The sequence below is a fragment of the Manihot esculenta genome, chromosome 16 (assembly GCF_001659605.2).
Source record: "Manihot esculenta cultivar AM560-2 chromosome 16, M.esculenta_v8, whole genome shotgun sequence".
NCBI lineage: Eukaryota > Viridiplantae > Streptophyta > Magnoliopsida > Malpighiales > Euphorbiaceae > Manihot > Manihot esculenta.
Genome location: NC_035176.2, coordinates 15957269 through 16029357, shown reverse-complemented (window position 1 = coordinate 16029357; position 72089 = coordinate 15957269). Strand labels below are relative to the sequence as shown.

General features: G+C 36.8%; 2 protein-coding genes across 6 annotated transcripts; both read right to left on the bottom strand.

Moving 5' to 3' along the window:
• Nucleotides 1-28977: 28977 nt before the first annotated feature.
• LOC110603762 (zinc finger CCCH domain-containing protein 37-like) lies at nucleotides 28978-69589 on the bottom strand. 5 transcript variants are annotated; one of them, XR_006349065.1, is made up of 12 exons: nucleotides 69206-69588; nucleotides 65232-65425; nucleotides 50223-50282; nucleotides 50053-50127; nucleotides 49898-49960; nucleotides 49591-49809; nucleotides 36137-36174; nucleotides 35997-36043; nucleotides 35691-35829; nucleotides 30523-30578; nucleotides 30119-30256; nucleotides 28978-29073 (listed from the first exon to the last, which is right to left on the bottom strand). XR_006349065.1 is itself a non-coding variant. In XM_021741656.2 (12 exons), exons 1-12 carry the CDS (start codon nucleotides 69369-69371, stop codon nucleotides 29335-29337), a joined length of 1233 nt encoding a protein of 410 aa, XP_021597348.1. In that variant the 5' UTR covers nucleotides 69372-69587; the 3' UTR covers nucleotides 29085-29334. The 5 variants fall into 5 exon arrangements, 2 of the variants coding, with proteins under 2 accessions (XP_021597348.1, XP_043808080.1); XR_006349066.1 differs by lacking the exon at nucleotides 28978-29073 and adding an exon at nucleotides 29082-29385 and having other exon boundaries at nucleotides 69206-69589; XM_021741656.2 differs by lacking the exon at nucleotides 28978-29073 and adding an exon at nucleotides 29085-29385 and having other exon boundaries at nucleotides 30525-30578; nucleotides 35702-35829; nucleotides 69206-69587.
• On the bottom strand, nucleotides 56585-58161 carry LOC110603764. Its single transcript, XM_021741657.2, has 2 exons — nucleotides 57669-58161; nucleotides 56585-57148 (listed from the first exon to the last, which is right to left on the bottom strand). The coding sequence occupies exons 1-2, from the start codon at nucleotides 57676-57678 to the stop codon at nucleotides 56841-56843; spliced, it is 318 nt and encodes a 105-aa protein (XP_021597349.1). The 5' UTR covers nucleotides 57679-58161; the 3' UTR covers nucleotides 56585-56840.
• Nucleotides 69590-72089: the final 2500 nt, after the last annotated feature.

Genomic DNA, 72089 nt, shown 5'->3' with positions numbered 1-72089 from the left:
CCGGTTTCTCTTTGGCCGAATTCTTCCTCTTTCTTTTTTTTTATTTTTTTGTAATTTTATTATGACCGTTAGAGGCTAAACACTTTTATTCTGTTGAAAATTAATCAAATTGAGGTTTATTTAAAATTGTGAGATTTTATTTTTAATTTTTGTTCATCTTATTTCTATTTTCAATTAATTTCTATTTTTGAGGAACATTACCTCCATTGTTGTCCTCTTAGGAATTCCAGAGGTCTATTGAATATCCTAAGAAGATAACATATTGCTAATTAATCTAAGTAAATACATAATTATTTAATTGGGTTAATATAAGTAGCAATTAGTATATTCGTTTATGTTAAGAAATTAATTGATTTGGTTTAAATAATTTCACTTATAATTATTGATTAAGTTTGGGTTCTTCTTTTCTAAAGCAATTAATTAATTAAATCTATAAGCTTGATAGGGTTATTAATTAACTAGAAATTAATTTAAGCGCTACACGAATTAATTTAATCATAAGAAAAAATTTGTGGGATTTACTTGTTTGAACACTATAACTAAACAGTGGATAATTAAATAAATTATCTCTTTAATCAATGATCAACTGGAAACCTCTCAATTTTGATTACCTTCATCTGAGTTTTCTTATTAATTATTTGTTTCATCATTCTAATCACATTATTTTTCTTCTTTAAGTTCTCTCTTAAAATCAATTTCTTTAATAGCAATTTTTTTTTCTTCTCTCTTTTTGTTTTAAACTATTCTTCTTATTCTACTAGTCATTTAATTTAAACAAAGTTAAGATCTCTGTAGGATCGACATTCATTTGCCCTATCTGCAAATTCTTTTAAATCAAGAAAAGGGAAATCAGTTTTTAATTGATGAATTTAATGTCCATCAATATTGTAAGAAGATGGAGTTAATTATTGCAACTCCTAAAAATTATGTTGGTACCGGCTAATTGATAGGGATCTTGTGATTATAGATATAATGGGAATCTGCTGGATTTGCGTTCTCTAATGGTTACATTCTGTGGAGTCTCACCCTGTAGTCGAGAGAGCGAGTCTTGCTAAGACTTGAAGTGTCCAAATCTTCTTTTTCCTCGGTAGGACCGAATATCCTCTAATCAAACCCTTGCCACATGACCCTGTCTTCGAGTGCCAACATATGGTCTATGTTGGGCAATTATTGTGCTATATTAGAAGTCCTTCGCTGGTCTTCCATTCTTCATATTTGAAGGTGACAGTTGTTTTCACGATCTAGGGCACGTGACATGTTTAGATTAGCCCTTCATACTCTCATCGCTTTGCATGCTCTTGTCTATAAATGATGATTGCCTTGTTTCTCGAGCTGTACTCAAAACTTGCCGACAAAGCCATCGTATAAAAACGCTTCTTCTCCATCGAAAAAAACTTTTGCCTACAACTGACTTTTGTACTTTTAGAAAAGACTCGACCACTACTCCTTTCTATTTACAGACTCCTTTACTCAAGGTAGCTCCTTTTCGCATTTTCTCTTCTAGCAATAAATTGGAACACTTCTTCCTCTTCCTCTAATTGGATTTCTACCTCAAGCTCCTTCTCTAATAGCCCTATTCGTGCTCCAACTCCTATTATTTCGCTAAGGGCGGTCCATAAAAATGAAAGCATCCTTATCAACAACATCCCTTCTGTACTAACTAAGAAAGATGTAGACCGCTTACACGACCAATACCATATCTCTTGAGAAATCTTTCATGTCTTTGCCTCATCTTCGAGTGTTCAGTATATAACTAGATCCCTCCTGAGGATACCATCATAGTCTACGAAGAGCAACTGAAGGTGGGTCTTCAATTTCCTATGGACACATTTTTTACTTTGGTCCTTCGATTCCACAAGCTGTCAGTTGCCTAGTTGCATCCTAACAACTAGAGGATTTTGGTGGCTTTCAAATTCATTTGTTTTAATAATAATATAGAGCCGAACATTACGCTTTTCTCCTAACTATACCAGTGGGTACACGAAAGAATGAGGAGTTCTAGTTCTTCAGTGGGAGAAAACGTCAGACGCTATTTGACCGGATCCCCTCATCTTTGAAACACTGAAAAAATAAATTTTTCGTTCTCCACCACCGGGCGTCCGGGGGTTTTGGTCCCATTTGAATGAGCTAGAATGTATATGTGCAGTTGAGAAATGATGGGGGCAGCCACAGAGGAGTGAGGAAGAGGCTTTTAACTTCCTCCAGACGATGGCCACGTCTCAGATAATAGATATCACCAAGGTGGTGAGGAACGCCATTCTATCTTGGCAGAGCCATCTCCAAGAGAGTCTGACTCGAGGTCCTCACCTATCCAGCCTTCCATTCCTTAGGGAAAGTACCTCCTTAGCTAGCGAGCAGGGCATTTCTTTTTTCATCCTTTTTTGTATTTCAAGCTGCCTTACTCACTTTTTTTTATGCAAATATGGCCGGATCAAAAGCCAAATTCACCAAGGCTAACTGTGTTGCCCGAAAAGGCAAGGCTATTGTTGGAGCAACCGCGCCTCCACCTAAGCATACTCATCGTGCCGAGGAGACTATCACTCTTCCTCACCCTCCTTTGCCTATGACCAAGGAAGCAATCCCCACTCAACCTGAGTCTTCCTCTAGGGGCATTCCCACAGTAGCCCCTGTCTTTGTCGAGCCACCATGAGAAAGTGCTGAAGCTGAAGTCATGTGGCCTCAGGGCATTCAACATCTGGCTCTAGCTCTGGCCCTGACTCGGACGTCATCACTTCTTGAGGAACCCCAACTGTCAGTCCTTATAGCTAAGGACGCCTTGAGGCACGGGGATCATAATCGATTGAATGTTGTTGAAATAGATTATCTTTATGATAATATTATCCACTCCACAATGGAGAGTGCCCTCTGTGCTTATATAGCTAAAGAGCGTAACAAGGTTATGAAGCGAAAGTTCGACACTCAGGAGACAGACAAAGGTCTCCTACAAGAGGAATGCTCGAGGCTAAAGGCTCAGGTTGAGGAAATGGAGGGTACAATAAAAGATAAACTGGAGCCGATGGGTAAGCTTCAGCCGGACCTAGACCGGGTAAATACTTCAAAGTTAGCCCTTGAGAATCAGGCAAAAGCAGCCGAGGATCAACTGGCCATGCTTCAGTGCCAAGTCTAGGAGCTGCAGTCTCAAGCAGAGAAGGCTCAGGCCATCACAGATAAAGTAGTTGAATTGGAAGTTGAGCTTCAGGAGACAGTGGCCTAGGGTAGGGAGATATTCGTATAAGGTTAAGACTCTATCAAGCTATTTCCTGCAGGGGACTTCTCCTAGATCGACAACACCTTCCCAGATGAAGAGGATGAGGACGGGATGGGCAGGATGAGGAAGAGGTAATCGAAGACAACCCTCTTGACCAGACTCTACTGTAATAGCAAATGATGAACTTGTAATAGAAGCTCAGAAGGAGGCGACTAATGATGTCCTTCATGCCTTATAATACGTCTTTTTATTAAATAAAAAAACTTTTCATTTCATCTTTTCATTATTTTTACAAGGTTTGTATGATCAGTACTCGATCATAACTCTCATCCAACTATCATTAACAAGCTTAAATAATCTCTTTAAAGGATTGTTAAAAGGTTAAGACATGACCATAAGACCCAATTATTGGCCTAATTAGTGGCCATAAAATAAATAACTTTGAAAATTTGCAAAACGGGATCAACACCCGAACATGTGGCATGGCGAACACCCGCTTTATGGCCTGCGCATGAAATGGCTTTAGGGAAATTTTTATGACATGGGACTAGCACTCGGTTTCGTGGCATGGTATATACCCTACTTGTGGCCTGGGCATAAAATGCCTTAGTTAGTGGGACTAAAACCGAATCATGTACCTGGCAGTTACCCACCTTGTGGTGCTTTTTTGCAGAAATTTGCCTTTGTCTTTTGGGACTAATGTCCGAAGACTCGCCTAGCTGTCCGTCTTGTGGCACTTTTCCGTAGGAAACTTGCCTTTGTCTTTTGGTACTATCATCCGAAGACTCGCCTAGCAGTTACCCGCCTTGTTGCGCTTTTCGGCAGAAAACCTGCCTTTATTTTTTGGGACTGTTGCTCCAAGACTCACAAGACAGTTACCCACCTTGTAGTGATTTTCAGTAAAAAACTTGCCTTTATCTTTTGGGACTAACACCCAAATACTCACCTGGTAGTTACCCACCTTATTGCACTTTTCAGCAGAAATTTGACTTAGTTTACGGGACTAATCATCCGGTCATGTGGCCTGGCAGATACCCGCCTCGTGGCTTAGGATAAAATGCCTTATAGACTTTTTTTTTTTTGCAAAACCGGGATAACACTCGGTCGTGTGCCCTAGCAGATGCCTGCCTTATGGCCTAGGCATGAAATGCCTTAGATACTTTTTTTGCGAAACAAAGCTAACAACTGGTCGCATAGCCTGGCGGAGCCCGCCTTGTGGCCTGACATAAGATGCCTTGTTTAGCGGGACTAGTACCCGGATTATGGCCTGGCGGAACCCGCCTTGTGGCCTGATATAAAATACCTTATTTAATGAGACTAATACCTGGATTATGCCTAGCAGAATCCACCTTGTGGCCTAGCATAAAATACATTGTTTAGTATGACTAACACTCGGATTATGGCCTTGCGAAACTCGCCTTATGGCCTTGGCATAGAATGCCTTATTTAGTGGGACTAACACTCGAATTATGGCCTAGTGGAACCCGCTTTGTGGCTTGGCATAAGATGCCTTGTTTAGCGGGACTAACACCGGATTATGGCCTGGCAGAACTCGCCTTATGGCCTGGTATAAGATGCCTTATTTAGTGGGACTAACACCTAGATTATGGCCTAGCGGAACCCGCCTTGTAGCCTTGAATGCTCTTTAATATTTTTGAAGGCAACCCCACCATTCCTTGTCACTAGATAATATAACACATGAAAATACATCGTTAACTGTTATTAATAAAATTTTCTCAGATTATAAATATTCTAGGAGTGGGGAATGACTTGGCCATCTAACTTGGCCAGCTTATAAGACCATGGACAAATAATCTTCGAGATCCTAAATGGTCCTTTCCAGTTTTTACCCAACTTACCAATCTCGACATTACCTCCTGATACATCTGTTCTTTAAAGGACTAAGTCTCCTACATAAAAGACACGTGACCTTACTCTACTGTTGAACATTCAGGATATCTTCTACGACTTGTTTATTTTTTCCCTTACCATCGTTGGGTCCTCCTGTAATTACATGAATAACCCCTACAGGTTCACTATTAGGGATGGTTTCGTGAATTGTTACCTCGAGTTTAGGTATCCTCTCTTCCTTACTCTTTCTGGAGAACTTCAAAGTGTGTCATCCCTTATTAACCTCTCGATGTCATCTTTCAGTTGCCGACACTCCTTCGTTATATGTCTGTGGTCTTCGTGAAAGCAAAAGTACTTGGTCTTGTCTTGCCTTTCAGCTCTCTCAGGGTTGAGATTAGGAGGCCACCTGACCTCCTTGTCAGTTTTCCTGATCTATATTAGAATACGTGTTCATGAGTCATTCAATGGAGTATAATTTTTTTGCTCACTTTGGTCATCCCTTCCTCGGTAGACTAGGCAACTTCTGTGGTCTCCTTCATATTCTCGCCTCTCTGGCTTTTGGTTTTGCTTTTGACTTATCCTTTTGTCTCTCTCAATGCTTGGACTTCATCATCTAGTCTGATGTACTTCTTGGCTTTGTCCATTAACTGTTGGTATGTAGCAACTGGGTTCTTGATTAGGGAATCCATGAACTTGACATTGTATGTTCTTTTCTTTAATACTTCACATACTATCTCATGATTTAATTCCTCCATCTATATTGCTTTTGCATTAAATCGTGAGATAAAACTCCTTAAAGACTCAACATCTCCTTGGCGGGTCTTCCACAAGTCAGAGGAGAGTATTTTATGAGATATACAAGTAATAAACCTGGATTTAAATAACATAGTGAATTGTATAAAATTTTAAATTAAACCTAGACTCAGATGTTGGTACTATTTCTTAGTCAAACCTATGAGTGTTTATAGAAACACTCAGCACAACACGAAGTCGTTGACATCCTGAAGCTGCATGGTTGTCCTAAAGGTTGCCAGGTGACTTTTGGAATATGTTGTTCCATCATATTTATCCAATCTTGGTAGCTTGAACTTAGTTGGAGAAGTTTCTGCTAAGATCTCTTCTGATAAGGGCAAAACATCATTTAGGCCATAGACCTCCTCCTGCTCTTTCTAGTACCTTTGCACGGCCCAAACCAGCTTCTAGTCAACATTCTTCGGAGCCTCATCTGACAATCCTTCATCCTCCAATTTGGCCTTCTCTTTGGACTGCACTTAGATCGCTTCTATCCGAGTCCTTAGGGTATTAATAAAAGCGTCCTCCCTTATATTAGGAGCAATAAATGAGCCTGACATGGAATCCTATAGCACAAGTCTCAAACCCACACGCATAAGTAAATATAGAATCTAAAGATTTGATAACCCCATCTCCTATAGCACCCCACACTTAGAGAAGCTGAAACACCAATGATAGAAGGATTTAGATGAGAATTCGACAAATGCCACAACGAATATTGGATAAGTTAGCCAAGATTCTTGATGCAATTGATGAAAGCAAATCTTCACTCTCTTTCTCACTCAAAGCAATACACGCCAAAGATATGAAGAAGAATTCTGAAAATTTTGATTCAAAAGTTCCCTCTTACAAGCATTTCTTATCCTTATAAAGTAAGAAGAAAAAAACAAAACCCTAATACACTCTTCTTAGACTTGGCCGAACCACACACTAGGCCCAAGCTCAATTACACACTAAAATAACACATCAACTCATAAGTGACAAAGCATAGCCCAAAATATGGTCAACACTCTAAAACTTAGAAGATAAATTATGGCCAGAATACAAGACCAAACAAAGCCAAAATAAAGCAAGTGTATAAATAATAAAACATAGCAAGCCCATCATAACAAGGCTGAATAAATTAGGCAGCGCCATCTCCATTACACACCTCAAGCAAGGTGTGTAGCTTAGGTGTATCTTCAAGCTCCACAAGACATTTGCCAATAGCAAACTAAGTCAATTCTTGTATTACTTGTTCTTGAATGTGTAAATTCATAGCTGCTTCAAGCTTCTTAGCTTTACTCCTTGTCATTGGTCCACTAGGAAGCACCAATGGGTTCTTGCTCCCTTGATTCCCATGTGATTGTGCTTGCCGATTTGTATTAGAGCCCTCCTCTCGAGCCTTACACTACTCGAGAGTGGCCTGACGGGTGTCGAATCCATCAATTTTAAAATTTACTTCCCTTTTCTTGATTGATAAAAACTTGCAGACAGGGTAAGTGAGTATCGATTCCACAGAGACCTTAATCCAGTTTAATTTAAATGACCAATTTGAAATAGAAGAGCAGTTTAATACAAAAAGTGAGAAGAGAATTGTTTAATGAAAGTGGTATTGCCTTGGTGATAGAGCACATTTTAGTCCATAATATCATGATCTTATAGATGTTTATTTACACCTTTTCTACCTAATTTTGTGGTTTTAATCATGTTTTACAGATATTAGGTGTAAAGGAACAATTTGGAGAAAATGCTCTTAAAAATAACAAAAAGTGCCAAAAATGGAAAAGTCACCTTCGAAAGCTCTTTCGGAAGCCAAAACTCAGCCACCTTCGGAAGCACCTTCGGAAGCACTTTCGGAAGCCAAAACTCAGTAACCTTCGGAAGCACTTTCGGCGGCTGAAAGTCTGGTCCAGAGCCGAAAGTCACCCATCTTCGGCGGCACCTTTGGCCGCCGAACCTTCACTCCAGAGCCGAAAGTCCTGCCGCCGAAACTAGACTTAGGCAGCTGAAAGTCCCTCCGAACAGCCTCCTCCTTGTTCAATAAGCCAAATCTTGAAGATCACATGTTTTTCACTTTATGCCATGCACATTCAATATTCAAATCAAGGCTCCACCTTCCTCTTTAGTGCATGAATAATGTGAAGAAGGCTTCTTGAACACACCTTGAGCAATTAAAAGACCAAAAAGCCCTTCTCTTGCCTTCACATACACATATTGGACCAAGGGCACTTTGGGCAACCAAGAAACCCTAGGCAGCCTCTCAAGTCCTATTTAAAGGCTTCAAGAAGACATGAAGAGGTAGATTTTATTCCACACAACTTCTCCAAGGATTCGCCAAGGGTTCTTCCCTTTAGTTCTTCATCTTCTTGCTTCCTTTTCTTTTATTTTCTATTTTGGTTCAGCCATGAGTGGCTGAAACCCTAATTCTAGTTGAAGTTTGGTTGACACTAAGGTTGTTTAAAGGGTTGTGAGATCTGAACATAAAGTGTTTGCTTTTGATTAGTTCAATATTCATGCAATTGTGCTTAATTCTAAGATTGCTTTGTTGTTTTGATCAAATTGGCCACTTGATTCTTGATTGCAAAGTTAATTGATTGTTAGTTGGGATATTTGTTAGTCTGTAATTGCTGAAAATATTCTAACTTAAGAACACTTGGTGTAAAAACTAAGGAATTGCATGATCTAGCAACATCTCATGCGTTTGAGTAGCTAGGATTGGATCTCTCTCATTCTTTATGCAATTGACAATTGTTTTGATTACTAAGGCCCAAGGACGTTCCTTGGCAATTTGTTAATTAGTAATTGATTAGAGGACGTTCCCTAATTGATTTAATCATAAGGAGAGACATGGTGGTGAGAAGCGTTTTCCACCCCCATAACTAATCTATTGAATGAATCAAGAAAATCTAAGTTTCAATGATCAACCCAAACAACCAAAGTGGATCCATATCTTCAACTAGACTTTTCTCATATTGATTTCCTCTTTTATTTTGATTACTTGCTGTTTTAATTGCTTTCAATAGTTGTTAGTTAAATCAACCTCAAAACCCCCCTTTTTACTTTTATTGCACTTTACTTTCATTCAGCTTTCAATTACTTGCTTTCAATTGTGCTTTCAATTAGTTCTCTTGGTCTTGATTGAGAAAAATAAATAGGTAATCAATTCTCTGTAGATTCGATCCTTCACCACTATCTGCAGTTATAAATTGTTGATAACCAAAAAGGTTATTTTTGACCAGTTTCGACAACCGCACTGTCAAAAATTGGCGCCGTTGCCGGAGAATTGATTTAACTTGTTTATTTTTCTTTTCATGACCAGATCTGAGCATAGGGACACTCTTCCCTTTGATCCAGAAATTGAGCGCACCCTTAGAAGGCTAGGAAAGCAAGCCTCAATTGCAGAACCTTCTGCCCAACCTTCGGCCGTCGAACCATCCCTACATTTGGCCGCCGAACCTTCATTGCGCCAGCAACCAAATCTTGCACCAATGGTAGAACCTAATGCACAAGCTGCTGCCCCTAATGGACATGCTGTCCAAAACCAAATCATTCAGGAAAATCCAGCAATAAGGCCACAAGCACCAAGGGAAAGAACCATGAGAGAGTTAGCAACTCCTGTGGGTGATCATGCACCACTTTGCATCACCTATCCGCCTCTGACAGTTCCCTTTGAACTAAAAACAGGTTTGATACATCTTCTTCCTAAATTCAGAGGTAGAGAAAATGAAAATCCACACAAGCACTTGAAAGAATTTACTATTGTTTGTTCATCCATGAGACCTCAAGGGATCTCTGAAGATCATGTTAAATTAAGAGCTTTTCCCTTCTCATTAGATGACTATGCTAAAGATTGATTATTTTATTTGCCACCTGGATCTATAACTTCTTGGGATGATATGGTCCAAACCTTTTTGGACAAATACTTCCCACCATCTAAATCAATTGCCATAATAAGAGAAATCACTAGCATAAGACAGAAGCAAACTGAGGACTTATATGATTATTGGGAAAGGTTTGAAAGACTATGTACAGGTTGTCCACAACATGATATGTCAGACAAGGCCCTCATACAGTTTTTCTATGGAGGATTGCTCCCATCAGAAAGAAAATTCATAAATGTAGCTTGTGGAGGATCCATTATAGACAAGACACCGAGGGAGATGAGAGAGCTGATATCTACCCTTGCAACCTCATCTAGGCAATATGGAGAAGAAAAACAACTGCAAAGAGCCAATGAGGTAAGTTCCTCTACTATTTCTGAACTGTCATCTGTGATGAAAGATTTTGCCATAGGATTGGTTCAACAAATGCAAGCAGTCCAGCCACCTAGGCCATGTGGGATCTGCTCTTATGTAGGACACTCAACTGATCAATGTCCTATACTCCAAGAAGATTCCCAGCAAGTCAATGCAATTGGAGGGTACAACAACCAGCCTAGATATGATCCATATTCAAACACATACAATCCAGGTTGGAGAGACCATCCCAATTTCAGCTATGGAAGGGCCAACAATAATCAAAACTATCAAAGGAACCAAGCCCAACCAGCACCTTCAAATCCCATCCAACGCCTTGAGAAGATGATGGAGTCCATGGCAAGTGCTATACAAAGCCTCAATTAGCGTGTGGATCTAATGACCTCATCCGGAAGCAATTCTGATACCCAGGGTAAGCTCCCTTCTTAAGCTGAAACTAACCCTAGACAGAATGTGAATGCCATCACTTTGAGAAGTGGGAAAGAACTTCAAGATGCTGATTATGAGCAAGAAGAGCAAGTAGTGCAAGACCCAATGCAAACTGAAGCCCCTCTTGCACAAACTGAAGCCACCCCTGCACAAAAGACTGATCCGAAAGTAAGTTTTCATATCCCACCTCCTTTTCCAAAGAGATTTGAAAGAACACAAAAAGAAAAAGAAGAAAAGGAGATTCTTGAGACTTTCAGAAAAGTGGAAATCAATATACCATTGCTAGATGCTGTCAAGCAAATTCCAAGGTACACAAAGTTTCTGAAAGAGTTGTACACCAATAGAAGGAAGCTAGCTGCAAGAGAGAAAGTAAGTGTAGGTGAAGTTGTTACTGCTGTCATTAAAAGAGAACTCCCTACTAAGTGCAAGGACAAAGGTATGTTTGCTATCTCTTGCAAAATTGGGAATGTTGGAATAAAAAAAGCCATGTTTGATCTTGGTGCATCTATAAATGTCATGCCTCTCTCCATCTATAAATCTCTAAATGCATGTACACTAAAAGACACAAAAGTTGTTATCCAACTGGCTGATAGATCTGTGGTATATCCATTAGGTGTTCTAGAAGATGTGTTAGTCTAAGTAGATGAACTTGTCTTTCCTGCTGATTTTTATGTGATTGATACAAAGGAAGATAGTTGCAATACTAGTTCCGATATCCTTCTTGGGCGTCCTTTCTTGAGTACTGCTAGAACTAAAATTGATGTGCATGATGGTACTTTAACCATGGAATTTGAAGGGGAAGTTATTAAATACAATGTCTATGATGCCATGAAATATCCACATGATATGTCACCTGTCTATGGTCTTGATATTGTTGACTGTTTGAGCCAGGAAGTTTTTGATGAAAATCAAGATGATATTCTTAATAATGATTTCTGCCAAGAAACTGATCAGGTACAGATTGAGAGCCAGAAAGAGCCAAAACTCAAAGAAACAGTCTGTAGCATCCAACATATTGATTTTGCGCAGATTGAAGACATTCGGCCGCCGAATCCAGACCTCCTTCGGCCGCCGAACATTGCTGCATTCCAGACGCAAAATCCATCGCCACCGCCTGCCCAGCATACTGAAAACTTTCGGCAGCTGAATCCTACTGACTTTCGACCGCCGAACTCAGCAACCATTCGGCCACCGAAGCTGATCTCCTCTCAGCCACCGAAACCTTCACCTCAGATTTTATCGCCTGCTGAAACTACTGATATTCGGCCGCCGAACTCCACCATCTTTCGGCTGCCGAACCTTGTTCCACAGACCCCAACGCAAGCAAACTCTTCCACTCCACCTTCTTTGCAATCAAGTCAGAAAGTACCAGAATCAGATCTGAAACCTCTTCCAGACCATCTGAAGTACATGTACCTAGGAGCCAACAATACACTACCAGTAATAGTGTCCAATGAGTTAAGCCAATATGAAGAAGCAAGCCTCTTGAAGGTACTACAGAACCATAAAGGAGCCATAGGGTGGACCATAGATGACATCAAAGGTATTTCCCTTTCCACATGCATGCATAGAATACACATGGAAGATGAATGCAAGCCAGTTAGAGATGCTCAAAGAAGACTAAATCCACCCATGATGGAAGTAGTAAAGAAAGAAATAGTCAAGCTCCTTGATGCCGGTATCATATACCCAATCTCTAATAGCAAATGGGTGAGTCCTGTGCATGTAGTCTCAAAGAAAACTGGGATTACCATTGTACCAAATGCTGAAGGAGAACTTGTTCCCACAAGAGTTCAGAATGGATGGAGAGTTTGCATGGACTATAGGAAGCTCAACGCTGCCACGAGGAAGGACCACTTCCCACTACCATTCATTGATCAGATGCTAGAAAGGCTTGCAGGTAAGTCTCATTATTGTTGTCTTGATGGTTATTCAGGTTTTTATCAAATTCCAGTCGCTCCAGAGGATCAAGAGAAGACCACCTTCACTTGTCCTTTTGGCACTTTTGCCTTTAGGAGAATGCCATTTGGTCTATGCAATGCGCCTGCCACCTTTCAGCGATGCATGATGAGCATATTCTCTGACTATGTGGGTAAGACAATTGAAGTGTTCATGGATGATTTCACAGTGCATGGCAACTCTTTTAAGGAATGCCTTGCCAACTTGGAAAAGATCTTACAAAGATGCATTGAGTCTAACCTTGTGCTTAATTATGAAAAATGTCATTTTATGGTTAATCAAGGTATAGTCTTAGGTCATGTTGTTTCAGCAAAGGGCATTGAAGTGGACAAAGCTAAGGTGGATACCATAAAAAATCTGCCTTACCCAACAAATGTTAGAGACATCCGGTCATTCCTTGGCCATGCAGGATTCTATAGAAGATTCATCAAAGATTTCTCAAAAATTACTTTGCCATTATGCAGATTGCTCCAACAGGATGTAACATTTGATTTTGATGCAGATTGCAAAAAGGCATTTGATTTGATTAAAGAATTGCTTGTGACTGCCCCAATTATTTAGGGACCTAGCTGGAACTTGCCATTTGAAATCATGTGTGATGCAAGCAATTATGCAGTGGGAGCAGTCTTGGGGCAACGTGTGGGAAACTCATCCCATGCCATTCACTATGCCTCTCGCACACTGGATGCTGCACAAAGCAACTACACAACAACTGAAAAAGAGCTATTGGCAGTTGTGTTTGCTTTGGAGAAATTCAGACCTTACCTCTTGGGAACTAAAGTCATTGTCTATTCTGACCACGCAGCTTTGCAATATCTGATCAAGAAAAAGGAAGCGAAACCAAGACTCATTAGATGGATTCTTCTCCTACAAGAATTTGATATGGAAATAAGAGACAAAAAGGGCAAAGAAAATCTTGTAGCCAACCATCTCAGCCGGCTTCCATCTAGCTCCACGCCTTGTCCAGTCAAGGAAGACTTTCCAGACGAACATTTCTTCGTCACTCACTCTACCTAAGTGATCATACCATGCACACCGCACCCCAGGGGAGTATTCAGATTCCTTTGTTCTCTTCTTTTCTTTTACATTGAGGACAATGCATGATTTAAGTGTGGGGGTGCATACTTCTTCTTTCTTCCTCTCCCTCTCTCTCTTCTTCTCTTCTTCTTCTTCCTTTCTTTCTTCTGCGAATTGCTTTCAGAATGCAAAATTTCTTCTTTTCTCTTTAGTTTTGCGTTTCTTTCAGTTAATTAGCCACAGTTGAATTTTAATTTGTTTATGCTTTCAATAAAACACACACAACCACAACCTTCTTCTTCTTTTTGTTTTGCTCTACTCAAACTAATGAACTATGTAGGATGAGTTTTTCTTTCCATGAACCCATTGATGTGATAACTCTTTAAATTTATGTTGAATCAATTGCAGTGAGTTATATTCATGTTTGAGAATTGCTTTTTGAATTGAATCTTTGAGTTTTCCATGGTGAAAAATATATTGATGACCCTCAATTGATGAGAATAAATTGAAAATTGTGTGAATGAACTTAATGAGACTTAATTTAGCAATTGGTGTTGATTTGCCCAAATCATTGAGAGAAAGAAAATTCAGCAAAGGCAAAGACCTCAAAAGCACAAAATCAAAAACTGTTCCAATGGTCAAAAGACTAAGAACAAAGCTAGTAGCCACTTGGAAAGGTGACCAACTGAGTAACTGGGGGTGGGTATCACAAATATGTACCTCCACATCAAAAGGTTGGTGACTTTTTCAAGGAAAATCTAAGTGCAAAAGTCTGAATAAAGTATTTCAAGGTAAGGGCAAGTCACTCCAAAAGCTAGAAAAGTTCTTAACAAAAATGTGCATGTATGGTCTCTCTTGAGGAAAACAAATCCTAGCCATGGTAAGTAAAGGAAAACAAGGAAAGAAGGTGAGTAATCTTCATGCATATATTCTTCACTGCAATGATTCAAAATAGGTGTCTAGAGTAAGACCTTAAGTGGAAATAAGGATCTAGAGCAAAGAAAGCTTATTTGACTATGTTTATTTGCTTGAGGACAAGCAAAAAGCTAAGTGTGGGGGTATTTGATAGAGCACATTTTAGTCCATAATATCATGATCTTATAGATGTTTATTTACACCTTTTCTACCTAATTTTGTGGTTTTAATCATGTTTTGCAGATATTAGGTGTAAAGGAACAATTTGGAGAAAATGCTCTTAAAAATACCAAAAAGTGCCAAAAATGGAAAAGTCACCTTCGGAAGCACTTTCGGAAGCCAAAACTCAGCCACCTTCGGAAGCACTTTTGGAATCCAAAACTCAGTCACTTTCGGAAGCACTTTCGACGGCCGAAAGTCTGGTCCAGAGCCGAAAGTCACCCATCTTCGGCGGCACCTTCGGCTGCCGAACCTTCACTCCAGAGCCGAAAGTCCTACCGCTGAAACTAGACTTAGGCAGCCGAAAGTCCCTCCGAATAGCCTCCTCCTTGTTCAATAAGCCAAATCTTGAAGATCACATGTTTTTCACTTTATGCCATGCACATTCAATATTCAAATCAAGGCTCCATCTTTCTCTTTAGTTCATGAATAATGTGAAGAAGGCTTCTTGAACACACCTTGAGCAATTAAAAGACCAAAAAGCCCTTCTCTTGCCTTCACATACACATATTGGACCAAGGGCACTTTGGGCAACCAAGAAACCCTAGGCAGCCTCTCAAGTCCTATTTAAAGGCTTTAAGAAGATATGAAGAGGCAGATTTTGTTCCACACAACTTCTCCAAGGATTTGCCAAGGCTTCTCCAAGGGTTCTTCCCTTTAGTTCTTCATCTTCTTGCTTCCTTTTCTTTTATTTTCTGTTTTGGTTCAGCCATGAGTGGCTGAAACCCTAATTCTAGTTGAAGTTTGGTTGACACTAAGGTTGTTTAAAGGGTTGTGAGATCTGAACATAAAGTGTTTGCTTTTGATTAGTTCAATATTCATGCAATTGTGCTTAATTCTAAGATTTCTTTGTTGTTTTGATTAAATTGGCCACTTGATTCTTGATTGCAAAGTTGATTGATTGTTAGTTGGGATATTTGTTAGTCCGTAAATGCTGGAAATATTCTGACTTAAGAACACTTGGTGTAAAAACTAAGGAATTGCATGATCTAGCAACATCTCATGCGTTTGAGTAGCTAGGATTGGATCTCTCTCATTCTTTATGCAATTGACAATTGTTTTGATGCCTAAGGCCCAAGGACGTTCCTTGGTAATTTGTTAATTAGTAATTAATTAGAGGACGTTCCCTAATTGATTTAATCATAAGGAGAGACATGGTGGTGAGAAGCGTTTTCCACCCCCATAACTAATCTATTGAATGAATCAAGAAAACCTAAGTCTTAATGATCAACCCAAACAACCAAAGTGGATCCATATCTTCAACTAGACTTTTCTCATATTGATTTCCTCTTTTATTTTGATTACTTGTTGTTTTAATTGCTTTCAATAGTTGTTAGTCAAATCAACCTCAAAACCCCCCTTTTTACTTTTATTGCACTTTACTTTCATTCAGCTTTCAATTGTGTTTTCAATTAGTTCTCTTGGTCTTGATTGAGAAAAATAAATAGGTAATCAATTATCTGTAGATTCGATCCTTCACCACTATCTGCAGTTGTAAATTGTTGATAACCAAGAAGGTTATTTTTGACCGGCTTCGACAACCGCACTGTCACTTGGGCAAGCCAATAAAAATAAACTTAAAAGAAAAAAATAAATAATATAAGTGAAAATTGAAAAACAAATAATTAATTAAAACTTTCAGCTGAAGGTGATCAAATTAAGGTGTTCTGCAGTTGACCATTGATTAAAAAAAAATTCATTTTTGTAATACCCGGCTAGATTCCGGCATCGGAATCCCTACCTTCCGGCGGAATCTCCGTTGGAATCTGGAATTCTGTCGATGCCAGAGATTTTTGGCCGCCAAACCCATGTTCGGCCGCCGAACGTGGTGAGATTTTGGAAGTAGGTTTGGCCGCCGAAGGAGGTTTGGCCGGCCACCTATAAAAGGCCCCTTGTCTGGAAAAAGGACGAGTTTTCTCTCTCTTTTCGGGCATAGATGAGTTCATGCTCTCCCTTGGCTGTTTTTATGCTTCTTCTTCAAATCTCTTAAGTTTTCATGAACTTCATCTTTGTTTTGAAGAGTTTTGAGCTTAAGATCAAGTTTTGGAGCTTGGAGACCCAATGAGCTAGATTTCTCCCATCTCCAAGTTAGGGATCGCACCAACCCTCGATCTTCAAGAGGTAAGTGTAGATCCACAACCTTCTCTTTGTTTTAAGCAAGTTTTAAGAAGTTTTGATGCTTGTGTGAGGGTAGATGTGCATGTTTAGGTTTATGTGGGTTTTATGCTCAATGAATGTTTATATGATGTTTTGTTGGGTAGTTTAAGCTAGTTGTGCCCTATATGCATGAGGGAGTGTGTATGCATGTTTGGGAGAGAGCATGTGAGGTTTGGGTTGTTTTGGAAGGTTTGGAGGCTGTTCGTGCATGAGGTGACTGAGTTCTGCCCTTCGAGAAGAACTCAGGTTCGGCCGCCGAACCTGCCTGTGGTGGCTTGTTTTGGCTGCCGAACCCTGCCCCTGAAAGCTGGACTTTCGGCTCTGGAGGGGAGTTTCGGCCGCCGAAGGTGCCGCCGAACATGCACGAGTTTCGGCTCTGGAACCACTTTCGGCCGCCGAAGGTGCCGCCGAAAGTGGCAGAGTTTCGGCTCTGGAGGGACTTTCGGCCGCCGAACCTGCCGCTGAAAGTGCCCTGTTCAGCCTTCTTTTGCATGATTTCTATGATTGTTTTATGATGTTTTAGGGGGTTTTTGGGGAAGTGTTTAGAGTATGTTTGGTCCCTCACTTGAGTCCACCTGTGTAGGATCGGACCTGAGGAACCGAGGTGTTTAGCAATGGTAGCTGCTTCAGAGTTACTCCAAAGCTAGCCAGAGGTGAGTAGAACTGAACTTTATGTTCAACAAATGAATCAAATGTTTTAAGCATGTTCATGCATCACGAATACCATGTTATGTAATAGAGTGTTTGCATTAGAATTCACGAATATGATGCATTGCATAATACGATGATGACGATGTGGATGGATATTGGATGATCCTCTAGCCCTCAGTATGACATGATATGACATGTATGATAAGATATGAGATAGAAAGACCAGGTGTGGCTGTATCGCCCTTGGCACAGAGCAAGACCAGGTGTGGCCGTATCGCCCTTGGCACAGAGCAAGACCAGGTGTGGCCGTATCGCCCCTGGCACAGAGTAAGACTAGGTGTGGCTGTATCGCCCCTGGCACAGAGTATTGCTGAACTTGTTATGATATGAGATTACTATGTAGAGGGCTATTGGTGACAAATTCATCCTTGATATGATTTGTTTGTGATGTGATGCATTCCATGATAGCATATGTTTTAATGAACTGATTATTTTTATAGTTTCTGCTCACTGGGCTTTTTAGCTCACCCCTCTCCCCTAACCCCAGGTTTGCAGGGACAGAGATAGTTCAGGAGGTCAGCAGGTTATGGCTACGGTTATGTATTGTAATACAATAGAAGTGGACATGATGTAATATAAAGATGTGTAATAAGATGTAAAATGTTATAATGAAATATAATGGATAGAGTTGTGCTTGGCCCGAGTGTTTGGTTAATCCCATTGTCTCATGATCTTTATGTAATGTTTTTATATTGAGAAACGCTGAACCAAGCTTGATATATGTTATGTTGACCCAACTGGAGCATTTGATGAGGGCTCCAGTGTGGGGTTTTATGTTTATGGGTTTGTGCATGCACAGGTTAAGCTTGGTAAAGGAAAGAAAAAGTTTAAAGTTTCATGTTTATGTTTGATCATGTATGGGATTTAACAGGTGTCCAGGATGTATGTTAGGCTTGCTACGGGTCCCGGCGACCTTAAGTCGATCTGGATCCTAGCGCCGGTAGCGGTCCGGTTTCCGGGTCGTTACAATTTTATTATCTATTGTTTGGTTATAGTGGTCAAACACGCAAATCCCACCAATTTTTTCTTTATGAATAAATTAATTCGTTTCGCGCTTAAATTAATTCCTAATTAACTAACAACCCCAACATGCGTGTAGATTTAATTAGTCAACTGCATTAAGAGAGAAAAACTCAAACTTAACCAAGAAAAACACGCATTTTATTTAAATCAAATTTGCCAATTTCTTAGCATAAACTAATATGTTAATTACTACTTGTTATTAACCCAATTAAACAATTACGGATTTAATTAGATTAATTAGCTATAAGTTATTTTCCCAAGAGATTCAATAGGCCTCTTGAATTCTCAAAAAAACAACAATAGAGGTGGTATTACTCGAAATCAGAAATTGACAAAAAATAGAAATAAGATGAAGAGAGTTGTAGTGCATAACCTCACAACTTGAACAAACCTCAAATTAATTTAACCTTTAACTGAAAATAAATGTTTAGCCACTCATGGCCATAATAAAATTATAAAAATTAAGCAAAAGGAGAAGAAGAGAAAAAAATGGAGAAGAGAGTGGGGGGTAGCAAGAGAGGAAATGAGAGTGAGAGGTAGAATATGATTCCCTAGATTTAATGTTAGGAGCCTTTATATAGACACAAAAAGATAAAACTTAATAATTTAAAATAAAATCTACTATTTCTATCTTATCTCTATCTTAATCTGATTGAGTTTAAATCAATTTGACCCACTTGAAACTGATCTTATCCTTGCTTAGATGGCAAAATCTATCTTATCTGCCCATCGCCTTGGGTTATAGGTTTGGTCAAGGTTGTAACCTCCAGTACAAAAATCCTTTAATCCAGTCTTTTTCGTCCCTTTTTCTCAACTTCTGCTCACAAACCTGTACAAAATTAAATTCAAATTAAAATTAAATATTTATATCAAAATTACAGTAAAATCAAGGAATTAAATGAGGAAAAAATTGTGAGTTTTGCGCTCATCAGATTCCCCCACACTTGCACCTTTACTTGTCCTCAAGCACAAAAATTAAAATGAAACAATAAGAAACAACCCTGTCCTCAACCAATTTAAAATTAAATTTGTCCAAAACAAAGAACCAAATTGTCATGCAATATGATGATAGCAGAAATAGCTTAATTTCATCAAAGTTCACTTCAACAAGTTTCACATTTAAAACGTGTTTCTTAAGACATAAAGTTAGTCCTCAATTCAATTTCAAACACATAAAATATTAAAATGTCATATAATATTAAACTGCCCTTTTTAAAGAATAGAATCTTAGGAACTCTTAACTAGACCAATAAAATTTAAAGATTTGGGGGTTTATTATTTATTATTTTCACTTCCTATTATATCTTGCCTGAAACCGATCAAGTGAACGTAAAACAAATGGTTACTGAGCCACTTGCCCCAGGTTATTCAGCTCAGGTGGCTACTAACTCCACTCATAGTTACCTAATAAAAAGGTATGGGCGAGTTTTTTTTAAACGGCCCAAAAGGGGTAATACTCTCCCAAACACCGATTTCTCCATAAGAAATCACCTTAAGGGGACACCAAGTACTGCACTACTTAGGCCATCGGATTGGTAACCAATTGATCAAGCAACTAGAGGAGTGGGTCGTAGGAGTGCATTTATTTCTGATTTTTATTTTTATTATTATTTTTTTCTTATTTTCCTTTGATGACACCCCTTAATTTCCATATAAACATATAGTCTAGAAAATGTCCTTTAATTCATTATCAACAAAGGGTAGCAACTCAGTTAAAAGAACATGCATTCATTACCTAACTATTTAAAAAAGGACCATACTTCATGAGCTTTCAAAACAAACCTTAAAAATAAAACTAAGAAAATGAACAATGATAAATTTATTCTATTTAAGCCAGCATACAAATGGCATAATAACGTAAATTCTTTAATAAAGGACATATCAACTTCTCATGGCAAGTAAAGAGCTGTAAAAAATTTTTATTTATTTTATTTTTTATTTTTTATATTTTTGAACAAAATGATGCCAATACTAAAAATCAATTAAATCTGAGAAACAATTTAGCAAGTGCAAGTGTTGAGCAACTGCTGAGAATCATAAAAACAGATCAAGTGTTTATAAGCTTAGGCAAGCCTCTAGTTCAAATAGCAAAAACTCAAAGAAAAATAACAGAAAAAGAATAAAAATTCCAAAAATTTCAGAATATAGACAGATATATATGTTCATCAATCATCAATCAATCTCCTCAATCACAAACAGAAAAACACTTCAATTTACATACCACATCTCCCCCACACTTACTCCTCACATTGTCTTCAATGTGGAAAAAATTCAATCAAACGGGGGAAGTCCACAAAATAAAATAAAAGTTAAAGAAAACTTTCCTAAGGAGTAAGTCGCATGGAACTCAAGCTGGTGGTGGTTGGGTTGTATTTTTCGGTCTTGAAGTTGATTCAGGATCTTAGGTTTCACCTCCTCATCATCATAACTCATCTCATTTGCAAATGCTAGAGCGCATTGCGCCTAGCGCGTGGTGGAGCGCCTGCTGATCCAGCCTGTGTGCAAGGCTTGGTCACCGTGTTCGATGGGATCATGGTCTGGTGGTGGTGCGACGAGCGGCGGGTCCCGGCGATAGAAGAAGCGGCGTGGGAGGAGGCCATCTGCAATGAAGAAAAGAAAAGAAAAAAAAAAGAATAAGATGAAGATGATAGGAGAGAAAGAATTAGGTTTATATTTTATTTTATTTTAATTTTATTTTATTTTTTATTTTTATTTTATTATTTTATTATTTTTATTTTTTGATAGAAAATAAGATGAAGTAGAACAAAACTTACCTTTTTTATGGAGCAACAAAAATAACGACTTACCTCCAAAAAGGTTCCTTAAATTCCCGAATTGCCCAGAAGGTCCAGTCTGCTCCAAAAATAATCTAATAAATTAATTAAAACTGAGAAATTAAAAGGAGACTTACTTGTGACTCTACAGGCTTGGGCAAGCCTGTAACCTTCGGTTGCCTCCCAAGCAACGCCCTTGTTTATTGTCCTAGGCTGGACAGTGGTATGTTAAGCTTTGATAGAGTATAAATTAGTCCATTTTATCTTGATATTATTGATGATTATTTACATGATTTCTGCTTAATTTAGTGCTTTTAATATTATTTTGCAGAAATTGGAGTAAAAGGACATTTTGAAGAAAATCCCCCTAAAACTGCCTTAATTTGAGCAAAAGAGTGCAAGCCTACCAAGTTGAAATCAAGTCAAGCTAAATAAAGAAAGTTCTAAATAAGAAAAGTGGCAAAGAAGGAAAGAACATTCAGCTAAAGCAATTTGAAATTCAAATTTCAAATCTCCAAGTAGCCTTTTCCTTATTCAAGAAGCCAAGTCTCAAGTTGCCATAAATGAAGAGCCAAATAAGGAAAGTATTTTGAAATTCAAATCTTCAAGCTTCATATTCAAATTTTGAATTTCAAAATCCAGCTTATTAAGGAAGCTAAATCCAAAGATCACATGCTTGCCACCTCATGCCTTGCACATTCAAAATTCAAATTGCAAAGGAGGCTCCACCTTCCTTATTAGTGCATGGGCGGCAAGGAGAGTGTGATGGCAAGTCTTGGGCACCTTGGGCAGCATCTTGAAGACACTTGGGCAGCAAGCAAAGACCAAAGGCCCCACTCCTTGCACTTGAACACATGCCCCACGTTTTTCCCTTCTCACATGTGCATGGATGGCACATCTTGGACCAAGGGCATTTTGGGCAGCCTCTTGAAGTCTTTTGGGTAGCCTCTTGACACCTTGGGCAGCCTCTTCACTAATTAGGAAGCAAGTATCATCTAGGACAACATTTTTCAAGTATAAAAAGACACATAAGGAGCCTCCCCATGCTCTTTCAAGCCCCCCTTGGAGACACCTACGGGATTCACATCTCTTCTTCTACCTTTCTTCTTTTCTTTTATTTTTGATTTTTGTTTCAGCCATGAGAGGCTGAAATCTTTTATCTAGTTGAAGATTGGTTGAAACTTTGGTTGTTTTATGGATTGTGAGATCTGAACATAAGTTGTTTATCTTTTTGTTATTCAATATTCATACAATCTCATGCTTAATTCCATTGTTGCTTTGTTGTTTTGATCAATATGACCAATTGATTCTTGATTGCAATGTAATAATATGTTAGTTTGGGTGATTTAAGTCCGTAATTGTTTGGATTATTCAAACATAAGAACACTTGGTGTAAAAACCAAGGAAATTGTATGATCTAGCAACATCTCATAGAGGTGAGCAGTATTCGGTTCAAACCGAAAAAACCGACCGAACCGAACCGATTTGAAAATTTGGTTCGGTTTTTTATATATTTCGGTTCGGTTCGGTTTTTAATTTCAAAAATTTCGGTTATTTCGGTTCGGTTCGGTTTTGATCAGAAAAAAACCGAAAAAACCGAACCGAACCGATTAGTAATAATAATATGTTTTTTCAATAATATATAGAAATTAAATCATATTAAAATTAAAATATTTTAATTAAATTTTAACATATTAAAAATAAAGTGTAAAAAATAAAAAAATTATTAAAAATCGAAACCGATCAAATCGAACCGAACCGAACCGAATCAGACCGGTTCGGTTCGATTCGGTTTCTGACCAAAATCGGTTCGGTTCGGTTTTCATAAACACTCAAATTTCGGTTTTCGGTTTATTCGGTTCGGTTCGGTTTTGAACCGAACCCACCGAATGCTCACCCCTAACATCTCATGCATTTGAGTAGTTAGGATTGGATCTCTCTATCTCTTCATGCAATTAACAATTGTTTTGATGCCTAAGGCCCAAGGATGTTCCTTGGCAATTTGTTAATTAGTAATTAATTAGAGGACGTTCCCTAATTGGTTTAATCATAAGGAGAGACATGGTGGTGAGAAGCGCTTTCCATCTCCATAACTAATCTATTGAATCAATCAAAAGAAACTAAGTGTCAATGATCAATCCCAACAACTGAAGTGGATCCAACTCTTCAACTAGAGCTTTCTTATTATTTATTTCTCTTTTATTTTATTATTCGCTTATTTTAATTGCTTTCAGTAGTTTGTTAATCAAATCAATCTCAAACCCCCCATTTTACTTTTACTGTAATTTATTTTTATTTCGCTTTCAGTTTATCTCGTTTTCAGTTTATCTCGTTTTCAATTTTATTTCGTTTCAGTTTATTTTGCTTTCCGTTTATCTCATTTCATTTTATTTCTTTTTTAGTTTATTTTTGTTTCAGTTTATTTTATTGGTCTTGATAAGGAAAATAGGTAAGTTCTCAATTCCCTATGGATTCGATCCTTTCACCACTATCTATAGTTGTAAAATTGTTGATAACCAGAGAGGTTATTTTTTACCGGCTTCGACAACCGCGAGTCAAGCTTCATCCACTTCCATTTTCATATTCATTCAACACCCAAATTAACTTCATTACTTTTAAAGTATTCAACTTGGAGGTGATTATGATTAAAAATGTGTTATTACTAACTAAAAATGCATATTTCAAATGAGTTGGAAGCAATTTTAACTCAAGTTCTGGTGCCTTATGACTCAAAGTGTCCAATGAACAGATTGTTTCTATGATTTCCTCATCGAGTTTCAATGTGCTATTGTCAGGGTAGTCCATTATCAAGTTTTCGATTAAAACTACCTCCAACTTATCTTCCTTGCTTAATTCAAATGCTTCTTGAGCGAAAGGATCAACTACATCTATGCTACAAAGAGACAAATTATCATTAGAATACTTCATTGCATCATAAACATTAAACTTTACCTCTTCTCTATCAAACTCCATTGAAAGCGTGCCTTCGTGCACATCAATCTTCGTTCTAGCTGTGCTAAGGAATGGTCTTCCTAGCAATAAATATGTAGAGTTGGATGAATTGTTATCTTCCATATCCAACACAAAAAAGTTTGCTGGGAAGATTAATTTTCCCACTTGGACCAAAACATCCTCCAACACGCCTTTAGCATAAGCTTTTGATCTATCGACGAGTTGGAGTGTGACTCCTGTTTGTTTCAAAGGACTTGCATCCAAAGAAAAATAAACTGACAAAGGCATAATATTTATGGAAGCTCCTAAATCACACATTGCCTTCTTGATTTCAAGGCTTCCAACTTTACATGATATAGTAAAAATGCCTTTGTCTTTACATTTTTGTGCAATTTTTCTTTGGAGTACAGCTGATACATTCTCCCCTACTTTAATCTTTTCGTGCTCATACAATTTTCTTTTATTAGTGCAAAGGTCTTTTAAAAATTTCACGTACCTGGGTATTTGCTTTATAGTTTCAAGAAGGGGTATGTTTATCTGGACTTTGCGAAAAATCTCTAAAATCTCTTTCTCTTCCTTTTCTCTTTTTGATTGAGCAAATCTTTTGGGAAAAGGCGGATGCATTACATGCATTGGGGATTGTTCTTCCTGAGATTTCTGGGGTTGTTTCTCTCCTAGAATCTCTATTTCTGCTTCTGCCTTCGGTCTGCCGTACTGCCTTGGGCAAGCCTCTTCGGGCTGGCAGATTCTAACTCCTTTCCACTTTGCAACATAATTGCACTTACATTCTGTTTTGGATTTGGTATGGTTTGGGAGGGCAGTTTCCCTTGAGATTCCAGCTTGCTCACTGATGAAGCAAGTTGGCTCATTTGATTCTCCAAATTTTGTATGCTCGATTTTGTTTCCTGTTGAAAAGCAATAGTGCTATTAGCAAGGGATTGAACAAGGTCTTCTAGAGACATACCTGAATTTGCAGTTTGATAGTCTACTCTTGGCTGGAAGTTCTGTTGTCTAATCCCATAGCTAAGGTTTGGATGATCTCTCCACCCTGGATTGTAAGTGCTTGAAAATGGGTCATACTTCCTTTGTTGTCCATTGAACCCTCCAATGGCGTTTACCTGTTGCTCTCCTTCTTGAAGGATATGACACAAATCTGTGGGATGGTCAGATTGTTTGCAAATACTACAAGTTCGTGTATTGTTCCTTGCAGCCAATTGTTGAATTGCAGTTGTTAGTTGTGAGATTTTAGAATCTAAAAAATGCAATACTTACTTCATTGGCATTTCTTGGAATGTCCTTTTCTTGGCCATATTGTCTAGAATTGGCGGCCATTTTTGAGATTAAGGTTTTACCTTCTTCTGGTTCCATTTCTAAAATGGCACCTCCACTAGCAGCATGAATCATCCTTCGTTCTAATGGCAAAAGTCCTCCATAGAAGTGAAGGTTAAGCTATTTTGGAGTGATTCCATGTTTTAGACAACTTGCAATTAATTTCTTATACCTTTCCCAATATTCATGTAAAGTTTCATTTTTTCTTTGTTTAATTTCACTTATTTCCTTTCTTATTGATGATGCTTTGGTCGCTGGAAAAAATATTTCTAAGAATAAGTCTCTAATTTACATCCAAGTAGTGATTGAACCTGGGGGCAAATAGTAGCCAATCCTTAGCAGATTCAATTAAAGTGAAAGGAAAAGCTACCAACCTTATTTGTCCGTCAGTTATACCTTGTGGTCTCATACTTGAACAAACCACATAAAACTCCTTTAGATGACGATGGGGTCTTCATTCTCTAAACTTTGAAATTTTGGTAACATATGAATCATACATGTTCATAATTCCAAGGGTGCATTCAGTACTAGGTATGTGATGCAAAGGGGTTGCTCTTCAACGGCAGCAGCTGCGGCCATATTGTCTCTTTGGTTTGTGTCAATTGGAGGCTCGATTGGTGTTGAAGATGAGGTCTCATTGATGCATTGAGGTGATCGGGCAGATGGTTAAGAGGCTCCCGAATTGGCCTGTTTTTGCAACTTGATTGCTTTCCTCAACCTTTTTGCAGTCTTCTCGATTTCTGGATCAAACTGAATTCTGCTATTCTCAGATCTGGTCATAAAAACAAAAACAAATTGTTAGAGGTCCCCGACAATGGCTCCAAAATTTGACGGGTGTCAAATCCGTCAATTTTAAAATTTACTTCCCTTTCTTGATTGATAAGAACTTGTAGACAGGATAAGTGAGTATCGATCCCACAGAGACCTTAATCCTGTTTAATTTAAATGATCAATTTGAAATAGAAGAGTAGTTTAATACAAAAAGTGAGAAGAGAATTTTTTAATGAGAGTGGTATTGCCTTGGGCAAGCCAATAAAAATAAACTTAAAAGAAAAAAATAAATAATGTAATTGAAAATTGAGAAACAAATAATTAATTAAAACTTTCAGCTGAAGGTGATCAAATTGAGGTGTTCTGCAATTGATCATTGATTTTAAAAAAAAATAATTCATTTTATTATCTGTTGTTTGGTTATAGTGGTCAAACACGCGAATCCCACCAATTCTTTCTTTATGAATAAATTAATCCGCTTCACGCTTAAATTAATTTCAAGTTAACTAACAACCCCAACACGCGTGTAGATTTAATTAGGTAACTGCATTAAGAGAGCCAATTTCTTAACATAAACTAATACGTTAATAACAACCCAATTAAACAATTACGGATTTAATTAGATTAATTAGCTATAAGTTATTTTTCCAAGAGATTCAATAGACCTCTTGAATTCTCAAGAAAACAACAATGTAGGTGGTGTTCCTCGAAATCAAAAATTGACAAAAAATAGAAATAAGTTGAAGAGAGTTGTAGTGCATAACCTCACAACTTGAACAAACCTCAAATTAATTTAACATTTAACTGAAAATAAATGTTTAGCCACTCATGGCCATAATAAAATTATAAAAATTAAGTAAAAGGAGAAGAGGAGAAAAAAATGGAGAAGAGAGTGGTGAAGGGGCAGCAAGAGAGGAAATGAGAGTGAGAGGTAGAATATGATTCTCTGGGTTTAATGTTACGAGCACAAAAAGATAAAACTTAATAATTTAAATTAAAATCTACTATTTCTATCTTATCTCTATCCTAAACTAATTGAGTTTAATTCAATTTGACCCACTTGAAGCTGATCTTATCCTAGGTGGTAAAATCTATCTTATCTGCCCATCGCGTGCAAAAATCCTTTAATTCAGTCTTTTTCGTCTCTTTTTCTCAAATTTTGCTCACAAACCTGTACAAAATTAAATTCAAATTAAAATTAAATATTTGTATCAAAATTATAGTAAAATCAAGAAATGAAATTAGAAAAAATTTGTGAGTTTTGCGACTCATCATGGCCTGCAGTCTTTTAATGTATTGGAGCATTTACTCATTATTCAAATTGTTGAAATCTGCTTCATTGACCATAGAATGTGTGTTTTATTCACTGCCAGAAGCGGAATAAATGATAGTACCCTCATTAATAGCAACCTTAGTAGAAATTCATAAATTATCAGTCATTTAAAAAAAAAAAAAAGAAAATTTTCTTTTTAAGAAAAAGGGAATAAGAGACCAATTTTAATTCAAATGAAGATAATTCAATGGAGTTTCCCAACAACAAGACCAAATGATGTGACTGAAATGAAATTGTGCCGCGATTGATCACTCTGCAAAAAAGAGAATATGAGGTGGTTGATGCCTACGGCAGCTACTCTAACGCTTAAGTCAGTAAACTGAAGAAAATGGCGAATATAAAGATTGCTTAGAATTCAAGAGTAGTGTAAGAAATGTGTTCCCTGGTCTCTGCAATCATTAGCTTTTATACTGTAAAAAAATGAAATTAATTATCGAAACTCCTGAAAATCTCGTTAGTACCGACTAATTGATAGGGAATCCCATGGTTAATGTAATGAAAATCTACTGAATTTACACTCTTTAACAGTAACTTCCTGTAGAGTCTCACTCCGTAGTTGAGGCGAGTCTTACTGAGACCTAAAGTATTCGAATCTTCTCTTTTCTCAATGGAACCGAATATCCTCTAATTAGACTCTTGTCATGTGGTCCTATTTTCGAAAAACAGCACAGTTTACCTTAAGCAATTATTGTGTCATATCAATTTCAAAAAGGAAAAAAATAAAGTCACCAAAAAAGTGTTTTAGTCATGTAAACTCCTAAAAGCTTCTTTCAGAAAAAAGAAAAACTCATGAAAGCTTGTTCTTTTGACGGCTAAAATATTTTATTCTGTATTATCCTTTTAAATTTACTTATTACAATATTTTTATCTCCATATTGACTTTTTTATATAAAAAGATTATTTATACCTAAAAGAAATAATATATATTTTAAAATTAACATTTTTAACAAACAGAAATTTACAACCTTAACGCGAAACTTGCAAGATCATATTTCATAAAAAATGTGGCCTCACAAGTCCTATGTATATATATATATATATATATATATATAAACTCTACTCTACACCACAAGATATTCAACTTGCTGAAAATAAATTAGGATAAAAGGTAAAAACGACAGAATTTCTGCAGTTGTTCATTTCATTGGCTACACTAATGAGGCATACATCCGATATGAAAATAAATATATATCTTTCAATAACAATAAAACAAAGGAATGCTCATAGTCCTGCTGTTCAAGCTTCAGCCCCATTCACGTAAATACCAGCATACGAGGATGTTCCTTGTGAAGCTGCAATGTCCATCACTTCTCCAGGGGCCGGATGATCAAATTTGCATACTGCTCCATATTTGCACGTGCCGGTCGTCATGTAATATGGACAGTGAATCGCACCCTGTCCAAGTTTATTCCACACTTCTTATATAAAATTTTCAATGGGATTTTTAATTGTAACTTTGTTCTTTTACAAAGCAAAACTTATTGGTCAATAACTTTCCTTGAATGAATTTACAAAGTCTAATTTAATGATGAAAAAAGAGCAAAATACATATGAAAGTAAATTTAAAATATTGTAACCACAAAAAGCACCATCACTTCAAGGGACATAAAAAAGGAGCCACAAAAGCCCTCGGGTTGAACAATGGACTAAAGGGGATCAGGTCAAGGCCTGCTTCAGCGGCCTTTCCTGTGCACGAACAAATAGAAACTGAAAAGGAGTAATTGAATGTTACCTTGTTATCTAAAAAGATTCAATTACCATTCTTAAGACTAGAAAGATTCTATCACCAAGGCAATGTGACTGCAGATTAAGATTAAAAACTAAACACCTTATCATCTGAAGCATTTGCAAAAAGTTAAGACTTGCCATATATATATAATATATATGTATATGTTAAAAAAATAATGAATAAATCTAATCTACACATGCAAACTAGTTAAATAATCACGGCAATTCTTGCTTGGACCCAATTTGGACCAAAGCATAAATACATGTTTTTTTTCTTCTTTTTCTCAAATGGTCAGATGCTAAAATGGACAAAACAGGCAATTCTCGGTGGTGTGGTGAATATAGATATTAACACTTTTTCCAAAAAAGAAAAAAAAAACTCAATTTCTTCAATTATAAGTCATCATGACATGCTAAATAGTTGAATTATTCGCATCCTAAAATGATCCAAACAAGACATTCCCAATTTCGTATATTAGTAGTATGGCAGTAGAGATAGTTTGCATTATTGACTCCCCAGTCACTCAAAATTAAAAAAGAAAAAACAGAAACTACAATTATATATGTTCTTAATGTGCATTTTCTAAATTCTCTTAGCTATGTAAACAAAGCTGCCAGGATCACCCATGAAAGAATAAATACATTATTTCTCCCAGAAAGTGATTCAATCTCACTGAAAAAGAAAATGTGAATACACGGCACTAATTCATACCTCTCTCCTGGGTAATCCTGCAAGAGTGAGCTTAACAGTCTGCGCTTGAGCTTGCATTGCCATCCATGCAGACCTATCAATTGGGTGATGGAACTTGCATCTTTCGCCAAATTTACACTCGCCAGTCTTCATATAGTACTAAAATTGAAAACGGTAGAAACAAAATACATATCATTCAGGAAGTCGTGCAAAAAGGAATCAAGTTATCACAACAAAATAATGAAATGAATCAGCACTAGAAAAGGAAAAATAATTTCTGAACTTTCTAACACAGAGAAAAGAAATGCTTCCAAATGAAAGTCTAAGGAATGCAATACACAATAATTTGCAAAATTGTAATCAACAGAATTCCCAACTTCTAATAATAAGATGTGTTGAATGTAAAATAAGAAGGATAGAACCACACATCGCATTCTGTTTGTCCAGGCCGTTGAGGGTAGACAGTGGACCCCACTCCCAGCTGCAATTGGCAAACAAATAAATGCATGAGTGCCAATGCATAAGACGAAATTTAGTTTGCAATAGTGCCAAAATGCAAAGAAAAAACCTGATGTGTCATGATAGTTGTTTTACTAAAAGCTACACTACAGTCATCCTAAGTGTAGAAAGGTAATATTTGTTGTCGATTACAATAGAGATTACAACATATTTATACATGAGAGATCGTATCTAGAAAGGAAAGAAAATCAAGGCTATAATCATGCAATCCCTAAGATTAAGCGACTAACACATCTATCAATATTTACTTTATATATTAACATATTTACTTTCTATAACCTATAACACTCTCCTCAAATTGGAGCATAGATGTTAAGTCAAACTTGTTACATATATAATCAACTCGAATTCCATTTAGAGTTTTAGTGAAGATATCCCCTAGTTGTCCTCCAGTTCGAATATGGTCTGTTGAGATTATCTTTTGTTAGATCTTCTCACGAACAAAATGACAGTTAATATCGATGTGTTTAGTCTTCTTATAAAATACTGGATTGGAGGCAATGTGGGTAGCTACTTGATTATCACACAACTTAGCAGGCATCGAAATTGTGAAGCCAACCACTTTCAACAGTTGATGCACCCACAAAACTTCACATACGACTTGTGTCATGGCTCGATATTCAGATTCAGCACTAGAACGAGAGACCACATTTTGCTTCTTACTTTTCCATGAGACCAGGCTACCTCCTACAAAAACACAATATCCAGTGGTTGACCTCCTCTCAACCTTCGAGCCTGCCCAATCAGTATCAAAAAAGCATTTGATATTTGAGTACCCATGGTTACCATAGAGGAGACCTCGTCCTGGAGCCTCTTTCAAGTAGCAAAAAATCTGTCTCAGAGCATCCCATTGAGCAACAGTAGGAGAGGACATAAACTGATTTACCACACTCATTAAATATGTAATATCAGGATGAGTCACCGTCAAATAATTCAGCTTGCCAACTAATCTTCTATACATTTCAGGATCTGCAAATGAGTCATTGTCTTTTATGGTAAGTTGAAGATTATGAGTCATTGGTCCACTACAAGGCTTAGCACTCAATTTTTCTGTTTCTGCCAACAAATCAAGAACATATTTTCTTTGAGATAAAAAAATGTCTTTCTTATACTGCATAACTTCGATTTCTAAAAAATATTTTAAGGAGCCCAAATCCTTTGTATCAAACTGTGTTTTGAGAAATTCTTTTAGGGACGTAATATCAGCAACGTCACTTCCTGTGATAACAATATCATCCACATATACTACAAGCATAATTACTCCACTATCAAAATTTCTATAAAACACTTAGTGATCACGCTTACTCATCTTTATTCCAAACTGTTGAACCACCTCATTAAACCTGTCAAATCATGCCCGATGACTCTGTTTCAAGCCATATAGGGATTTTCGAAGTCTACAAACCTTGTCTAACTCTCCCTGAGCAACAAAACCAGATGGTTGCCCAATATAAACCTCCTCTTGAAGGTTACCATGGAGAAAAGCATTTTTAATATCCAGTTGATGCAAAGGCCAATAATGTGTAGCTGCCAAAGAAATAAACAATCAAACAGATGCGAACTTGGCAATTGGAGAGAATGTATCAGAATAGTCAACTCCATAAGTTTGAGCATAACCTTTGGCCACTAAACGAGCTTTGAGGCGAGCACAAATCCATCAGAGTTTACTTTCATTGCAAACACCCATTTACTCCCAATAGCCCGCCTTTCTGGGGCAAGGACATTAACTCCCAAGTACCATTAGTGTCTAGGGACATCATTTATTCTTCCATTTCCATTGCAGCACGCCAACCAGGATGGGATAAAGCTTCAATAACAGTTTTGGGGACTGAAATAGAATCTAAAGCAGTGGCAAAACAATGAGAAGAAGAGGATAATTGATTATAAGAGACAAAACACGATACACAATGAGTGCAAGTACGTGTACCTTTGCGAAGAGTAATGGGCAAATCCAAATCAGACAGTGAAAGATCGATGGAAGCAGGGTCTGTTGACGAAGAAGCTGGTAGTGGAGTAAAGTCAAAACCTCTAAGCATCTAGAATAAACATGAAAAATGAGAAGGCGACCTGGCATATGAGCGGAAGATGCAAGAAGCGTCTGAGGAGACAGAGAGCGAACAGTGTATAACAAGAGGTCATTTGCCTCCCCCTGAGCGTCATAAACAGATGATAGCAGAAAGAACGGAGTGAACTCAAAGAATGTTATATCAGCAAACACAAGGTACCGATTAAGATCAGGAGAAAAACAACGATACCCTTTTTGAAGTCGAGAGTAGCCAAGAAAGATACAATTGAGTGATTTGCGATCCAATTTAGTAACCTATGGACGAATATCACGAACAAAACAAGTACAACCAGAGATATGTAGCTCAATAGGAAACAAAGATTTAGTGTAAAATAAAATGTTATAAGGGATATTACCATAAAGGATGGAGGAGGGCATGCGATTGATCAAAAAAAGCATTTAGATACTTTCATTCAGAATAAGAGGGCTTTGGCTACTTCAAGAAAATATCGATTTTTTCTTTCGGCAACTCCATTCTGTGAAGGAGTGTCAACGTAGAAAGACTAATGAAGAATCTCTTTTTGTAACAAACAAGATTGAAATTCCCCAGAAAGATACTCTTTCACATTATCACTTTCCAATATTCGAATGAAAATATTGAATTGAATTTGAATTTCAGCATAAAAGGCACAAAAGATAGAGAAAATTTCTGAACAACTCTTCATAAAAAATAATCAAGTAGTGCGAGAGAAATTATCAACAAAAGTAACAAAGTACTTAAAGCCAAACTTAGACACAATAGAACAAAGACTCCAAATATCTGAATGTACTAACTCAAATGGGGACAAAGCTCATTTATTGACTCAAGACACTGTAAGTAAGCGGTGATGTTTGGCAAATTAACAAGACTCACAATCTAAAATAGACAAAGAGTGAAACAGTGGACATAACTTCTTCAAAGCCGAGAGAGAAGGATACTCCAAACGACAATGAACATCAAAAGGCATTAAACTCGTGGAACATGCGAGAGATTTAGATAGTTGCTAATCCAAGATGTAAAGACCTTCTGACTCACGCCCTCTACCAATAATCTATTTTGTCGAAAGATCTTGAAACACACAATGATCAGGAAAGAATGGGACACAACAATTTAGTGCACAAGTGAGTTTACTAACGGAAAGCAAATTAAAGTAGAAATTAGAAAGACATAACACAGAGGATACAAAAAGAGAAGGGGTTAAGTTGACATGTCCAGAAACCAAGACAGAAAATTTAGTGCCATCAGCAAGAGTAACATAAGAAGATGACGCATGAGAATTAAGATTGGACAAAATGGTAGAATTACCTGACATATGATCGGTAGCACCATAATCAATAACCCATTTGGAGGATGAAGACACAAGACATGCAGTGGATTTACCTGACTCGGCAATTGTAGTGATAGAGAAGTTAGGGGATTTCAGAGATGTCTGGTATTGGATAAATTGTGCATGCTCATCTGCAGATATCAAAATTTCCTGATCAGGAAAGACCTCAACTGCCATTTGCACCATTTAAGACTTATTGAGAAGACGATGTCTTATTCCATGACTTTTAGGGAACAAGAGAACAATAGCCTGACACAAAAGGTTCGGTCTAATTTAGGTGAACTTTTAGACGCCCAATAGAACAGAACCCACGTTGATTATTGATTTTAAGACCTTTGGTCTAAGGTTATCAACAAAAAAGATTTGTCTGAGTCACTTCGTTTCTTTTTGTCCAAGTTACTTCTTTTTTTGTCCAAGTTTCTTCAGTAATAACAAATGATTCCACCAGAGTCAGAAGTAGAAACTAATTCCCCAGGACGCTAAGATCCCCTACCACCATTAAGACTCCCCTATGCGCACCTCTGTTATTTTGTTTGCCAGTGTCATTGTGATTAACAAGAGCATTAGTGGTGTATGAAGGAATTGGAGATTCTGTACGCAACACCCTAGTGAAAACATTATGTAACGATGATATTTCAGAGTCAGAAAGAATATGGGATTTAGCTGCCTCAAACTCTGGAGGGAGACCTATGAGGAAACTCATAACAGCCATTTGCTCTCGTTGAGCTTGTTGAGTTTTCACATCTGTACTAAAAGGCATCAAGACATTAAGTTCCTCGTACACTCTTTTAAAATCCATAAAATAGGTCAGAGTCCTATCACTTTTCTCAGCTCGATAAAACGTCTTACATACATCATAAATACGAGAATATGTGTACGTGTGTGTTACATTGATTTGGGATAACAATAATGTGTCCCTATAAAACCTTGAGGACTCTTCTCCTCATGAGCTAACCTTTATGGTGAGTTAGGCACAATTCATTTCCTTAATATGATATTAGAGCCTATCCCTATTTCAATATTGAACCATTAGCAGATGTTTATACTTGCAAATTTCAAGCTCCAAATATTCATGTTAGAGCATGAGGAAAGTGTATTATCACACATTGGTTTGGGACATAGTTTTGATACTAAATATAAGGACTTGCACAATTTCCCCACCTTCCTCCTTCCTCTGGAGCTTGCTTTTCCAAGTGAGTTGGACCCGATACATTTTCTCAACAATATATATATAGTACAAATAAATGCAATACAATAGTTTCTTCCTGATTTCATTTTAAAAACTAAACAGAACATGGAGCTCTCAAACACAAAAGAATACTTATTGCAAGGTAGCTGTAATCCTTAAATTCACAACAGAGAGCATCCCAGACCATGTTGACTACACCCACGGCTACTTTGCTTACTAAAATGTGAGAATGAATGCTAAAGAATGCTTTTTTTTTTTTCCCCTTTTAACTGCAATTAACATTCATGAACTTTTAGCTAAGGCCTAAATGGCTCCTCCACCATCCCCTGACCTCCCTCCCCCACCCCAACCACTTACTACAAATAAAAGGACACGGTTCTTATTCCTGTTGTCCCACACACATTCAACCCCACCCTCACATGCACAGATGAACCTGCACGAGCACATACATTTACATGAGCAGTGTCATTCTTGCAAATAAACAAAACCAACTGAAAAAGGTATATGCTTTACATCTTATTTACCGTTGAATGAGCCAATCTAGGGTCCATAAATTGATAAATCGAGGCAGCAGGAACAACTCCAATGTTCAGATTAGCTGCAAGAGTGGCTACGATGGGATGCCCTACAGCAGCAGCAGGTGGATTGATTGCTACAACACAATATCACCAATTAAAGTTATCTAAAGATGATGCAACAACTAAACTCTGGAGAGCAGAAGAACATTGGCAACTAAATTTAGAACATAAAGAGTTAAAGATGAGTTATGCAGAAATTAGATTTAACAGTCGCAAACTAAAATCACCAGAGTCTACATACCATTCCTATCAGGATGATTATAGCGGCAAATGGCACCATACTTGCAACTGATTGCAAAAATAAATAAATAAATAACCGCACTCTTTTGTGTTCCTATTAGTTTATAACAAAAAGTTCTGCATAAATAGCCAAATTCATACCTGCCAGTTTTCAGGTAGAACGGACAATCCAGTTCACCCTATAACAATTAAAGGATTAGTTAAACAATAAAATTTCAGAAAGAGTAACACATAAACACAGACAAAGCACTATGGGTTAATAACCAATTACATCAAGCAGCTAAGTTTCCCGCTCTATAGCAAATATAAATTAATGTGTAACATCAAATAAAATCAATTTTCCAAAGGCGAAAATATATATCTATGTAAAGCAATTTTAGGAAGACCTCAAAACCAACTAAACAATCAGCTGGAAGAAGTAGCAGAGATATGAAGGGTTAATCAACCAAAACATACAAGCTTTGGTCCAAAGAGCAATTGTTGTCACTTTTTTTTGTTACATAGTTACATACACCTACTTCAACATCAGCATCAATTATTGTCAGCCTAAAAAATGCAACCCAACAGTTGATGCAATCTATTAGTCATAAAACAAGAAAAAACTAGCAATGTCACTTCCTGTAATAACGATATCATCCACATATACTACAAGCAGAATTACTCCACTATCAGAATTTCTATAAAACACTAAGTGATCACACTTACTCATCTTCATTCCAAACAGTACCACGTCACTAAACATGCCAAACCATGCCCGAGGACTCTGTTTCAAGCCGTAAAGGGATTTTCGAAGTCTACAAACCTTACCTAACTCCCCCTGAGCAACAAAACCAGGTGGTTGGTCAATATAAACCTCCTCCTGAAGATCACTACGAAGAAAAGCATTTTTAATATCCAGTTGATGCAAAGGCCAATCATGAGTAGCCGCCAAGGAAATAAACAATCGGACAGATGCAAGCTTGGCAACTGGGGAGAATGTATCAGAATAGTCAACTCCATAAGTTTGTGCATAACCTTTGGCCACTAAACGGGCCTTGAGGCGAGCAATAGATCCATCAGGGTTTACTTTCACAGCAAACACCCATTTGCACCCAATAGCCTGCTTTCCTGGGGCAAGGACATCAACTCCCAAGTACCATTAGTGTCAAGGGCCATCATTTCCTCTTATTGCAGCACGCCAACCAGGATGGGATAAAGCCTCAATAACAGTTTTGGGAATTGAAATAGAATCTAAAGCAGTGACAAAACAACGAGAAGAGGAGGATAATTGATCATAAGAGACACAAGATGAAATAGGATAAGTGCAAGTACGTTTACCTTTGTGAAGAGCAATGGGCAAATCCAAATCAGACAGTGAAGGATCAGTAGGAGCAGGATCGGTTGACGAAGAAGCGGGTAGCGGAACAGAGTCAAAGTCCTCTAAGCGTCTGCAATACACATGAAAGATGGGAGGGCGACCTGGCACATGAGCGAAGGGTGTAGGTGCAGTCTGAGGAGAAAGAGAGCGAACAGTGTATAACAAGAGGTCGTCTTCCTCCTCCTGGGTGTTATAAACAGATGATGGCGGAAAAAACGGAGTGGACTCAAAGAATGTTACATCCGCAGACACAAGATACCGATTCAGATCAGGAGAAAAACAACGATACCCTTTCTGACGTCGAGAGTAGCCAAGGAAGACACATTTGAGTGATTTGGGATCCAATTTAGTAACCTGTGGACGAACATCACGAACAAAACAAGTACAACCAAAGATACGTGGCTCAATAGGAAACAAAGATTTAGTGGGAAACAAAATGTTATAAGGGATATCACCATGAAGGATGGAGGAAGGCATGCGATTGATCAAAAAACAAACAGTGGATACAGCATCAGCCCAAAAACATTTAGGTACCTTCATTTGGAATAAGAGGGCTCTGGCTACTTCAAGAAGATGTCGATTTTTTCTTTCAGCAACTCCATTTTGTGAAGGAGTGGCAACACAAGAGGACTGATGAAGAATCCCTTTTTGTAACAAATAAGATTGAACTTCCCCAGAGAGATACTCTTTAGCATTATCACTTTGCAATATACGGATGGAAGTATTGAATTGGGTTTGGATTTCAGCATAAAATGCACAAAAAATAAAAAATAATTATGAACGACTCTTCATTAAAAATAACCAAGTAGTACGAGAGAAATCATCAACAAAAGTAACAAAATACTTAAAGCCAGACTTAGACACAACAGGACAAGGACCCCAAACATCTGAATGGACTAACTCAAAGGGGGACGAAGCCCGTTTATTGACTCGAGACAGTGTAGGTAAATGATGATGTTTGGCAAATTGACAAGACTCACAATCTAGAATAGACAAAGAATGAAATTGTGGTTATAACTTCTTCAAAGCCAAGAGAGAAGGATGCCCCAAACGACAATGAACATCAAAAGGTGTTAAACGCGTGGAGCATACCAGAGATCGAGGAGATCGAGGTAATTGCTGATCCAAGACGTAAAGACCCTCTGACTCACTCCCTCTACCAATAATCTGCTTCGTCGAAAGATCCTGAAAAACACAGTGATCAGGAAAGAATGAGACCCAACAATTCAATGCACAAGTGAGTTTACTCACAGAAAGCAAAGTAAATGCGAACTTAGGGAGACATAACACAGAGGATACAGAAAGAGAAGGGGTTAAGTTGACATGACCAGAACCCATGACAGAAGATTTAGTGCCATCAGCAAGAGTAACATAAGAAGGCGATGTATGAGACTCAAGATTGGACAAAAGGGTAGAATTACCTGACATATGATCGGTAGCACCAGAATCAATAACCCATTTGGAGGATGAAGACACAAGACATGCAGTAAAGTTACCTGACTCGGCAATTGCAGTGATAGAGGAGGAATTAGAGGATTTTAGAGATGCCTGGTATTGGATGAATTGTGCATACTCATCTGCAGATATCAAAATTCCCTGATCGGAAGATCCATTCAATTTGTGTTCCGTGATTTTAGTCATCATAGAAATCACATCAGTTACGGTGGTGGTTTTAACTTCAGCCACAAGGACAACCAACCCAAAACAATAGCAACAAAAGAAATACAAAATCAGAAAACAGTACCCGGCGTGAACAGTACCGATGAACAGTACCACATGAACAGTACCAATGAACAGTACCACGTGAACAGTACTCGAATATGAATAGTACCTAAAATACCTCCACCCAGCACCCGAACGGCAAACAAACTTCAGATCTGACAAGGGGACGGCGTGGCGACTCTAACGACGGTGAGATCCAAATGTTACCCTTTATGGGTAACCCAAATAAACAGAGCCTAAGCCTCCAAAAAAAATTTAAAACTTGACGAGAGAGAGAAAAAATTAAATCTCTACGAGAAAGGCTCTGATACCATGTAGAAAGATAATATTTTGTTATTGTCTCACAATAGAGATTACAACCTATTTATACATGAGAGACGGTATCTAAACAGGAAGGAAAATCAAACCTATGATTATACAATCCCTAAGATTAAGCAACTGACCCATCTATCAATATTTACTTCCTATATTAACATATTTACTTTCTATAACTTATAACAGTGTCAAAATTACTGATGGCTCTTTTACTCCCATATCCGGAACAGATTCTGTTATTTGCACATCCAATATTAAATTATCATTTGTCCTCCATGTTCTCCACTTTCCTGTCAACCTTTCATCTGTTAGTGCTATCACCAATGTCCTTAACTGTAAAATTGAATTCTTTCCTGATCATTGTGTTATTTAGGATCTTCACACAGGGAAGAGGATTGGCAATGGTAGATTGCATGATGGCTTATATATGTTGGAGGGTGATCTAGGTTCTTCGATATCTCAAGCCTGTTTTGGAGAAAATAAGAATGTCAATCAGGAAATAATACAGTGGCACAGACGGTTAGGGCATCCATCTTTTTTTTCCTTAGAAAAACTTCATCCTAATTTGTTTGCTAGAACTCAATTTGATTCTCTATTTTGTGATGTTTGTGAGTATGCTAAACACACTAGAACATCATATCCTTTGAGTCATAATAAAAGTGAAATTCCTTTCACGACTATTCGTTCTGATGTTTGGGGACCTACTCAAACTGTCTCCTTGTCTAGTAATCGATGGTTTGTCACCTTTATTGATTGTTGCACTTGAATGACTTGGGTCTATTTGATTAAAGCTAAAAGTGATGTCTTTTCTTGTTTTCAATCCTTTCATAAGATGGTTTGTACTCAATTTGATACAAAGGTGAAAATTTTGAGAATTGACAATGGAAGAGAATACATGGATAGTAGTTTTTCTGCTTATTTGGAGAGTAATGGGATAGTACACCAGACTAGTTGTCCTTATACTAGTGCTCAAAATAGCGTTACTGAGAGGAAAAATAGGCATCTATTGGAGGTAGCTCGATCTCTTATGTTCACCATGAATCTACCCAAAGCATATTGGGGAGACGCAATCCTTGCATCTACTTATCTTATCAATAGAATGCCTCTCAAGACCCTTGACTTTATGAGTCCTTTGGCGGTTCTACAAGGCAAGAATTCATATGTTGTTCCACCAAAAGTATTTGGGTGTGTTTGCTTTGTCCATACTAGGACGGCAGGGAAATTGGATCCCAAGGCACTTAAATCTGTGTTTGTTGGGTATTCTCCGACACAGAAATGATACAAGTGTTATCACCCTCCCTCTAGGAAATACATAGTCAGTATGGATGTTACCTTCCGATAAACTAAATCCTACTTCAATACCACCCATTCACCTCTTCTAGGAGAGAATAATGAGCAAGAAGAGGTGATCCCGAATTTTGTGATTCTAAATGACATGGTTCAACTGGAGAGTTTGAGTTCTAGTAGACAGGGGGAGATGTCCAATCAGGAAGAGAGAATTGGTCGTTTGGACAAGCCAAATTTGAGAAGGTATTCGAGGAGAGACAAGGAAAAAGAAGCCATTATGCAGTCTACTCAGAGTCAAGAATCTTCTTCTGGTGACTTACCCAATCAATAATCTTCTCCTGGTGAGTTACCAACAACTCTTAAATGCTCCAATGACTTAGATAAACCTATTGCACAAAGAAAAGGGGTCAGATCTTATACTAAACACCCTATTTCTAACTTTATTTCTTATGAATCCTTGTCTCCTTCCTATAGAGCATTTGCCTTGTCTATTTCCTCTGTGTTTATTCCACAGGATTTGAAGAAAGCTCTTGCAGATCCTAAATGAAAAGGAGCAATGATTGAAGAGATGAAAGCATTGGCTAAAAATGAGACCTGGGAGCTTGTCACTCTCCCACCTGGAAAGAAACTCTTTGGTTGTAAATAGGTGTTCATAGTGAAACACAAAGCTGATGGCACAATTGAACGGTTTAAGGCCAGATTGGTTGCTAAAGGATTCACCCAAACTTATGGAGTGGATTACCAAGAGACATTTGCCCCAGTTGCAAAAATGAACTCAATCAGAGTTCTTTTATCTTGGGCAGCCAACTTGGATTGGGACTTGCAACAGTTTGATGTGAAGAATGCTTTCCTTCATGGAGATTTAAAGGAAGAAGTGTATGGAAATTCCTCCTGGGTTCGCTGATGAGAAGACATAAGGAAAGGTGTGCAGGTTAAAAAAGGCTTTGTATGGGCTAAAACAATCTCCCAGAGCTTGGTTTGACAGGTTTAGCAGAGCCACGATGTCCTTTGGTTACCAACAAACAAATGTTGATGACACTTTGTTTATTAAATATCACAAGGGTAAGATCATCCTTCTTATTGTGTATGTCGATGATATAGTGGTGACAGGTGATGACAAAGGGGAAATGACTAAACTAAAGAGGTTGTTGGCTCAGGAATTTGAAATCAAAGATCTAGGAAAACTGCAATTATTCCTAAGTATCCAGGTGGCTAGATCAGAAAAAAGAATTTTCATCTCCCAAAGAAAGTATATTCTGGATCCTTTGGAAGAAACTGGTATGATGGGGTATAAATCAGCAGAATCTCCTATTGAAAGTAATCACAGGCTAGAAGCAGGAACTGGTGAGTCCGTAGATATTGAAAGATACTAGAGATTGGTAGGAAGGTTGATTTATCTCTCACACACTCGACCGGATATAGCCTATGCTATTAGCTTAGTCAGCCAATTTATGCATGACCCTCACGAGACTCATATGCAGGCTGTACTTCGCATCTTAAGATACTTAAAGTCTGCGCCAGGGAAAGGGCTTCTTTACTCCAAACATGGTCATCTCCGAGTTGAAGCTTTTACACATGCAGATTGGGCAGGATCGCTCGATGACAGGAGATCCACCTCTGGCTACTACATAGTTGTGGGAGGGTACCTTGTCACCTGGAAGAACAAAAAACAAAGTGTTGTTGCTCGGACAAGTGCTGAAGCAGAATACAGAGCAATGGCCTAAGGTGTGTGTGAACTCTTATGGTTGCAGAAGTTATTGAGGGAGTTAAGGTCGTCCGAAAGAGACAAGATAACTTTGTATTGTGACAGTAAAACTGCTATAAGTATAGCACAAAATCCAGTCCAACATGACCAGACGAAACACATTGAAATTGATCGACACTTCATTAAAGAAAAATTAACAGATGGTGTCTTGAGCCTAGTTCATGTGACTTCTACTGGGCAACTTGCAGATGTGTTTACTAAAGGGCTCAACAACAAAATCTACCATAATCTGATTTACAAGTTGGGCATGTGCGACATCTTTGCACCAACTTGAGGGGGAGTGTTGACTTATTTACTGATCATAGCTGATTCTAGGGATATGATTTGATTTGATTAGAATCCTTAATTATCTTTGTAATTATCATTTGATTATTTGCTTCTTGTTTAGATATAATTTTTTGTATATAAATAATCATGTAGACCAATTGTAAAGATTAAGAGCGAAATATACGAATATTCAAAATTTTCTCAAAATTCTTCACTTCACAACTGAGACCGAATGTTGGTGCGTAAATATGTAGGGCCAATTCCAATCGTTGCCAGAGTTGGGCCTGTAGCATATAAAGTACAACCACCACAATGGATGAAGATTCACCCAGTACTTCATGTGAGCAAACTCAAGCCATACTATGCAGATGGGATAGACGATAGCAAAAACAAACCCTCAAGACCTGTCGTTTCACTAGCAGCAGCAATGCATCAAGGCGTTGAAGAAATCTTGGCGGAACAAGTTGTGAAGACCACTAAGCATCCTCCTTATAAAGAATACCTTGTCAAATGGAAAGGCCTAAGCATCAAAGAAACCAGTTGAGAGAAAGAGTCGAACCTCCAACAACATTCGCTGAAGATTGAAGAGTTCCTACAGGCTCAGTCGACGAGGACATCGACCGTTTAAGTGGGGGAGAGTGTTAGGGGTCTAGAATTTTGAGGGACTAAAATGTAATTTTCCCAACATGGGATTTCTTGGAAACGAGATGAGTATAAATTAGTATAAAATAGTAGTATCAAAAGAACCGTGTCAGTTTTTTGTAATTTATTTTCATATAATTATTAAGAGGGGGTGTCACCTCAGACATATTGATGTCTCCTCCCGCCACAGCTCAACTTGTTCCTAAGGCTCTTTAGGGGGGAGTAACTAGTTGGCCACCAGTGAGGACTAGGGCCAGCTGGCCACCGTAGGCCTATCAAGTCCCTGTGTTGTGCCTCCACCCGTTGTAGGCGTTCCCCCTGTCTGCAAGTGGTGTGAGGATCGTTGTGTCGAATTGTGTAATGACTGTTTTGCCCCTGGAATGAAATGAGTAGCCCTTTTATTAAAATCTTTGTGCCTACATGTAATATTTGGGTTGCTTATGCCATTATGCTTGTTAGATGCTGATATCCGCTTGGTATATTTATATATTGCTCGCTTTAATAACATTCTAGCCTCTTGGCTAACCGACATGCTTCGTTGTGCAAATCAACATATAGATACATTGGCTGACTTGCCTTGATAGTGTTTGTTAAATTTGGGTCAAGCCTAACTCACCCCAGAGGCTAGCTCAAGGGGGAGGAGTGCCTTATGGCTCATATAAGGAGCACATTACCCCTTTCCACAACCGATGTGGGATTCAACCCACCCCCTCACGCCCAGAATTTTTCTAGTGCGTGACATATTTATAGGAGGCCCAACATTAGATGGGGAGGCTCTGATACTATGTTAAATTTGGGCCAAGCCTAACTCACCCCAGAAGCTAGCTTAAGGGGGAGGAGTGCCTAGGGCTCATATAAGGAGCACATTACCCCTTTCCACAACCAATGTGGGATTCAACAGTGTTCAAGTCAAGTGCCACACGGTCCCAAGTGAGTGCCCAGTCAAGATTGGCAGCGCAAAATAGCAATACTCTGATTGAATTCATTTCGACAACAGGAGTAAATGTTTCCTGGTAATCCACTCCATAAGTTTGAGTGTATCTCTTGGCAACTAGTCTGGTCTTGAATCTTTCAATTGATCTATCTGCTTTGTGCTTCACGATGAACATCCATTTGCAGCCAACTAGTTTTTTTCCAGGTGGAAGAGACACCAACTCTCAGATCTCATTTTTAGTCAAGACTTTCATTTCTTCAATCATTGCTCCCTTCCACTTGCAATCATTGAGTGCTTCCTTCTAATCCTTCCAATCATGTGAGATAGACACAGAGAAAATAGGCAAGGCAAAAGCTCTATAAGATGGAGACAAAGAATTATAAGAGAGAAAGTTAAAAATAGAGTGTTTTATGCAAGACCTAACTCCTTTTCTTTGAGCAATTGGTTTATTTAGATCATCACTTGGTTCAAGGGTTAGAGATGACACACCATATGGAAAAGAGGAAGATTCATGACATTGAGTAGGCTATACAATAGCTTTTTCTACTTTTATTATGTCTCTTCTTGAGTATCTCCTTAAATCTGGTTTATCCAAACACACAATTGTCTTTTCTTGATCACCAATAATCTCAAAAAAACGACTATCCATGTATTTTATACTATTATCAATTCTCAAAACTTTTATTTTAGTATCAAATTGAATACAAATCATCTTGTGAAAAAATTAAAAACAAGAAAATACTTCACATTTTGTCTTTATCAAATAAACCCAAGCCAAGCAAGTGCAATAATCAATAAAAGTAACAGATGATACACCATATAGAAAAGAGGAAGATTCATGACACTGAGTAGGCTACACAATAGCTTTTTCTGCTTTTGTTATGTCTCTTTTTGAGTATTTTCTTAAATCTGGTTTATCCAAACACCCAATTGTCTTTTCCTGATCACCAATAGTCTCAGAAAAATGGCTATCCATGCATTTTATGCTATTATCAGTTCCCAAAACTTTTATTTTAGTATCAAATTAAATATAAATCATCTTATGAAAAAATTAAAAACAAGAAAATACTTTACATTTTGTCTTTATCAAATAAACCCAAGTCATGCGAGTGCAATAATCAATAAAAGTAACAAACCAACGATTACCAGATAATGAGACAGTCTAAGTAGGTCCCTAAACATTAGAATGGTTAGTCACAAAGGATCGTACTCCTATTGTTACTTAAGGGATAAGACGTTTGTGCATGCTTAGCATACTCACAAGCATCATAAAATAAAGAACCAAATCGAGTCTTGAAAAATAAGTCAAGATAAAGTTTTTCTAAAGCACAGAAAGATGAATGTCCTAGCCATCTATGTCACTGTATGATTTCCTGATTGACATCCATATTTTCTCCGAAAAAGGCCTGAAATGAACTAGAATTTGATTCCCTTTCAATGTACACTAGCCATTGTGCAGTCTACTATTGCAATCCCATTTGCAGTTTGAAGATCCTGAATAACACAATGATCAGTACAGGTAAGGGTCTTAATAAAAGCACCAACTGATAAAAGATTAACAGGAAAATGAAGACTATAGAGAACAGAGGATAGCTTAGTATTTGGAGTACACCAGACAAAACTGGTTCCAGAGATAAGAGTGGAAGAGCCATCGGCTATTCTGATACTATCCTTGTTTAGACATGGAAGGTAATTAAGAAAACCTTTAGAAGAGTTCGACATGTGTCCATTTATACCGGAATCAATAATCCATAAAGCATTACCAAGAGGGGAAGCATTATGAGCAACACTTACATTACCTCCATTAGTCGCTTTCATGTCTGCTATGCTCAGAGTACCAAACAACAATAAAACAACAAATCTAAGCAAAAGAGAAGGCTGCCCAAATAAAGAACCTGTAAAATAATCCAATAAAAGTTGCAAATACCAAGAAGACCTAACTCAACACCAAGATGACCAAGAAGTGGCTGGAAATAGGCCGGAAAAACACCAACAACGCTTGAGGAGAAAGATTCGGCAAAAACAGAAGCTCATGCGCCACTATGTCAGCGTGTGAGGCTCACGCGCTCGAGGATCAGCTACTGGAAGTTGAGGACAGGCCGGTGACACTCCAACGACTCTATTAGTGGTGGCGGTGAGGTAAGAGGAGGCCCGTAGATGCAGTAGTAGCAATTTAGGGAGTTAGGATTCTAAAACTATAAAATTGAAATTGATCCAAATTAAAACCCTAAAAACAGGTTTAAGACTGATACCATGAAAAATTTTAAGAGGAATTTTTTATTCTATTCTAATTGAATTGATCTTACAAGGTTTGGCTATTTATACACAAAGAATCAACTTAATTAGAAATATTTACAATAAATATAGAAAATAAAATCTGTATAATCAATCATAATTATAGAGATCTTCTATGCTGGTCAACAGGTGTGAAGTCTTGTAGCACACTAATGACTTCAAACTGACAACTTACAGCAAGATAACAATGAGCTGTTTGAAGATCTTGATATGTAGGTCAGTTGGAAGTTAAACTATCTTATAGTAAATCATACTGACATTGCATTCTAAGACATTAGTAAGCAGTTTTAAGTCATTTTATGTTTCTTCAACTGATAATTATTAGAAAGCTTTGGAATCAATGTTATAAGGCGAAAGGCAACACTAGGCGAGAGGAGAGAGGTGAAGCAATACCTTTTTGAAGAAGACGCTAAAGCCAAAATATATATATATATATATATTTTAAATATACATATATATACATACAAATACATCTACGAACATCCATATTCAAAAGGGAAAACATATTATTTGCAATAAAAATATACAAAATACATATATTAAAGGCATCTAAAATAAAAAAATATATAAATTAGAATTTTTAAAATTCCAAAATTAAAAACAATATAATGACACTCGTTTAAAATAAATAAGAAAGTAACCTATATTTTATACAAATATTCAATTATAAGCAATAAAACAAAATAAATACATAAAGTAATTACCTAAAATTGTAAAAAAATAAAAAGAAAAAAGTTGTTGTATCACATGTTCAGGTAAAGGATAGAAGATAATGGATTATGGAAGATGAGAAGAAGAGGAAAGCAAAGGAGTAAGAGATAAAAAAAAAAACAAAAAGTAAAAGAAAAAAGGAGAAGAGTCTTGTAGCTAGCCTGGGCTGCATGAGGGAGAGAGGAGAAGAGAAAAAGAAGAAAGAGAGAGGAAGGGTTATTTTCCTATATTAAATCTCTAACTACCCCACTAACAAAGGAAAACTAAAAAGTCAAAAAGAAGTTTAAAATATGCCAAAAGCATTTACTTTTTCTATTAAAAATAAACTTTGTCCACCCAACTTCTTCTTTCTCTTTCTTCTTCTTCTTCTTCTTCTTCTTCCTCCTCCACTTGCTGCTCTAATTTGCACTCATTTAAACAAAAAAAAAAAAAATCAATCTACATGAAAGAGGTGGCGCCTTAAGCGCTGGCACCTGGCGTCTCCCTTCACTGAGGCGAGCATCTCAATGAAGGTGCCTCGCCTGGCCCATGTGAGACGGGGCAATGGCGCCTCGCCTCACTTGGCGCCTTAACAACACTGTTTGGAATAAATCTTACATTACTTGTTAAATTTGGGTCAGACGTAACTCACGCAAAAAGCTAGCTCTAGGAGGAGGATTGCCTATGACTCATATAAAGGGCACATTATCCCTTTCCACAACCAATGTGGGATTCAACACACCCCCACGCCCAAAATTTTACTGGTGCGTGACATATTTATGAGAGGCCCAACATCGGATAGGGAGGCTCTAATACCATGTTAAATTTGGGTCAGGCCTAACTCACTCCAAAAGCTAGTTCTAGGAAGAGGATTGCCTATGGCTCATGTAAGGGGGCACATTACCCCTTTCCACAACCGATGTGGGATTCAACGTTACTGAAAGGAAGCAACAAGACTTGATTTATTCTATATTAACTAGTAACCACAACAAATATTGAGTGTTTCCCGTATGCAAACTAGATAAAATCTAAAGTTGATAGAAGAACAATGTAGGTGATATAGGTCATCTAAGAGTAAGAAGTGAAGTGTAATTTAAGAATAAGAAGTGAAGTGTAATCTCTTGATCTAATATTGAAGCAAAATACAGGGGACAAATTCTTTCTTAAGTAATATGAAAATACCAATTATTAGATGAGGTTAGTCTTAGACCTCATTATCTGCTAGTCAATTAATCATAATAAAATCTCAAATATCTAGAGATCATAAACATACACCCCGTTTATACAGTAGGGAACCCTAATTACATATAAGATTAAGAAACTTTCAAGTCTAATTAGGAATCACAAATAAAATAAAAGTACTAACTTCTAAATAAAATAGCTATTTCCCATATTTTTCCCTAAAATACTTACACCTAAGAGTCCTAAAATCTTTGGAATTTCCCAGGTAAAATATTTTTTGTAAAGAATTTTGAATTATTTAATCTTCCAAATAATTTCTTTGATTAATAAATTAAGATTAGAAATAGATTCATCTTTCTAATATTTTGATGTCAATTTTATGGATAAAATTTAAAAGCGGAGAATTTATTTATTTAGTTTTTTGAATTTACGAAGTTCACTCATAATTGGAAATGGCAAAAAGTCTAAATCCGCCTGAATTATTAGTTGAGGACCAAATAAATCCACTTTCAACTTTTAGCTCAAATTTGCCCTAAACTCTTCATTATTGGCAAATTAAACCAACAAATATTAGAGATTAGCACCTACAACACATACTCCTCTAAAAATAATAAAAAAATTATTAAGTATTATAACAATAAATATAATGTTAAATAATAAAACAGAAAGTTTATATTAAAAATATATATGTAATAATCCTCTCAAAATTAGCCATATACGGAACCCTTGCTACTTCCTCCTTTCCCCAAATCAAACCCAATGCCCAAACTGAACAAATGAAAAAGCTTAGCCTTGTATCCCAAGAAGCATAGGTTTATGTGGAAAAATGGAACCAGACATCGAAAATGAAAGCCAAAGCAGAAAGCATCTCCAGCAAATGATTCTCCACTTCCACTAGATGTTATAACATGAGATTGGATAACATCTACAGGTACCTTGCAAATGCAGCTTGTAATAATCTTTGCAAGCATTTATAGTAGCTGTTTATATATTACAAATGCAGCTTGCGACTTCTTTTTTTTTTTTTTTCTAGTAGTTATTTATGGAAAAGTTTCATTTCAAAATGAAATATAACTCAAGGAATCCCTCAATGATTCATCAATCATTTTGATCTAAGCCTTGGCTAAAATTAACCTTACCAGTCTCATTGGAAGTCCTTTGGAATTATGAAATAATGCTGGGTTGAATGAAATAGAAGCCTGAGCCGCATTGACATGGCCAGTTATTTCATCAATCTGAACTGCTGATTCAGTCTGCACAGAATTGCCATTCTCTTGTCCTGATAGTATCTGGATATCTTTTGGATGATGAAATTTGCATGTTGCTCCAAATTTGCATATCCCAGTCTTCATATAGAACTGTTTAAATGCCATTATAAGCAAGACGACCAAATTAATAATGAGACTTCATCATATGGCTTCCAAAACAAATAGGAATTCATCTTACTGCACATGTGGGTTCAGAGGGTCTCTCTGGTAAGGCAGAAACATCATTGTTTTCCAAGCCATCCTGAAAGTAAAACAAAGCATGTTACTTTGAAACTAATTGGGAAGAACCCATGGAAGAGTTTTCTTATGAAAATTTACGATAATAATACATACCAAAGCCAATTTTTCTGTTGGATGATTAAACTTGCATTTCAAACCATACTTGCATCTGTGAGTTTTTAGAAAGTACTACAAGATGATTGATCAATAATAAATCAGACTTCACGCACCAAAATTCATTTAATGAGAAAAGAAAAGGAGCAATATTTGTAAATGCTACTTACAGGACAATCAGGTTGCCCTAGTCTTTGAGGAAGGGATTCAACTGTAGCAACAGGTGGGACCTAAAAAACAAAGAAAAGAAAAGAAAGATATAGATCATAACAAGGCAACAGCTATGGGCAAACATTTGGATCACCTGCTATGTGAGCAACATTTTTGAAATAATGCAACAACCAGTCTCTTGATTTATATCAATTTATTATTAGAAATTTCAGTTCATGGGATAGTCATAGAATAAAACAATATGTATACATATATAAAGTACAAAAAAGTAACTCAGGGAAGTTTAAAACAGATTTATTTAAAAAGGAACAAAAAAAAAAAGCAATTGAAGGCTAGTTTTCAAACCAAAGCATATAAGAAACCTTGAAGTAAAATTAAGGCAGTATAAACAGATTTTTAACCTTGGTTCCCTAGAATTCAAACTATATTAGACCACCTTAAGAAGCATCAAACAATGGTTTAAGTTCTTACAAAGTGTATTTTATCAGACAACCAACCAATTAATGCCTTATAAAACGTATCAGATTAGTCAAGGACCTTGTTTTATTTGGTTTTTTTGTTTCATTTCGGATTTTTTGTTTAAAGAATTTGTACGCAGAAAGCAAATATCATTTATAGCCAGCAAAATGACTGTTAAGAATAAACATGATCCAGAGTTTCAGAAACTTAGATTATTCAAACAAAAAAAAATATTCAAGAAATTCAACACCTGAATCTAGGAGTACCAGAGAATTTGTACGCTTCTTGGCTTGGTAAATGACTAAATAATGAGATAGTTAAGTGGCAGGTTAACTTAGATGGGAGGCTTTGAAGGACTTCAAACAAATTTATAAACAAGCAAAAAATTGAAATTATCAAAAAGGGTCACTTACAAGTCAGGTTACCCCCCAAAAATGATCAGCACAGGAAATGGGTATATTTAGCATTCTTGGATTGAGAGGTTCAGAAAAAGAAAAAACCTATATATAAATCTCCTTTTGCAAGATCATTGGCATTTGGGAAGTGCTTCACGTCAGTACTCACATTGCTTAGTTGCCTAATAAAAATTTTTGGGAGTTTATAGTTGTCAATGTTGTGCTTATATGAGCTAACATGCGTGACACCTGGCATGTTTGACATATTGAGAAGATTTTTGTAATGCCTAGCTCGTGAATTATGAGCAGGATCTTCCCAATATCTCCACAAGGTAATAAGTAATTGTTTTTACTTCCAGACATAATAGTTAGAAATGTTTTAATGTATCGACAGAGTACTAATGAAATGCAGAAACTAACTTATGCTTCAAAATGTTACAGACTAGTGGTATTGGTTATAAAAATAGATAATAACTGTACTCTTGGATGTACCAGAACTTGAGCAAATACAGGATTAGATGAATGAGAAGAAGAGATATGCCTGAAATATCTTAATCAACCATGCCACCTGCCTACCTCTTTCTACTGCTCAGTAAAATGATACAGTCAATGTCTTTTAATAGAAAATATGCCAAAAACATATTTCAAAAGGTTTAATCACCTAAAATGACTTGAAATTTTACTGAATTTGCAATTATGTTCCATACTTCCTAGATAGGAAAATCTAGCCTGCACGTCAATCATGGAGTGTAATCATAGTCAAGCCACCCAAATTCATTACTTTCATGTCAAAACGACTTGAGAAGCAATAAGATCATTGCTCTATCAACAATAAGCACATTCTTATGTTGTATATTCTTATAAAAAAACACATTGAGATTTTATTTTACATATATGTGGATTCCCATAATTATATGACTTACTTTAGTTTTCTCATATAGCCATGATGTTGTGGTACTGGGTCACAGATCATATCACGTCACGTGACAATTGAAAGGAGCTCATTTGCGTGAGCTCTTAACACCTCAGACTCGTTAAGAGATTGTTCTTAAATCTCTATGTATTTATAATTAATCTACTTATTTATTGAATAAAGAGAAATCCCTTATATAGGAGGCTCACACAACCTTAGTACTCCTAGTTAAATTACAAGTCTAATACAAGCTATTATTGGATAAGAAATTACTAAGATAAAATTATACATATTTGTTAAGCAACAACTAGATTCATGCAATCTATTTGTTGCAAATAAATTATAATCTTAGTTGATTGACTTCTTCAAATTTGAATTTTATTTAAGAATGGATTTGGTTTATCCATTATCCATGGGAAGGAAAAGATCAGTGGTAGAATATGCAGCTTGAAAATAATTGATAGACTCTCATATAACTTTGGATGTAGAACAGTCTTGCTAATTGACTAATACTTTCCAAACGTAGGTGCTCGATCCAAAAGAAACAACTTTTTGCCCCTTATTGTAATACTCTTTCATGCGTCATGTGGCTGCTATAAATGTATCTGAATTTCACTCAAACTAAATCATGTTCTTTTAAAGCATGTTCTAATGCTGCCTCCACTCTTGTCGATCCCAAAATGTACGATAATGGTGGGTATTTGTACCATCATACTAGCAAAAGTCAAATTTAGCATATTGGGGCACCATAGGTACTTCCATCCTCTCATTAGTTTGTTAACTAAAATTTTGTTGGCTGCTATCCGATCTATCTTGCTTTCAGTTCGTCTTGTGTCGAAGGCTTGAAGTAACTCAGAAATTTGCTGAGTTAAGTCATCGAAACATGCATTGAATTGTTGTATGAAAAATTTCAGCTTCTCTTCTAAATTTGTAAGATCACCCATGACGACCGGCTCTGATATGAATTTGTTGTGTTCCCAAGTCAAAGATTGTGTTGCAAGACGACTAATAGAGAAGGAGCTCATTAAATAAACCTCTTTAACACCTCAGACTTATTAAGAGTGAGTCTTAAATCTCATTTTGTTTATAATTGAAAAATTTTGGAAAAATTTAGAATATTCTTGTATTTCACTCTTAATCTTTACAATTGGTTTACATTACTATTTATACACAAACAATTATATGTAAACAGGAAGTAAATAATCAAATAATAATTACAGAGATAATTAAGGATCCTGAAGAATTTTAGAAAAATTTTGAGTATTTTTATATTTCACTCTTAATCTTTACAATTGGTCTACATGACTATTTATACACAGAGAATTATATCTAAACAGGAAGTAAATAATCAAATAATAATTACAGAGATAATTAAGGATCCTAATCAGATCAAATCAAATCTCTAGAATCAGCTAGGATTAGTTAAATAAGTCAACACTCCCCCTCAAGTTGGTGCGAAGATGTCACACATGCCCAACTTGCAAATCAGATTATGGTAGATCTTGTTGTTAAGCCCTTTAGTAAACACATCCGCAAGTTGCCCCGTAGAAGTCACATGAACTAGGCTCAAGACACCGTCTGTTAATTTTTCTTTAATGAAGTATCGATCAATTTCAATGTGCTTGGTTCGGTCATGTTGGACTGGATTTTGTGCTATACTTATAGCAGCTTTATTGTCACAATACAAAGTTATCTTGTCTCTCTCGGATAATCTCAACTCTTCCAATAACTTCTGTAACCATAAGAGTTCACATACTCCTTGGGCCATTGCTCTGTATTCTGCTTCCGCACTTAACCGAGCAACAACACTTTGTTTTTTGCTCCTCCAGGTGACAAGGTTCCCCCCCCACAACTGTGCAGTAGCCAGAGGTGGATCTCCTGTCATCGAGAGATCCTGCCCAATCTGCATCTGTAAAAGTTTCAATTCGGAGATGACCATGTTTGGAGTAAAGAAGCCCTTTCCCTGGCGCAGACTTTAGGTATCTCAAGATGCGAAGTACAGCTTGCATATGAGTCTCGCGAGGGTCATGCATGAATTGGCTGACTAAGCTAACAGCATAGGCTATATCTGGTCGAGTGTGTGGGAGATAAATCAACCTTCCTACCAATCTCTGATATCTTCCAATATCCACGAACTCACTAGTTCCTGCTTTCAGCTTGTGATTACTTTCAATGGGAGATTCTGCTGGTTTACACCCCATCATACCAGTTTCTTCCAAAAGATCTAGAATGTACTTTCTTTGGGAGATGAAAATTCCTTTTTCTGATCTAGCCACCTCGATACCTAGAAAATATTGCAGTTTTCCCAGATCTTTGATTTCAAATTCCTGGGCCAACAACCTCTTTAGTTGAGCCATTTCGTCTTTGTCATCACCTGTCAGCACTATATCATCAACATACACAATAAGAAGGGTGATCTTACCCTTATGATGTTTGATAAACAGAGTGTGATCAGCATTGCTTTGTTGGTAACCAAAGGACATCATGGCTCTGCTAAACCTGTCAAACCAAGCTCTGGGAGATTGTTTTAACCCATACAAAGCCTTTTTTAACCTGCACACCTTTCCTTGTGTCTTCTCATCAGCGAACCCAGGAGGAATTTCCATGAACACTTCTTTCTCTAAATCTCCATGGAGGAAAGCATTCTTCACATCAAACTGTTGCAAGTCCCAGTCCAAGTTGGCTGCGCAAGATAACAAAACTCTGATTGAGTTCATTTTTGCAACTGGGGCAAATGTCTCTTGGTAATCCACTCCATAGGTTTGGGTGAATCCTTTAGCAACCAATCTGGCCTTAAACCGTTCAATTGTGCCATCAGCTTTGTGTTTCACTGTGAACACCCATTTACACCCAACGAGTTTCTTCTCAAGTGGGAGAGTGACAAGCTCCCAAGTCTCATTTTTAGCCAATGCTTTCATCTCTTCAATCATTGCTTTCTTCCATTTAGGATCTGCAAGAGCTTTCTTCCAATCCTGTGGAATAGACACAGAGGAAATAGACAAGGCAAAGGCTCTATAGGAAGGAGATAAAGATTCATAAGAAACAAAGTTAGAAATAGGGTGTTTAGTGCAAGATCTGACCCCTTTTCTTTGTGCAATAGGTTTATCTAAGTCATTGAAACATTCAAGAGTTGTGGGTAACTCACCAGAAGAAAGAGTTGTGGGTAACTCACCAGGAGAAGATTCTTGACTCTGAGTAGACTGCATAATGGCTTCTTCTGCCTTATCTCTCCTTGAATACCTTCTCAAATCTGGCTTGTCCAAACGACCAGTTCTCTCTCCCTGATTGGACATCTCCCCCTGTCTACTAGAACTCAAACTTTCTAGTTGAACCATATCATTCAGAATCACAGAATTCGGGATCACCTCTTCTTGTTCATTATTCTCTCCCTGAAGAGGTGAGTGGGTGGTACTGAAGTACGGTTCAGTTTCTCGAAAGGTAACATCCATACTAACGAAGTATTTCCTAGAGGGAGGATGATAACACTTGTATCCCTTCTGTGTTGGAGAATACCCAACAAACACACATTTAAGGGCCTTAGGATCCAGTTTTCCTACCGTCCTAGTATGGACAAAGCAAACACACCCAAATACTTTTGGTGGAACAACGTATGAATTCTTCCCTTATAGAGCCGTCAAAGGACTCATAAAGTTAAGGGTCTTGAGAGGCATTCTATTGATAAGATAAGCAGATATAAGTATTGCATCTCCCCAATATGTTTTGGGTAGATTCATGGTGAACATAAGAGATCGAGCTACCTCCAATAGATGTCTATTTTTCCTCTCAGCAACGCCATTTTGAGCACTAGTATAAGGACAACTAGTCTGGTGTATTATCCCATTACTCTCCAAATAAGCAGAAAAGCTACTATCCATGTATTCTCTTCTATTGTCAGTTCTCAAAATTTTCACCTTAGTATCAAATTGAGTACAAACCATCTTATGAAAGGATTGAAAACAAGAAAAGACATCACTTTTAGCTTTAATCAAATAGACCCAAGTCATTCGAGTGCAACAATCAATAAAGGTGACAAACCATCGATTACCAGATAAGGAGACCGTTTGAGTAGGCCCCCAAACATCAGAATGAATAGTTGCAAAAGGAATTTGACTTTTATTATGACTCAAAGGATAGGATGTTCTAGTGTGTTTAGCATACTCACAAGCATCACAACATAAAGAGCCAAACTGGGTTTTAGCAAACAAATCAGGATAAAGTTTTTCTAAAACAAAAAATGATGGATGCCCTAACCGCCGGTGCCACTGTATTATTTCCTGATTGACATCCTTATTTTCTCCAAAACAGGCTTGAGATATCGAAGAAGCCGGATCACCCTCCAACATGTATAAGCCATCATGCAGCCTACCATTGCCAATCATCTTCCCTGTGCGAAGATCCTGAATAACACAATGATCAGTAAAGAATTCAATTTTACAGTTAAGAGCATTGGTGATAGCACTGACAGATAAAAGGTTGACAGGAAAGTGGGGAACATGAAGGACAGATGATAATTTAATGTTGGATGTGCAAATAACAGAACCTGTTCCGGATATGGGAGTAAAAGAGCCATCAGCAATTCTGACACTATCTTTGGTTAGAGAAGGAGAATAATTGAGAAAGCCTTTATAAGAGCCTGTCATATGTCTATTCGCACCAGAATCGATAATCCATGGAACATTATTAAAAGAGGAAGCATTACCTGACTTTACAAAGTTAGATGTAGCACCAGAAGATGAAGAGGTGTCAATATGAGACAAGAGGCGCTTGAGACTCTGAAGTTCATTAGGGGAAAGGAACTCAGTCGTTGTTGTCTCCTTAAAGGGCTCCTCCACAGTTTCTGCTAACTTAGCTTAATTTCTAGAGGTACCTCGTTTTCCTCCACGACCTCTAGTGGGACGACCATGTAACTTCCAACAAGTCTCTTTGGTATGCCTTGGTTTTCCACAATAGTCACAGTGTAAGTGATCTTTCTCAAAAGTAGGAGGCTGTGGTGTGCTCAAACTGGTAGTCAACCCAGCCTTTTCAACTGGTGCAGTATGGAGCATAGCATGTCGACGACTTTCCTCTTGTTGAACATGGGCATGGGCCTCTTCTAGAGAAGGAAAAGGATTTCTTCCCAACACTTGGACCCGAATTGGATCATATTCGTTATTCAACCCTGCAAGAAAATCATACCCGCTCCTTTTTAATCATTTTTCGAAATTTGACTGCATCTCCAGTGCAATCTGCCTGGAAGTCTTGATAGTAATCAAGCTCCAGCCATAAGCCACATAACTCAGAATAAAATTGAGAGATAGTCATTTCTCCTTGCTTAGTACCATGAATCTTATTCCGAATATCATAAATTTGGGCATCATTCCCAATCTTGGAATAAGTTAAGGACAAAGCTTTCCATATCTTTACAGCAGTATCAATTAACAAATAGGACTTAGAGATATGAGGTTGCATAGAGTTCAGTAACCATGTCATAACAAGACAATTATCCGAGTCCCATTGAGGGAAATCTGGATCACTCTCATCAGGTTGCTTTTTATTACCAGTGACATAACCCTGCAGTCCTCTAGCCTTGATAAACAACAAACAAGACCTTGACCAAGCAAGATAATTGGTTCCATCAAGTTTTATAGGACTAATTTGCAAGGAAGGATTATCAGAGTTAGGAATCGAGACCCTTTTACCTTCTGCCATAGTAAAGATTTATGAACAGTGAAAGAATAGGAGGTACCCAAGGTTGTACACACAAGAAAGCCCAATTGATTCACCAAAAGACCGGGTAACAGCACGGGAGAGCCAGAAAGATGGTCGGAATCGTCGCCGGAGTGATCTGAGCGGCGAAACAGTGACAGACGATGGATCACACGCCAGGAAGCGACGGGTCACGCGCCGGGAAAGGGTGGCGCGTGAGCCTCACGCGCAGGCTTTTCCGATGTCGGAGCTGGTCGATCGGCCGGCGGCAGTCCGGCGGTTCTCCTGGTGCCGGCGGTGAGAGAAAAAGAGGCTCCTAGATGGGTTAGTACCAAAATTGGTAGATCTAGGGTTTCGAAACCCTAAAAATGAAAAATTGAATTTGGACCCAAAAAATCAGAAAAAAGCTCTGATACCATGAAGAATTTTGGGAAAATTTTGAGTATTTTTATATTTCACTCTTAATCTTTACAATTGGTCTACAAGACTATTTATACACAGAGAATCATATCTAAACAGGAAGTAAATAATCAAATAATAATTAGAGAGATAATTAAGGATCCTAATCAGATCAAATCAAATCTCTAGAATCAGCTAGGATTAGTTAAATAAGTCAACAGATCCTAATCAAATCAAATCATATCCCTAGAATCAGTTAGGATCAGCAAATAAGTTAACACTCCCCCTCAAGTTAGTGCAAAGATGTCGCACATGCCCAACTTGCAAATCAGATTATAGTAGATCTTGTTTATGAGCCCTTTAGTAAACACATCCGCAAGTTGCCCAGTAGAAGTTACATGAACTAGGCTCAAGACACCGTCTGTTAATTTTTCTTTAATGAAGTGTCAATCAATTTTAATGTGTTTCGTCTGGTCATGTTGGACTGAATTTTGTGCTATACTTATAGCAGCTTTATTGTCACAATACAAAGTTATCTTGTCTCTCTCGGGCAACCTCAACTCTGTCAATAACTTCTGCAACCATAAGAGTACACACACACCTTAGGCCATTGCTCTGTATTCTGCTTCAACACTTGTTGAGCAATAACACTTTGTTTTTTGCTCTTCCAGGTGACAAGGTACCCTCCCACAACTATGCAGTAGCCAGAGGTGGATCTCCTGTCATTGAGAGATCCTGCCCAATCTGCATCTGTAAAAGCTTCAACTCGAAGGTGACCATGTTTTGAGTAAAGAAGCCATTTCCCTAGCGCAGACTTTAAGTATCTCAAGATGTGAAGTACAGCCTGCATATGAGTCTCGCGAGGGTCATGCATAAATTGGCTGACTAAGCTAACAGCATAGGCTATATCCAGTCGAGTGTGTGAGAGATAAATCAACCTTCCTACGATCTCTAGTATCTTCCAATATCCACGGACTCACCAGTTCCTGCTTCCAGCTTGTGATTACTTTCAATGGGAGATTCTACTGGTTTACACCCCATCATACCAGTTTCTTCCAAAGGATCTAGAATGTACTTTCTTTGGGAGATGAAAATTCCTTTTTCTGATCTAGCCACCTTGAAACTTAGGAAATATTGCAGTTTTCCCAGATCTTTGATTTCAAATTCCTGAGTCAACAACCTCTTTAGTTTAGCCATTTCCTCTTTGTCATCACCTGTCACCACTATATCATCAACATACACAATAAGAAGGGTGATCTTACCCTTGTGATATTTAATAAACAGAGTGTGATCAGCATTGCTTTGTTGGTAACCAAAGGACATCGTGGCTCTGCTAAACCTGTCAAACCAAGCTCTGGGAGATTGTTTTAGCCCATACAAAGCCTTTTTTAACCTGCACACCTTTCCTTGTGTCTTCTCATCAGCGAACCCAAGAGGAATTTCCATGAACACTTCTTCCTCTAAATCTCCATCGAGGAAAGCATTCTTCACATCAAACTGTTGCAAGTGCTAGGCCAAGTTGGCTGCGCAAGATAACAGAACTCTGATTGAGTTCATTTTTGCAACTGGGGCAAATGTCTCTTGGTAATCCACTCCATAGGTTTGTGTGAATCCTTTAGCAACCAATCTAGCCTTAAATCATTCAATTGTGCCATCAGCTTTGTGTTTCACTGTAAACACCCATTTACAGCCAACGAGTTTCTTCCCAGGTGGGAGAGTGACAAGCTCTCAAGTCTCATTTTTAGCCAATGCTTTCATCTCTTCAATCATTACTTCCTTCCATTTAGGATCTACAAGAGCTTTCTTCCAATCCTGTAGAATAGACACAGAGGAAATAGACAAGGCAAAGGCTCTATAGGAAGAAGACAAGGATTCATAAGAAACAAAGTTAGGAATAGGGTGTTTAGTACAAGATCTAACCCCTTTTTCTTTGTGCAATAGGTTTATCTAAGTCATGAGAGTATTCAAGAGTTGTAGATAACTCACTAGAAGAAGATTCTTGACTGGGTAACTCACTAGAAGAAGATTCTTGACTCTGAGTAGACTGTATAATGGCTTCTTCTGCCTTGTCTATCCTCGAATACTTTCTCAAATCTGGCTTGTCCAAACGACCAATTCTCTCTCCTTGATTGGACATCTCTCCATGTCTACTAGAACTCAAACTCTCTAGTTAAGCCATATCATTCAAAATCACCGAATTCGGGATCACCTCTTGTTCATGATTCTCCCCTTGAAGAGGTGAGTGGGTGGTCTGAAGTAAGGTTCAATTTTTCAGAAAGTAACATCCATACTGACTAAATATTTTCTAGAGCGAGGGTGATAACACTTGTATCCCTTCTGTGTCGAAGAATACCAAACAAACACACATTTAAGGGTCTTGGGATCCAATTTCCTTGCCGTCCTAGTATGAACAAAGCAAACACACCCAAATACTTTTGGTGAAACAACGTATGAATTCTTCCCTTGTAGAACCTCCAAATGACTCATAAAATCAAGGGTCTTGAGAGGCATTCTATTGATAAGATAAGCAGATACAAGAATTGCATCTCCCCAATATGCTTTGGGTAGATTCATGGTGAACATAAGAGATCGAGCTACCTCCAATAGATGCCTATTTTTCCTCTCAGCAACACCATTTTGAACACTAGTATAAGGACAACTAGTCTGGTATACTATCCCATTACTCTCTAAATAAGCAGAAAAGTTACTATCCATGTATTATCTTCCATTGTCAGTTCTCAAATTTTTCACCTTAGTATCAAATTGAGTACAAACCATTTATGAAAGGATTGAAAACAAGAAAAGACATCACTTTTAGCTTTAATCAAATAGACCCAAGTCATTCGAGTGCAACAATTAATAAAAGTGACAAATCATCGATTACCAGACGAGGAGACAGTTTGAGTAGACTCCCAAATATCAGAATGAATAGTCGCAAATTTTTACAGTTAAGGGCATTGGTGATAGCACTGACTGATAATAGGTTGACAAGAAAGTGGGGAATATGAAGGACAGATGATAATTTAATGTTGGATGTGCAAATAACAAAACCTGTTCCGGATATGGGAGTAAACAAGCCATCAGCAATTCTGACACTATCTTTGGTTAAAGAAAGAAAATAATTGAGAAAGCCTTTAGAAGAGCCTGTCATGTGTCTATTCGCACCAAAATCGATAATCCATAGAACATTATTAAGAGATGAAGCATTACCTGACTTTACAAAGTTAGATGTGGCACCGGAGGATGAGTAATCAGAGTTAGGAATCAAGATCCTTTTACCTTCTGCCATCGAGACCCTTTTACCTTTTGCCATGGTAAAGATTTATGAATCATGAAAGAATAGGAGGTACCCAAGGTTGTACACACAAGAGAGCCCAATCGATTCACCAAAAGATTGGTTAGCAGCACGGGAAAGCCGGAAAGATGGTCAGAATCGTCGCCGGAGTGATCGAAGTGGCAAAGCAACGTTAGACAATGGGACACGCGCGGGCTTTTCTAGCGTCGGAGCTGAGCAATCGATCGGTAATAGTCCGACGATTCTCCTGGTGCTAGCGGTGAGAGGAAGAAAGGCTCCTAGATGAGTTAGTACCAAAAAAGGTAGATCTAGGGTTCTGAAACCCTAAAAAGGAAAATTTGAATTTGAACCCTAAAATCAGGGAAAGGCTCTGATACCATGAAGAATTTTGAGAAAATTTAGAGTATTCTTGTATTTCACTCTTAATCTTTACAATTGGTTTACATTACTATTTATACACAAAGAATTATATCTAAACAAGAAGTAAATAATCAAATAAGAATTACAGAGATAATTAAGGATCCTAATGAAATCAAATCATATCCCTAGAATCAGTTAGGATCAGCAAATAAGTCAACAATAATTAATATGCTTGTTTTATTAAATAAAGAGAAACCCCTTATAGAGTGTAGGTTTATACAATCATAGCACCCCTAATTAAAGTAAAAGTATAATACAAGCTATTATTGGATAAAAAATTGGTGGGATAAGATGATAGAAATTTGATAAGAAATTACTAGATAAATGCAAATCATATGTTGCAAATAAATTATAATCTTAGTTGACAGAGTTCAAAATTCAAATTCCATTTAAGAATGGATTAGGTCTATCCATTATCATAACAAATGGCTTTAGATAAATTAATGGAGCAGCTGTTAGTTATAAGTTTTTAGCCCTCCTGTCACCTTGACACCCATTATTTAAAGGCAGAGGAAAATTTATTTGCAAGGACAAGGACAATTATACCTGTTACTTAATAGTAATGGTTGTTATATACCATTAAATAAGATTGGAGCGACAACTCTCTTCCTAGTTTGGAGAGTTTTAAGTTGTTATATCTCATTTTTCTCTTCCAAACTTCCATCAGAATTTAACTATCTATGAAAATACTCCGCATGAACATCTGGAGCATGAAGTTTGTAGGCATAAACATCTATAGTTGGCCCAATATTGAAGTAGGGGGCAAGCCCTAACACATTGGAAAAATGGATTTGATCTAACTCCAACCTAAAAACTAGCTCAAGATGGAAAGATTCTTCAAGTCTTCATTTTTAGTATGATTTTCTTATCCCAAACTAATGTGAATCAACACACCTGCCCACACTTAGGCATCAACCTCTAGAGTGTGAAGTTTACTAGCATAAACATATGATAGTGGCTTGAAAATAAAGCAAGGACAAGCTCTGATACCACATCCCATTTTGTTCTGAAGTGGGAATTTTAACACTTGTATATTCCCGATAATCTCCCCTCAAGTGTGAATCTCTTCCATAAGGCTTATTATTTGGGCCTTCTCCCCCTCGAACAGAAGCCTTTCTATAAACTCGAGTATTAAGGCATAACAATGAGCCCAAATACTCCACCTAGCTTACAAAGCATGCATCTCAAAGAGTGATGCTAAGATCATCAAATTTACCACTCTTCTTCACAAGAGTGCCCTATTGCTCCCTAGGCCTACTAGGAGTCTCCTTGCTCTTTCATCCTTGTGTCAAAGCACCACAGGAATCACTATCCACCATTCCATCGTCTCCATACTCGTCTGTAATGAAACATCGACTCTAAATACCACTAATGGACCAAGCTTAACCTAGAAGCTTGCTAAGGGGGGGGTTTACCCAAGTTTTACATTTAGTATAACCTTATCCCAAACTAAAGTGGGACCAAAAATTTAGTTGTGTAAATACTAGTGCATAAATAGGGTGAGCAAAAATAGACATTTACTTAAGATCACTCAATCTCTTATATGAATATTCCTAAACCTTATTGGTTGGATGATGTTATTGCTTAAACATATATTATTAGTAGAATTCTTTCTAGAACACTTAACTTTATGAGTATTTTAGACGTTCTCTAGGCTAACAACAATTGTACTTCCAAAGATCTTTAGATATGTTCACTTTGTTCATCAAACAATGTTAGGAAGCTAGAACGTAAGCTCTCAAATTTGATTGTAGCTTAATATGATATTTAAAAGCGCTACAAATGTGATCACCCTTCTTCAAGAAAATATTGTGCACGGATATCACCTTTAGAAGGTCTGATCCTCATTTCCTCAATCACCTTTTTAAAGGAAGCATGAGAAGAAGGCATTCCCTATTCGTAATCCTAGGTAGAGATTCTTTGGTCTACGCCAACGCCCATTGAGGATGACAAGGACCAAAGGCTTGACAAACTACCACCTCAAAACATAGGAGATTGAATATGTTGGAATTGAGAATCTACACATGTCCAAACAAGACAAACACATCAATTGAGCATGATTAACCTTATCAATCATTATCTAAGTTCAAATTTTGAATATTTATGTGGTGAGTCTCCTCCTATCCTTTGTCATTCTAATTCTAACTCTAATCCTAATTTGTCCACTAATGACCTTCACATTCCCATTACTATCATAAAAGGAGTCGGAACTTGTACTATAAATCTCTATTTTTTTTTTATTTTGTATCATATGACTTTGTCTCATTCCTATAGAACCTTTATCTTGTATATTTTTTTCTATTTCTATCCACAAGGTTGAAAGGAGCACATTTTGATCCAAAATGAAAGGCAATTATGGTTGAGAATATGAGAGCTTTGGCAAGAAACAAGATGCGGGACCTTGTCACTCCATTAGGAAAACAATGGGATGCAAGTGGATATTCACAATGAACATAAGACAAATGGCTTAATTGAATGGTACAAGATGTTAGTGGCAAAAGACTTTACATAGACCTATGGAGTGGATTATTAAGAACCTTTGTATCTGTTGCAAAGATGAGAACAATAGCAGAATCCTATCATCAGATGTAGCAAATCTTGATCAAAAGTAGTTTGATGTCGAGACAGCCCTTTTTACATGGATATTTAAAGGAATAAGTATACATGAAAATTCCTCCAATATTTGATGATGAGAAAATGGAAGGAAGGTTTGTATATTGCAAGCCGCACTATATGACCTGAAGCAGTCACCTAAATTGTTGTTTGGTAAATTCGGCAAAGCCATTATATCTTTTGGCTATCACCAAAGTAATATTGATCATACCCTATTTTTCAAACATGTAGAGATAAGATTACATTAATCATTGTTTATGTTGATGATATATTTGTGACTAGAGATGATAAGAAGGAGATTTCCTATTTAAATCATTGCAATATACTCTTTAATTAACTGAAAAATGAGAAAAGAGACAAAACACAATACCATAACCTGATACCAACCAACAAATTTAAATAAAATTTCACACATATAAAGTATATAGACAAAAATCAATATGCTTTTCAGAGAATTAGAGAGCTTTACATATCAAGCATCTCTAGAGGGATAGTGTCATAACCATGTTTCTATAAAAACTTATAGCATATATTAAAAAATAAAAAATAAAAAAAAAAATCAAACACAGGCATGAAGAAATATAAAAGTTGTAATTGCAATGTAATTTTTTTGAAAACTTGGGACAAACTAGAAGCATTTTTAGGTAACAAATTCATGAGTTAAGAGTCATTGATTACCTTAAGAAAACAAAATTTTTATGCATTAAGCTTTCAGCCAATAGTATTCATATAGAATTTTGGATGTCAAAGTATTACACAAAGATATTTATATGAGCACACTTTATAAGATACAATAATCATGCACACAAAGATAACAATAAATGGTCACCTCTGTCCAATTTGGGATTCCACCCTCGGGAACCCAAATAGGATGGTCAAACTTGCAGCTATCTCCAAATTTACAGGTTCGTGTGAGCATATAGTAGGCACAATCCTTCTCTCCTGGCCTTTGTGGATATATAGGCAAATTGCTTGCGCTCTCGAATCTAGAACGCTTGGCTAAAGAGTTGGCAGAATACCAAGCTTCAATTTGCCCAGTTGTAATGAGCACCCAAAATAGTCAGATAACATAGTACTATATACATAGTAATGAAGTATATAAAAAAAATTTTAAAAAAATACACATTTATTATATAGTTGTGCTTAAAATGGTAATTTTGGACGAAGGACATATATTAACAAAATAATGCATAGAGTATATTCTATAAGACCATTATATTAAAATAAATATGGATAACATATCACCAAGCTTTTAAGAAATTCTTTTAATACAAACAAACATATGTATGTATGTAAGAAATACAATGTCAATGTGATGTACGCCAAATACGGATACAACTTAACTTATTTTGGACAAAAACATCTTATAGTATTTATGAATGGATATGAGAAAATTTTAATGACTAAACTACAATATATTACTATTACCTATCATAGAACTATGCCAATAATGCATTCACAATGGACAAGCACATTTTAGTCATATTGGGGTTCACACTTTTTATATAGTGTATTCCTAACTGTCTCTTGTGTAAAGTAATCAACCAGGTAAGTGTATTTACCTATGATAATTACGACGATTATCTTTATAAGCAAGAGCAAAAAGCAACCCAACTTTTGCAGCCCAGTATGTTAGAATATAGAAGTAAAATAACTAATGAATAGTGAGAGAGCGTCCAACTCCAATGCCGAACGTTAAAAGATCTAATTCATGAATATTGGTTTACTGGTTCTGGAGTAATCTCAGAGAAAGAGATACAAAGGTAAATTACTCATTGTCTTCCAAAAACATACAAGATGGCCTTATATAGCCTTAGAACTCTCAGCTTAGACCTTAACTAATAAGTTCAAAGCTTATAGTCAAATATAGCTAATATACCTAAATACCACATTTGATAACGCAAATTTATATATAACTATATATATATATATATAGTTGTACATACACACATACATATGTGTTTAAGTATTAACTAGCACATATCGCTTTAACTACCATATGATAGACTCCTAATAGATTACATTTGGTACCTAAACTAATACGCTTAAATCAAAAAAAAAAAAAAAAAAGGAAAAAGCTAATGCTTATAGGTATGACAACAACTAAGCCTTAATCCATCGACTATATGATTCTTTTGCCATTCAACTATGTCTGAGACCAATTTCACATCAATATTCCAAAATTATAAATCCTTTGATCATGTCATTTTAGGTCCCTCTTTTCCTCCTCGCTCCTTCTATCACTAATATTCACTTTCTGTGTAGGCATATTTAGTATGCTAAATGGACTTGGACATGATCTAACACTCACTCCTTTTCCCTATGTGCTCTCTAATGAATATGGGCATTCCTAATTTTATCCATTAGCATATCACTAGACGTCCATCTTAACATCTGCATCTCTATCGTACTCATTTTCTCGATAAGTTATATCTTAAATGTCCAACGTTCACTCCTATGCAGCATAGTTAGCTTGACCACAATTTTATTGAACTTGCCTTTCATTTTGTCAGAGATCTTATAATCGCAAAACACTCCCATCGAACTTACGCATTTCATCTATCCTGTTTTAATCCTATTAGTTACATCATCATCTATTACTCTATCCAATCAAACCTCTATAAGAGCTAAATTTGCAATGCATATGTTCCGCCTGACTTCTACTTAGCCTAAAACCCCTATCCTATTCCCTATATTATTTAAGTTCTGATCCTTTGTGGTCATAGAAATAAAATAGTCAGGAAAAGTTATTATTTTGTCCCAATGGTTTAGTGAAGCTAATTATTTCATCCCTCTATATTTAAAAACAAATTAGTTAGTCTTCTCTTTTCAAACGGTTAATTATTTAGTCCCATGGATTGTAAGGATTAAATAGTTATTATTTTGAAAACGTAGATACTAAATGGTTGTGATTTTGAAATTAAAGGAACTAATAATTGTCACTTTTAAATTATAAAGATTAAATAGTCATGTTTTAAAATTATAAAGACAATGGTGTTGTAGTCATTTCATACACTACTGACGACTTAAATAAGCGGAGGTACTAAATAATTAATATTCAAATAGTCAATGGCTTGAAAAGATATGGACTAACTAGTGTGTTTCTAAAAATAGAAGGACCAATAGTTAGTTTCACTAAATCACAGGAAATAGATAGTAAATTTCCCAAATAATTATTCATATTTCAAAAACCTTGAATTTGGCTTTTCCTAACAAACTAAGCAGCTATATCACTCTCCCCCATGTTGGGAAAACTCTGTTGGTCGATTTTTTATGGGTTGAATTAACAAACTCTCCACATTCACAATTGCCACCAGCATTGCAAGAAAAAGAATCATGTTAGCTTCTTTGTTTGATGAAGGATTAACAATCATTGATGATCCAATAATTCAATAATGCCAACAAATTCAACACCTCAATATGCCACTTAATATAGTTGGAAAAATAACCCAAAAAAGAAGTAATTTCATCACATAAAATTTTCACTAGAACTTGAAGAGATATCTTTGTCTCTTTCTTCACTTTCTTGAGCATGTCAACAGGATAAACTTGATCATTACCATTCCCCAAGTTTTATCATTCAAACTTATCAAGAATTCAACATACTCCTAGAAATCCTTTCATTTCCAAAACAGTGGTTCACTCAGAGAGGTTGTTAGAGCAATCAGGATAATAAATATTTTCTTTTTGGTAAGTAACCCTGCCTCAAGGGTCTCCACAGGACCACAACTGCAAGTTACCATTAGTTATGAGGATGACTGCGGTATCAAACTGACAACCTTGTTCTCACACCAAAATTGACGTAAACTAGGGATTTACAAAACTATGGTAATGGTTGAAAAAGTTTGGAGCCTTTGGACTTTGGAAAGAGTTCAAGTCCTTCAAGAGACCTCAAAAGACTAATCCTCAAATTTGCACATTGGTTGTGGAGTAGTGTCATGGTTTTAAATAAAGCTAAATTGCGAAAAAGAGATCCATAAAGTCAACCCCTACTAATTTAGTGGTTGACTATCAAAAGAATTGTTGTTGTTGTTGTTCTAGAATACTATCAAAAGAAATAGCATAAAACTGAATTAATTATTTCATCTCTCAGAATCATATAAGAAGCCTCTATAGACTCCAAAAGCACTAGCAGAACCTAGACTAATATCGCAAGTATCAGACTAAAGACTGATAGATTGCCGCTTGTCATGTTTAGTGATTCAAATTGAAAAAATAAATAAAATATCTTAACTTTCATATCTTATATGCTCCTCACAGACTGCAAATATGAATTACAAGGTATGTGATTGTGAATACACTTACACCTGCATCAGAAAAGAAAACCTCACACCTATAAATACAACTTCGAATATGCAAGCGTCCAAGTCCTGCTAATCCATAAAAGAAAAACAAAAAATGCCCAAATTCCAAGCCCTTGAATGTGGACTTTCTTCGTGTATTGTGAACCTACATCATCATCAGTCTAGCTAGGTCATTGTTATTTATTGGCTGTGCTTCAGGGCACTTCAAGGATCATGATTTTGGTAGTTGTAGCTGAGAGTAATGCCTTAATCTGTTAAACTTAGTTGGTTACTAGTCTAACTAGACCTCTATGAATGTGTAGCATAACCAGAAAGCAAACTGTATTTAACAATTGCTCTGTATGAATTGAAGTACTAACATTTTAACAAATTTGAAGTCTCAGCAATCACAGAAAAAACCTAATATCTGAGATATGTTAGATATTTAGAAGAAGATTGAACTAAATCAAAGCAACCAAACAGGGAGTAACAGAGAGATAATAAAAGAGAAGAAGGCAACCTTCAGTAGAACGCTTGATGCCAGCGATAAGGGGCTCAACTGCAGTAGAAATATCGCCACCGGGCGGTGGAGTCCATGGCGCCAAATGCGAAGCGGTGGAGGCAGCTGCTGAGGTAATGCCTCCGTCGGCCGAATACCTGAGGGCTTCACGCTGGGTCAGATACATTAAGGAGGTGACCGACTACCTGGAAGGATCCAAATCCGACGTTGTTTCCAGGTACCGGCCCAAGGCAATATCAGAAAGGTGCGAGTCAGTGGGGAACCAGGGATGTGGGTGTTGGCCGCTGATGATCCCGAATAGCTTGAACAAAAGCCGTTGAGTTTATTTGCCATACACCATAGTTTTACAATTTCTTTTTCCCTGAGGATGAGTACCGAAATTTACCCTTATTAAAAATAAAAACCAAAATATAATGTCATTCTTAAAATAAATAAATAAATTTATCTCATATTTCAATTTTAAAACGTAGAATTAACATAATTCAGTGATCCTAATCAACAATGTATGTAAAAACTATGTTCAACAAATAGAGAAAAAAGAACTGTAAATTTTGTCATTTCTACTTCAAGTGATAGGATGACTTTGTTGACTTCATTCCTGTCAACTTCATATTGGACAATGTACTCCCACCGGAGAAGTGAAAGTAGCCTCTAATCATTTGTAGCTACTTTATTCAATTCAGGATTTTTACGAGCCTCTTTACCTTAAGGCCAAAATATATATTCAGTATGTTCTTCACTCATGACTTTTGTATCACACTGCTAAAAATAAATAAGAGAATTTTTTTTAATGCTAATCATCTAGAGATGGCTTGTTACAAAATCAATTACCCCGTCCGTTAATGAGCTCCTATGACTATAAAATCTACTCATGAAGAATGAATTTCCAACGTATTAAACTTTAAATATTTGTAAAATATTTATATTTTTCAACAACTATTATGTCACATTATAAATTATAATCTATGTATTAATTTTATTTGTAATATAATATTATATTAAAAGCAAAAAAATAAAGAATTCAAAATACAAACATTGCACTTCTCAAAATTAATTTTAGCTCCAAGAATCACCTCATTTGGTGATCTGAAAGTTAAGTTATTAATTCTTGAAATTTCATATAATTTTAAAAATTCTAAATTTGCTTATATAATTTTAAAAATTCATAATTAATTCCATAAAAATAAAAAATATAAATAACACATGAAAATTTGAAGAAAAGTTGGTGAAGAATTTAATAAAAATATTTAAAAACTTATAATCTTTTCAGTTTGATATAAAAAAATTGAATGAATTTGATTACCCATTTGAATTAGTGGTCCTTAAATTTCACATTAAAATTGAGGTGGGAGGTGTATAATACAGTCAAATCAATTTAAAAACATGTAAAAAAAATCTAAATAGAGTAGTTTGAAGACTTGAAGAGGGAAAATTTTTTAAATTTTTTTAGAGTAAAATTTAGAGAATTTAAAGAGTTAGAGGTAAAGGTGATTGCTACAAGGAATCATGAAGAGAAAATAATTATTTATTAAGATTTATAGAGATAAAGGTTTAAATTAAAATTTTTTCAATTACTGAATTAATTTTATTACTTGAAACAAAAAAAATTTTATTTTATCATTTTTTATTTTCATTTAATTTTCTCTATTTTTATTTTTTATTTTTTATTTTGTCATTATTATATTTTTTTAATATTTTTTCATAGCATAAAATATATTTTTACTACTCTAAAAATTAATTATAAGTGTCTCGGAATCATAATGTGATTTTTATTATCCGACTCTCACTATTTCAGATGTGCATATACCTCAATACAAAAAACAAGAGACTATAGTTTGCCTCCCACTTTGGTGAAGGTTGGAGGATCTTCAGAGTTCGCCAAAGTGTCCTAATGCGGCATAAGGTTTGAGTTCACCACTTTTTATAACTCGCTTGGCTTACCTGACCTAAATCAGGACTTGGACAACCAACTCGATTGATTGTGTTTTTGAGGTTTATACCTAGATTATCCTAGAATTCTTATATATCTTTTATTCTAGAAGAATTAAACCCCATGTAGTTAGAAAAAACCTAGACTACCTATTCTAAGCTTAGTGGAGAAGTTTCAAGGCGTGCTCTATACCTTGGAACCCTAGAGAAAATGCAGCATGATTGTGTGATTAAAAACATAAACCTATCTTGAATCTAGTGGAGAAGTTCTAAGGTATGCTATGTACCTTAGAACCCTCGAAAAAAATGCAATATGATTGTGCGATTAAAAACCTAGACTACCTATCCTAAATCTAGTGGAGAAACTCTAAAGCGTGCTTTGTACCTTAAAACCCTCGAGAAAATGCAATATGATTATATAATTAAAAACCTAGACTATCTATTCTGAGTCTAGTGGAGAAGGTCTAAGGTGTGCTCTATATTTTAAAACTCTCAAAAAAAATTGCAATATGATTAGGTGATTAAAAACCTAGACTACCTATTCTGAGTCTAGTGGAGAAGCTCTAAAGTGTGCTCTGTACCTTAGAACCCTCGAGAAATGAACATGATTGTGCAATTAAAAACCTATACTATCTATCATGAGACTAGTGGAGAAGCTCTAAGGAGTAATTTGTACCTTAGAACCCTCAGAAAAAGAATGCAACATGATTGGGTACTTAAAATCCTAAACTAGCTACCCTGAGTCTAGTGGAGAAACTCTAAGACGCGCTCTGTACCTCAGAACTCTAAAAAAAATATATAATATAATTATGTGATTAATAACCTACTTTACCTATCCTAAGTTTAATGGAGAAGCTCTACAGCATGTATTATTAGGAAACCAATAGATTACTGCAACCCAAACACACAGCGGAAAAATTAAAAATCTATGTTTTCCTTCCCGGGATCTGTGTGC

Coding starts and splice junctions, on each gene's coding strand:
- LOC110603762 (XM_021741656.2), bottom strand. CDS start 69,371: ATGTATCTGACCCAGCGTGAAGCCCTCAGGTATTCGGCCGACGGAGGC. Junction 36,044..36,136: donor TTCTACCTGAAAACTGGCAG/GTATGAATTTGG, acceptor TTTTGCAATCAG/TTGCAAGTATGGTGCCATTT. Junction 30,579..35,701: donor CTAGATTGGCTCATTCAACG/GTAAATAAGATG, acceptor TGCCAATTGCAG/CTGGGAGTGGGGTCCACTGT.